Source organism: Lampetra fluviatilis, chromosome 5, assembly GCF_964198595.1.
Source record: "Lampetra fluviatilis chromosome 5, kcLamFluv1.1, whole genome shotgun sequence".
Classification (NCBI taxonomy): Eukaryota; Metazoa; Chordata; class Hyperoartia; order Petromyzontiformes; family Petromyzontidae; genus Lampetra; species Lampetra fluviatilis.
Window position 1 is genome coordinate 13,825,712 of NC_136279.1, and position 72,089 is coordinate 13,897,800.

At 48.2% G+C, this 72,089-nt stretch overlaps 1 protein-coding gene and 1 long non-coding RNA gene across 2 annotated transcripts; both read left to right on the forward strand.

Moving 5' to 3' along the window:
• The first annotated feature begins 14,705 nt into the window (after nucleotides 1–14,705).
• LOC144932246 (uncharacterized) lies at nucleotides 14,706–18,270 on the forward strand. Its single transcript, XR_013636875.1, has 3 exons — nucleotides 14,706–14,751; nucleotides 17,032–17,108; nucleotides 18,226–18,270. It is a non-coding gene; the product is annotated as an uncharacterized LOC144932246 (long non-coding RNA).
• Nucleotides 18,271–18,401: 131 nt separating this feature from the next.
• Nucleotides 18,402–22,867, forward strand: LOC144932330 (homeobox protein BarH-like 1b). The gene is made up of 4 exons (XM_078856270.1): nucleotides 18,402–18,541; nucleotides 21,122–21,206; nucleotides 22,356–22,544; nucleotides 22,664–22,867. Exons 1-4 carry the CDS (start codon nucleotides 18,402–18,404, stop codon nucleotides 22,865–22,867), a joined length of 618 nt encoding a protein of 205 aa, XP_078712396.1.
• Nucleotides 22,868–72,089: the final 49,222 nt, after the last annotated feature.

Genomic DNA, 72,089 nt, shown 5'->3' on the forward strand with positions numbered 1-72,089 from the left:
ATCGCATTAAATCCGCCCCTCCCCCCTTAATTTGGAATAATCCAGCTGTGACACTTGGCAATTCCAGTTTGACATGCCGTGAACACGCAGTGTGGGACATGAAAAGGTGTGTCTCGCTTGGATAACAGTGTTTTTGTAGTTCTGTGATGTCATCTTCCAGGACCACGCTACGCTCGCTACAGTGGCCAGAGATCCAAACAGTCGGTGTCCTCGTATCGTGACGCAATGCGAGCGATATAATTAGAGCGTAATTGGAGGAAAATTATCTCGATGAGAGTGATCGTGTGTGCGCGCGCGTGTTGTGAGCTCCGCTTGTGGCCTGACAGTGGAGTTTGACAGCGTGACACTTGAGTTTGGTCTCTGAACCCGATGACAGGAAGGTCCATCCCAAAAGCAAGATGACAAAGAGAGGGAGGAGAATGCACGATGAGAGAAATTGATAAGATGGGGGGGGTGCGTGGAGGAGGGAGGGAGAGGTGGATGGAGGCATTTGAAGGGCGAGGGAGTGAAAGATTGATAATGGAGAACAACGAGAGGGAGGGAGGGGATAATTCATGTTTTGGAAGCGGGAGTGGGACTCCCCTTCCTTACTCGCCTGACCCGGCTAATGATCCTGATAATAGCGCCGCATCGCCATTACAGAGCAATTACCGTCCCCCTCCCCCACTCGCGGGCGGAGAGCGCGCTCGTTACGAATCGATCAGGCGCCACGTAATCCCCATCGCACGCACGGCTGCTCATGTCGGGCCCCGCCGCGGTGTTTCACTCGCGACGCTTCGTGGGTGCCGAGCGCGAGAGGTGCGCGAGTGTGAGCCGAGTGTTTGTGCGAGAGTGCCGTGTCAGCGAGTGGGGGTGCCGTGTCAGCGAGTGGGGGAGCGGTAGCGTAGCGGTTTGATGCACTGGCACTGCAAACCCTGCGACCAGAATTCGATTGCCAATAACGGCCGATGACTGGCGAATATTTGAACCGGTCCTGTGCCCCCCTTGGGTTGACTCGGCCTTAAATGAGTAGCTGATGTGATGTCTACAAAGTCAATACGAGGGAGATAAAGGCGGCCGGGTGTGGCGTTGGTCACCCACGCCTTAATAAAGTCTCGCTAATAGCACTTGCCCAACAGTATGTCAAGGCTATAGGGGGGGTCTTTGTCAGTGAGTGTGGTGTGTGTGTGAGAGAATATTGCATTGTTAAAGTGGCTTACAATACTATCAGGAGCCCAGAGTTTTAGGTTGGCTTCATCATTCTGCGTTGTCCGATATTCCACTCATGATCATGAAGGGCCTTCATGAGAGTGGGCAGGCCCAAGACAAGATATCTGGCGGTCAGTCAAAGCTATTACCCTGCTCACCTTGAGTTGAGACAGGGATGTCCCCTGCCTCTCACACTATTTAAAATAAAATGTGACTAATTCAAGAAGCATTCACTCACTGTATTTTTGTAATTTTCATCTTGTGCAGACAAGCGGATACTGGTGCTACTCATCCTAGATGTTGCCATTATAAGGAGGAACTTTACAATGCTCACTGACTAAAAAAACCATCATCCAACGTACGCTGGGACATCAATCACTCCACCGCGCTGTCAGTAAGCCGGGTGGTTGTTGATTAGATGGTTGTGGTTCTCGTACCAGACCCGTGTACCCACGGCCAGTCGAGCGGTATTATCTTTTCGTTGGCTGCATGACGCTGTGAGGAAGCTGCCTGGGCTGTCGTTCCACATCGAGCCCTTTATGTTTCCAAAACACGGACCAATTTACAGAAATATCTGCGCCAGCTTGAAACATTCAAGCTGACCTGCTAACAATCAACGTTGGGTTTATTCAGAGTCGATAATTTGTGAGGAGCTCGCATATACTTGAAGGATCTTGATCATTGTCCCATCAGTAAGCTCCTTTTGTAGGCGAGGATGTCTTTGTTGGGTCATGTAGCCCACAAGCCCCACTAAGCCATACCCAATTCTGTTTCGTAGGCATTCAGTGATCACTTTCTACAGTTGGCACTGCTGCCCATGTTTTTACGGACGCTGTCACTCGTTTAGTTTCACGCGTGCTTCGTCCAGCCGCTGGACAGATATCGTTACTGATCCGTTCATCATTTAGCCTGTGCCCTCATTCGATAGGGGCGTGCTGTGTGCCGCAGATAATGAGATTTTATTTGAAATTAATGAGAGAGAAAAACAAGGTAACCCTAAAAATATTTTAAGCGAAAATTTATTAATCTAGTTTGACTATGATTATCATATCGGATGACGCAGCTTTAAAAGGATGCCGTTTATTTTCATCGATAACAAATTCAATGTTCTGACATGACCGCGTGGCGAGCGCAATGTTGGTTTACTTTAGTTGAAGATTAACGATTTGTTTCACTGTTATTTTAGGTGTAATATGCCTCATTTACAACGAGTCAACGACATGTTATAACTACAAATAAATTGCAACGAGCAGCCAACGTTAAGTGGCAAAAGGAACGAAACATTTAATTAGTTTATTCTAAAATACTACATTTTGTCAAAATGACTGTATAGAAATATAAGTTACCTTATATATTATCATTTCAGAAGTGTCAGGGACTAGGGCGACTTATTTCAAATAATGTACTCATGTAATTTCCATATAAATATATTTATTCAATAAGATATCTTGGCTACATTTTTCATCATACAAAAAAAGACCTGGTATTTTTTGTTGTTCATAAGCCCTAGGCACAGTAGCTACTGGATAATACGGCCCTGTACCTAAGCAGCAGCTATTTGACTTGGGTAGAGTGTCTGAACAGATGCAGCATGGGAGAAATAAGAGATAGACTTGAAGTTGAGTTAAAGTGGCTTTCGGATGATTCGGTGCCAGCGGTGTCAGGATTGGCCTCTGTGGAGGGCGTATGTTGCAAATTGCTGAATTGGGGCATTGACGGCAACTACCTTCCAGCAACAACGGGATGCAGAGGAGTGTTGCTCACAACATCGAGCAGAGTGCCGGGTGGCTAAGACAGCAAGGTGCCACTGCAAGGGAGCACAGGTGGGTGCCTCTCCCAGCCTTGTCAGTCAGTTAACCCAAAACACCTGCGCGGGGTCCACCCTGCACACCGACCCCAACGCTTCCAGTCAGGAGTGCGAGGACGATGCGAGGTGCAGGAACGGGCGTGTGTGCACAAGTGTGTGTATGTACATTGCCACTGGTGAGACAAAGGCGGTCGGGCGTGGTGCTGGCCACCCACCCCCTCGTGTACCGTTCCGGCCTTCATAGGTGCTCGCTAACAGCACTTGCCCCTACAGTCTGTTAAGGCTATATGGGGGATCTTTGTCTTTGTATGGGGTGCGCTCGAGCACACAACCTGGCGTGTGCATACACAATGAACCGAAATAATCGCAACACTTGAAGGGGGAACATGGCCGTATTAGTATTTAAATTGTTAAGCTTTTCAGCTTAGGTGACTTGTTCAAAACAATATGAGCTTAAGTCAGGAGGTCAGATTAACCCTGACTCCAGCCCTTGCCACCCCCTCGCTACCAATCTTCTCGCTCAATACGCAAGTTGTAACACGCCGCACGCGCCTGATGTTTGGTAAACACGCCGCACGTGCCATAACGAGCACTGTTGAAGGAGGTATCGAAGTCGGTGGTTTCGGCTGGAGGCAGCGCGACGTCGACTAAGCGCCACGTGGGGAATGGCTCATTCCCCTACCGCACGTGCGAGTCCCACCAATCGCGAGCAAGGTGTCCATTCTGCTGCTCTGCGAGTGATCGTCCGCTTCTCGACACGTGCAAGTTCAGCCAATCACACTGCTCAGTCGCACCGAATTGACTGCCGCGCATGCGTCTCTCACCAATGAGTGCCCCGGACAGTGAGACATTGCTCGATTATTGCAGTCACACCCAGTGTCAGCATGGAGGGAAACCTGCCCGCACTTTGAGGAGATGCTTGTTGAACTTTGTTCGCACCGTATGTAGCCAACCGTGATCATCGGAGGTGCGGTGGAAGCCGCCTTGCTCCGCGTCACTCTGTGCACCCATGCGTAGCATGAAAACAACGTACTGTACTGTATGCGATTCGGATATAGAATCGATTATCAACCGTGCACTTTGATGCCTCGCGCATGATGAAGGCCAGCGCCTGATTTAAATCTACGAATCATGACAAACGCGGTCACCAAAGAGCCATGCGGAACACAGGCTTGAGCGTGTGCAGAGAAGCATGGCGAGATGCGTGATTGGAATTACATTTGAGAGACAGGGAGAAGAACACACGGATTCGAGAACGTGCGCATGTTAATGAAATCTTTCGAACTAAAAGTAAGCGGGCTTGGGCAGGACACGCTGGCTAGGAAGGATGATGGACGATGGTCGAGATGAATGATGGAGTGGCAGCCAACGCGTCCGAGAGGGATGTCCCCCGAGGAGATGGAGCGATAACATCTGTTTTTGTGCACGCGCTGGCTGCAATGGATTTTTCGCATGTGGCAAGATCGTGAAGGGTGGCGGCTAGGGGAGGCCGTCACCCAGCAGGGGATGGATCATGGCTGCTGCAGCTGCTGCTGCTGCTGGTGCTGCTGCTGATGCTGCTGCTGCTGCTGCTGGTGGTGCTGCTGCTGGTGCTGCTGGCGATGATTGAGAATCGTGATTACACTCCGCACCACTCATCGAAATCTCCTGAGCGTGACCTGCGCGAGACGTCACGACGACACGGACACCGCACGTAACTTCTCGTGGGCGGGCAACCCGCGTGCGGGGCGGGGCTGTGGGCGGGGGAGCTGTGCAGGTGAGCTCACCTGGGTGACCGAGTAAGAGAGCGGAGAGGAGAGAGACTCACAGACGGCCCCGACTCGCGTACGGTGGGTGCCGGCCTTCTCTCTCTCTTTCTCACTTCTCCGACACCATCATCACGCTCGTTCACGTCTCTCAACTCAGCTTTTTTTCTCCCTCCCTCATTCCTCTTGGCTTGTACTTGCATGTGTTTTTTTTGCGCGGTGTGTTAAGTTAATCGATGTCGTTTTAAATGTAAGATAACAAATGTGTAGGTTTTTGTAAATAAATGGGCGGTTTATTTAAACTACGAGACGTTTGTGCTCGTATGAATGTGCGGTGGTTGTACTGAAGTACACTGTGGCTGTACTTTGGTTATTGGAAGGACATTTCATGAAAAGGTGATGGGGCTAATACTAATATCAGTGTCGAGGTTTGTGTGTCACTCGTTTAAGTGCGCATTAGAAGAGTTGATAAAAGTTTGGTTCGCGTGGCATCGCTGAGCGTGTCGAGTGTATCGACATCTGTGGCCGCGCGCGTGTGCGCGAGTCTGTGCGCGTGTCCGCGAGTCCGTGTGAGTGTGTGAGTCTGTGTAGGTATGTGAGTCCGTGTGGGTGTGCGAGTCGGTGTGAGTGTGTGAGTCGGTGTGGGTGTGCAAGTCCGTATGAGTGTGTGAGTCTGTGTGGGTGTGTGAGTCTGTGTGGGTGTGTGAGTCTGTGTGAGTGTGTGAGTCCGTGTGAGTGTGTGAGCCCGTGTGAGTGTGTGAGTCCGGGTGTGTGAGTCTGTGTGGGTGTGCAAGTCCGTGTTGGGTGTGCGGGGAGCGGTAGTTGCGGTGAGCGCACTACGCTATACGAACCCGATGGTCCGAGTTCGATTCCCGCTCACGACCAATAGCAACCGTGACGAACATTTGAAACGGTCCTGGGAACTCCCCTAGGTCGACTTATCCGCAAATGAGAACCTGGTTCTGTTTGTAAACGTCGCCAACACCGAGACAAGGATGACCGGGGGTGGTGCTGGCCACCTACCATACCGTGTGCCGTTACGGCCTTCATCGGTGCTCGCGAACAGCACATACCCCAAACGTCTGTGAAGGCTAAACGGGGGAACTGTGTCCGTATGTAAGTGTCTGCACGTGTGTTTAATGTATTAGAGTGTGTGCGTCTGATTGTCTGGATGCATGTTTCCGTGTAGGCACGTACGTCTGTATGTATGTATGTACGCATCGTTCAGTCATGTCTGGAAAGGTAACCATACTATTTACAAATGGCATTGATTACCAAGGCGTTCGCGTGACACCATCGACCGTACTGGTGGGCAATTCCACGTTACAACCGAGCACTCGCGCCTCCGTGATCCCAAACCTCGTCGCCGTGGCTGTGGGACTTGGCATCGCCCTTCTCAGAGACACGTGCGGCCTGGTCTCAAGTGATACCCTCACGTGGTCCAATAGGCCAAATTAGTGTTTTTAAAGTTTTGTTTACAATCACAATATTGTACATATCATCGGGGCTATCGAATACCTCACTCGCATACAATATCTAAATATTGTCATTTACAGAACGCATAGACGACTGTAACCGGTGCTGATTTTAGTGGTTTTCTCGAAGCTAGAGAACGCTGAAACATAGGACAAACATAATCGAGTCCATCGTTATGAATAAATGTAAACTGAGTTGATTTTTTTTCTTACCAATTTGAGGCCCCCAAAAAAATGACGGCCCAGAGAGAAGGGTGAACGGCTTCAATCACAGGGGCAGGGTCAGTCTCTACCTGGCGCTACATCTTTCTCCGTCTCGTGTTCGCCACGTGTACATAGACACATACCATCGTCACCGGTGAACCATGTAATTGGCCTTTTATGAGGCGCGACGTCGGGAAAATCCCGCTCCCCGATTGCGAGCCCAGAGTGTAGCGCACACAACACGGGGGGTGACCTCGTGCGGCGAGTGGGAGGTTGATCGCCTCCTCTCTCGGGAGGGAGGATGCACCTTCACCGGGAGAAACTGGCCCAGTCACACAATTCAGTCCAGCTTCACAAAATAATAATGGCACGATAGCTGAGAGAGCCCTTGGTGAATCTACTGCTGGACGGAGGCCTCTCGCCACGCCTTGCCGGTTGTGGGGGTTGTGTGGTCACACTTCGCCAGGATGGTGATGACGGGAGACCCAGGAACACCTCGGACATGGCCCGGGAATCGAACTTGGCCGGATTCATCGCGCAGATCGCTTAATTATATTATCGTTGCGCCACCGCTCCACCCCAATTCCTTTCGAGTGACTTATCACTGTGGGTTTATTTTACTCAGTAAGTAAACAATGATAAACCCAAGCAATTATGGGATATGCTAAGCGGTGGCGAGATGTTAATTCCCTCGCCAGGTATGCAGGAGGACATGGGTTCGATCCCAACCGTGAAGCTTGTTTATTTTAAGTTTGCATGTTCTCCCTGTGGTCACGTGGATTTTTCTCTCGGCGTCCTTCGGAGTTTCCCTCCACAATTATAAAATGCATTTAGAGTATTTGGCTGCTATGAATTTCTACGTGATAAGCCACTTCGTTGAATGGTCACTTGGTGGCCATGTTGCTTCTGAAAAATATCTATATAGCTCCGTGGGCCTTACCGATCAAATAAAAAAAGAGTTGCTTGTTCGTAAGTTGTTAAACAGTTCGTTAAAATGATCGTTTTTGGCAAATGTCCAGAATTTTGGAAGGGGGAGTCGTTGGAACTGTTCTACTGACTGCGGTGGAGAGTGGTCGGGCGCGATGGCTCGGTGCACCCGTGAGCCGGCGGCTGTCCGGATGCATGGGTTGGTGGGTCACGTAGAGATCTGTGAAACTCCCAACCTCGTTAGGATGCGAGGTGGCCTCGGCGGGATTGCAAGACAGTGGGTTCTTAAAGAGATCTGTGTGAGGTTTTGAGTGCCCTATCTTCGCGTGCGTGACGTGGGGTTTCTTCGGGTATACCGGATTTATACCACGCGTAACAGGAACATACTGAAAACAATAATTGGCCAATACTGTGCATACACCGTATGTGTTGCCATTTAATATGTTATGAAATTACATTTGTTATATTTATTTTATTTTGTTAAAATTAACCGTGACTCATATGATCATATAAGGTACGAAATGTAAAATGTACTGTAGTCCAACATCAACAATTCCATCTAAAGCCTCACGATGGCTGTGCCTCGGTGCGAATCGTGTTAGTCTCAACTGCTAACAAGCCAGAGCGTGTGCGTGGTTGTGTGTGCACGTGTGCGCGCACGTGTGTCTTGTGGGGAGTGGTCGTGTAGCGGTTAGCGCGCTGATCTATGAATCCGGCAACCCCAGTTTGATTCCCGCCTCCAGCCAACATCAGTGACGATTATCTCAACCGGTTCTGGGCCTCTGCTAGGTCGACTCAGTCTCATATGAGTTCCTGGATCGGTGTGTTAACATCGCCACTGGAGAAACAAAGGCGGTCATGGGTGGTGCTGGCCACTCGCCCCCTCGTGTTCTATGACGGCCTTCAATAGTTCTCGCTAACGGCACTTGCTCCAAAAGTCTGTCAAGGCTAGACGGGGAAAACTTTATATTTTGTCTTGTCCTGCTATAGGAACCGATGGCGAGGGCTTTCCTCGCTTTATGTCGGCTTTAGGGTCCTACTGCGCGCAAGACGAATCACTTGGTTCACCGATGAGGACCAGCGAGTCGGCCTAGAGAGATGAGATAAAGTGTCCACGACGACACACAACAATCTCTCTCGCGCTGGCGTGCAATTCACCGACCAAGGAGAGTTGACGATGACGTGTATCCACTCCATATTTTATATATATATCTATATAAATATATATATATGTGAGTGTTTTATGTAGAGCGTATGCATCCGTCTTGAATTGTGTTTGAGCGATGCATAATGCATTTCAGACGATCGTGGCTGATTGATGTAAATTATAATGCTATTCTGGAAGCGTTAGACAGCTAACATCTGACAAACAATGGTAGTCCAGTCTGCGCTCATGTCTAAAAAATAAATCCTGAAACCACCCAATCCGAATGTGGACCCCCAGACACTTGAGCCCTGGGGTTTGACTGGAGTCACTCGCAAGACAAGGGTCACCCTAAAGGTCTGACATGGCTCGAAGTGTCTCGCGTATTCCAACATACCGACATCGTCGGTGAACGGAGTAGTTCGTCTCCTGTAGAGTGTGACGCTAAAGCCGATTGATGTAATAATTATTATTATTATGATCAAATATTGTGACATAGCACGACGTATACGGGTTAATTACAAATCGAACTGATGTTATTAATATTCAACCCACGATACTACCGAAAAAAATACAAATCCCCGCACCTCTAATTGGCACAGCTGGCCACGTACGGTGCGAAGGAAGTCCACCGTATACACAATATAAAAATCGATAACCACGCGTGCTTGGCTATTTTAACAAACTAACCAATGGTGGTATTCGCAGAACTCGGCAACAAAATCGCGTTGAGTAAGGAGACTGTTGCCAACGTCTTTGCGTGAGAGCCGAGTCAACAATAGAGACAAATTTCAACCTCGATTGCAGGGGCTATACGCGTCGCATCTGCACTTCAATGACCACCACCACCACGTTGCTCAAATCCCATTCTATTGAATATATATAATAAATATTATATCATAAATATATATAAATCCCATTCTATTCTCGCGTATGATGGCTAAATTAGCTGAATGGCAATGTCGAGGTCTGTCAGCCACGTTGATTTAGTTATTTTTTTTATTTCTATTTTTTTATTCACCCACGTGACTTCACCGAAAGAACCAAAGAGTATGGATCCTTGCAGTCACGAAAACTTCAAATTTAGAAAGAACTACAGGAGTTCCAGTTCGTGTGGTTCTGCTGCTGTTCCTCGCTCCTCCGTTGTAGGAGCCCAGAGCACAGTGGTTTGCTGTGTGGTCCATCGTGTGGCTCATGTGGGTGGCAGACGGGAGATATCCGTCTCGCGGTGGCTCCGCCCCCCCCACCGCGCCGTGTTTCAGTGCCACCTGAATTACGGACGAGTGCCGGCCTCTGGGCGAAGTCTTCGTAGTTAATTCGAGTCACACTCGAAGTCACACGGAGTGTCGTCCAAGATGTAGAAGCTGCAGGTTAACGGAGCGGAACGCGTGATCGTGACCGCACGGTCATCGTTCTCGTATGCCGCCTGCGAGGTACAACGTAAGATTTGTTGTGATAGGTTTTTTTTACCCTTTCAACTAGTACAAAAACTGACTCACCTTTATATTTGTACCAGTTGAAAGGGTAAAAACCCTATCACTATATTTTGCCACTGGTAAAGGAGGTCTCGTAGTGTAAGAGTTGTTCTTACGCACACTCTATTTGCGAACGTCACGTCGTTTCGTGAATGCGTCTGTGCGTCCGTGGTCCCTCTGGGTGCCGGCGCTTCCACTGCAACGCAAACGCGCGGATCCTCCTGAAATAGAAGTCGACACTTGTCATTGGCCTGCAATGCTATGCAGTTAAAATTTTATTTAAACGTTCAGAAAAAACCGTCACTTTTTTCAAAAAATAAATTTCACACCTGATGATGATTGCTTGTGTGTTGCAGTCGAAACGTCGTGAGAATTGTATTGTTTTATATTTTAATTATTTTATTTCTTCCCGTCTACGTGACTTTACCGAAAGAACCAAGAATACTATGCGGTTATTTACTTGTATTCTCGGAGGGTATGTTCGCGTTAAAAGGTAGACGCTATTTTCTAAACCCTGCTTTGTTACATCGGTTGCCTCGGAACGGTTCATAATTCGCCTCTCTTTGATCGTGGTGAAGCATTTATATTCGCGCTGTATGAGGCGAACGGGTCTTTCATTATTCAAATCGGTATCCTCCCCCGTGTTAAACAGTATGATTGAGAGATATAATTCCACGATTGAGGTATTATTAAATCGGTTCGCCTGTGTTTCCTACAGCTTCACTCGCTTATTCCTTCTGCTCCGAGAGCTCTCCACGCGTTTCGACTCGCGGAGGGCAGCAGCAGCTGCTTCTGTTTGTGTCACAGCTGGAAAACCCCCTCGCGCCCTCGTCTTGAGAGAGAGAGAGACGGCTCTCCTCCCGACGATGCGTTTGGTTGTCGCTTTTGCGATCTGCAATTGAATCCTCCTGTTCCACCCGTCCACCGTGGTTCCTCTTCGCGCTGCTAAGGCCACCGCTGTCATTGACCAATCATCGACTCTCTCCACTGCTGCTGCCCTGTTCACGGGCCTGTTGTTTCCGTGGCATATTTGATTAACTGCGCTTTGTGTGATCTCGTTTCCGTTCTCGGGTTACAGTTTGGGGCCGTCCATAAATGACGTCACGCACCTGGGGGGGGGGGTCAGACATTTGTGACAATGTGTAACGAGGGGGGGGGGGGGTGTTTGAGAAATGTGACGTCACATCAAAATGCGCAACTTTAAATAAATATAGACAACACGTTCTACTTAATTCAATAGACTTTTTAATCAATGTGTTCTCCTACAACATCAGAGTGCAGCGCCACATTAACTACACTTAAGACGCAGTCCGCATTTTCATACCTCCTGGACTCGATGTTTGATGTCGGCTGTCTTGCCCTCCTGCCTGTAATGAACCCTTCTCTCGCCGGGCTCTGTTGAAGTGCCACTCGCATCTCGATCGCCGCCGCGTGTGCGTCACGACTTGTTGCACAGCGGATTCAGTCGAGTGATCACTCCGCGCGCGCACACAGGTTGCATATAGAGCTCGCGGGCTTACGAGGAGTAAGGGCATTGTAGAGAAAATATATTGTTGTACTCTACTTCTGTATTATCGCGTCTATGTTCCCCGCCTTCGCCAACCCCGCGCAATCAATACGGCACGAGGGGGCAGTGCCCGATTAAGCTAGTGCGGGGCTTGTAGCAGATGTTATAAAGGGGCCCTAAATACAAACAAAATTAAACACGTACTTTTTTTACTTGCACAGTAAAGTAATTATATATTTTTCATTCGCTATACAGCCAGATAATACGACAAATCGCTAAACTTAAACACCCAGTTGTTCATAAAAGTTGAAGGCAGTATTGTACTATAGTAATAGATCAAGTGCAGAATCACTAAACCGGAATTGATAGTTTGAAATAATTTAGCGCGGGGCCCTTGAATGTGCGGGACCCGTAGCTACTACACGTGTAGCTACTACTACATATGTATCTACTTTTGCTAAGAGGATAATCCGGCACCGATGGGGAGCGGGGGAGGAGGGGGCTGGGCGGTTGCGGGTCCTCATCCAGTCGTGGGATGTCACTGATTAAATGTGATTTAACGTGATTTCCACGTGATTTAATGGCAGAGTGTCGTCTCCGCCTTCCACCTGAACAACAGACAAGCTTCGAAAACGTTGAACGTTAACTTCTGCGGGGCGAAGCTAAGGCATGACGAACACCCTCTCGGTATCTAGGAGTTACCCTGGATCGGACGCTTAACTACCACCACCACCACCTCAAACAAGCTGAAGGTGAAATGAAAGCACCGAGTGAATATTATTCAGAAACTTGGCAGGAAACAACCTGGGGAAGCGATGCCAGCATGTTGAAGATATCGACACAGGTCCTTGTTCACTGCACTGCGGAGTCCTGTGCCCCGGTGTGGGGTGCAAGCCATCACACGAACCTTGTCGACGCCGAAATTAACAACGCGCTTCGTATCATCAGCGGTTCCCTAAAGTCAAACTCCACTACCGTGGCTTCCTGTGCTGGCGAATATCGCTCCGGCCAACATCCGACGCGATGATGCGACGACACGGGAGTACAACAACAAGATCATGAAGAACTTCACTCGGCCGCTCCATCAAGATGTAAAGGAACCATACGCTTTGGTTCTTTCGGTAAAGTCACGTAGGTATAAAATACAATAACGACCGAAGAAGAAGACAACACATTTATACGTACGCGATCTAACCAAAAAAAAAAACTTTATTATGAATAATATTGGTCGCGAAAGCCGACGCGTTAAACGCGCAGTTTGAGTTTGGCTCTGATTCAAGGTGCGCTGCGTGTAACTCGCCGCGCTGTCCGTAGAGCCGCTGTCTGCTTTGTGACCGTGATGGCGGTACCCGTCTTATCTCAGCCAGCTCTCCCTTGTGAAAAACAAAGGTGCAATTCGAATTGGCCTCTTACGATTGTGGTGGTGTTTGTATAATTAGTTTGTATAATTATCACCGTTATTTTTGTTGCTCTTGCAGCTTATACAAATTCGCTATACAGGCCACGGTACAATGTGCACCTAAAGTGTGTGTCTGGGTATATATATCTCAAACACTGGCGCACACACTACACCCAGAATATACGGATAACGTCACACGATTATGCAAATCGTCCGCATCATACGCATGTGCGGTTTGGCAGCACAAAGCAAGTTCCGTTCATGCGCCCGTCTATGCTGATCTTCGAGCGGTTATCGCTCCGTATCGCGTGGATTTCTCCGGAAATTCCAAATGCCTCCCACATTTCCCAACGACGCACAAATGTAATTTGTCCAAGCCTCCCGAATGCAGGCAGCACCCTCCTCCTGAACAGATCTCGAGGATCACGCAACGAAGGAAGGGCATTATTAGCGGCAAGTGAACGTCGCCCAATGCTCACTGTGCCGTGCCGGCCTTCATAGGTACTCGTTAACAGCACTTGCCTCATTAGTCCCTATTTGGGCTATAAAGGGGGGGATCTTTATCTCTGCTTTAAATATTCCCCGGGACACCCGGGTGGGTGGATCGTGCAAAGTTCACCGCGCGCTCTGAGATGCGCGACCCCATGCAGGGCCCGATACAGGAATCGCATCACCCGGGATAAATCTTTGCACGACCCACCAACCCCCACCAGCGCGCACAGCTGCACGCGTGGCTGCGAACTCACGCACGGCTCCGGCAGACCGAGCTGCGTGCTACCTGCGTTGGCTGCACGCCGGGGGTGAACACCTGGGCACCCGACGCGAATGGTTCTCATCATGAATCCGGTCAACAAACAAAAAATAGTTGCATATGTGTGATTTACTACCTAACTGTGTCAAACAATCCTTCCGCATTTCATTTAATTGAAAGGACATCTGGAAACGCTATGTTAGCCAATGTTAATGCACCATCATTAACACAAAGGTAAAACAAACATTGTTTAAAAAAAAATGTACAATGACTGATATATCATCATCGATTGAGCAGAGGCGTTACACGCCACGCGTGGCCGCTTAGTGCATGTGGGGGATGATCCTACCAGGGTCTCCCAAACTCCGTCACCACCGCTCGCCTAGCCACGTTCACTCGTCGTCTGCGTTCACATGCAAGGTCGCCGCTGCACATGCATGATTATTAGATGGTCATTTGTATCAGGTAAGACGACGGTTCTGTTTGGGATGAGAGAATGTTTTTGTTTGGGATGGGAGGAGAGTTATTTGTAGGATGAGAGGAGGGTTATGTATGGGAGGTGATGAGGGTTATTTGTAGGATGAGAGGAGGGTTCTATATGGGAGGGGATGAGGGTTCTGTATGGGGTGAGAGGAGGGTTCTGTATGGGATGTGGTAAGGGTTCTGTAGAGGATGGGACGAGGGTACTGTAGAGGGATGAGCCGTTTCGTGGTTGCTAAATCCCCCCCCCCACAACCCTTTCCACTCTTTGCGCTCACAGCCCCAGCATGTCACGTGACCTGCAGCACTCCCCCATGGACCTGCGGCTGACGCCCCCGGGGCGAGTGATGAGAGGAGGACACCTGGGCGGAGCGCTCGCCACCCTGGAGAAGCGAGGCCTCCTCGCGCCGCCAGGGCACTTCCATCCCGACGAGATCCCAGACCTCTTCTACCCCTCGAGCACCCATGGTCTCTTCCCTCCCTCGGGCAACGTGGGTGCCGGCGTGCCCCCGCGCTTCCCAGGTGCCCCCGGGGCCCCGAGGCGCCGCTACATATCGTTCATGGTGGAGGAGATCCTGAAGGGCGACAGCGACGGACGGGAGAGCGAGGACGACTCCTTCGTGGACTTGGCGACATCGGACAGACGCAAGTACGACAACAACAACAACAAACAACACAGGGACGGCAATGACAACACAATAACAGCAGCAACACGAGGGCCGCGGGGCTAACGGTGGGGGTCCCTGCAGGGCTGCAAGTCAGCGCTTTGGAGGCGAGAGGGTTGGTGGATCACGTAAAGATTTGTGAAACTCACAAACCCGCTGGGTGTGCGAGGTTGATAGAAGGCAGTACAGCAAGCGAGCCGGTTAGTGTTGTTATCTCATCGTGTAGCATTGGCGAGATTTCTCCGAACACTCGCTTCAGTGTCCTCCGACAAATGAGCAAAAAAACGAAGTCCTCGTTCAAAAAGGAATTGGACAAACATCCCCATGCAGGACCCTCTTGAAAGAAGCCTTGAGATCAATGAAGGACACGGGTCGTTGTTGAACATTATCAGACGCTCGTTTGTAATTCACGGCTTTACAGAGGCGGATCTAGAAACGCCAATAAATAATGCATTGTCAGGGTTTAAATGGTAACGGGGAGGTAAGGGGGAGGGGCAGATGTGGCGATGCCCCACCCCCTGAAGACTAAGCCCCACCCCCTAAAGACTAAGCCCCACCCCCTGAAGACTAAGCCCCACCCCCCTGAAAACTAAGCCCCACCTCCCGGACAGAGCCCTGCTCTGTTCGTTCCTGTTACTCACCAAAGACAAATACACAGATCCCCCGTCTAGCCTAAACAGACTTGTGGAGCAAGTGCTCTTAGCGAGCACCTATTAAGGCCTGAACGATACACGATGGTGGCCAACACCCCACGCCCGACCGCCTTTGTCTCCTTTAGGGGCGATATTTACACATCATACCAGGTACTCATTTGAGGATGAGTCAACCTAGGGGAGGCTCAGGACCGGTTCCGTTAAACGTCACTGGTGTTGGTCGTGAGCCGGCTTAGAACTTGGGTCGCTGGGTTCGTTGTGCGGCACGCTAACCGCTGCACCACCGCTCCAGACGCTCCTCACCCCACACGCTCCTCACCCCCCACGCTCATCACCCCCCACGTGCCCTGTCGTTGTCCAATTCCCCCACCGGCGCTTCAGCCCCTAAGGCCCGATGGGCCCCGGTGTAATCGCACCGCCTGCACAATCGACAGCTGCGCCGACCGATTGAACGACTGAATCATATATTTGTTTGTAATGCTCGTGAATCTGTTCCTAAGCTCCGTTCGTGTAAGAAATTATTATTTGCGAAGTACACAAATCGTCAAATAATATTCATCTACTAACGGGGCACCACGGTGACGTGACGTCACCCTCCTCGCCTGCTACTCAGGAGGTCGGTGGTTTGATCCCGACCCTGACGGCTGCTCTCACCGCGGTCGCGTGGATTCTTTTCTCCAGGCTCCTCCGTTTTTTTCCCTTCACATTGAGAAACATGCGTTTAGACAATTTCTATTATTTGTCTGCGAAACATTCGCACGCGATAAGCCACTTCGTTGAGCTACCATTTATGGCCAGGTTGCTTCTATAAAAAAAAATTAATAGCTATCGTGGGATTTATCTGGTAAAATATAAAATAGTTAATTTTTTTATTTTATTTAAATACAACACGATAGGAGTGCAAAGTATATGCAAGGTAAGCATACAAACTTAAAAATAAAAATATTTTTTTTATTAAAACTTTTTTTGGTGATTTGCTTACCTTTCTTATACTTTGCACTCCTGTTTTGTTGTTGTGCTGTTTGTTGTTGTGCTGTTGTTGTACTGTTGTTGTACTGTTTGTTCTTGTAGTACTGGTTGCTGTTGTACTGTTTGTTGTTGTCACTTTCTGACCCGCCCCGACTGGACATCCGTGAAGAAGAGCTTTACAGCTCCATCGGATTCCTCCAGAATAAAAGAAAGATCCTGATTCTGGATACGCATGCCATCTGCAATTGCTACATTTAAGCCAATGGAGGGAACAGAGCGAACGATAAACGATGAGAAAGCGAGGCGGTTCTTGAACAAAATTGTGGTGGCGGTGCCGTGCAGTGTCAACCAATAATTGCGGCGTGCTATACTAGCAATGAATTGGCATGTATTGGTTACGTGACAAAACTTTCTAATTGGCTGTGTCGGGTGTTGGCAGATTTAACGACGCATTTATATTAACGCGATCTATCCCAAAAAAACACATCTTGTGGATAATATTGCCTCGCGAAAGCCCACGTGTTAAACCGTGTCAATGAAGTCTCTGCGCGGAGAAGCGGTCAATCGTTCCACCCTTGCAGTCCGTGTTCGCGACGATTGCCGTCGGCATTGCTGTGACCGCGACTGTTCGTCTGACTTCAGGCAGAAGCGACCCCTCCTCACGAGGGATGCGGAGAATCACGACGTCATGGTGGAGTTCAACTATGACCCGAGGGACGGTGAGTTGATGCTCACCCAGTGACCACTGCGTTTCGAGAGGGCAACGGCGAGGTTGTTAGACACAGCGAGCAGCCGTGTGATGTTAGCGATGCAGCACGCAGCTCGTGCCTCGACGCAGCGGCTCGTAACAAAACCGCCAGACATGATCACTAAATCGTGACACATCGGGACGAATTACCGTGCCGTTCACTACAGGTCATTTGCACGGTAATTTATATTTCACTGATGGATGTGTCTGTCTTGATAGTTGGTCTAATTTGATGGCCTTTTATTGTAAAATGTATTTATAACAACGCAATAAAAACTCGATTGTGACAATCTGACGTCACATTCAGCGTGGACGCGCTTCCACGAATCGAGAGCCGCAGAAGAGACGCGCGCGGTCATCGTTGTGATGAGATACGCGCGGTCTTCGTTGTCATGAGTTCCCATTCTCCGTGAGTGCTCCTAACTCTCTCCCCGCCTCTCCCTATCACTCCCTGTCACTCCCTGCCTCTCCCTGCCACTCCCTGCCACTCCACTCCCTGCCACTCCCTGCCTCTCCCTGTCACACCCTTCCTCTCCTGTCACCCCCTGTCACTCCCTGCCACTCCCTGTCACTCCCTGCCTCTCCCTATCACTCCCTGTCACACCCTTCCTCTCCTGCCACTCCCTGCCACTCCACTCCCTGCCACTCCCTGTCACACCCTTCCTCTCCTGTCACTCCCTGCCACTCTCTGTCACTCCCTGCCTCTCCCTGTCACACCCTTCCTCTCCTATCACTCCCTGCCACTCCCTGTCACACCCTTCCTCTCCTGTCACTCCCTGCCCTCTCCATGCCTCTCCCTGTCTCTTCCTGTCATCGTCTCTGCTTGCCTCTCCTGATGTGTGCCTGTCACTTTCTGTCCCGATCTCGTTGTCCTCCTGTCTCCCCGTATCTATCCCTGCCTTTGTCTCTTTCTCCATCTGTCTCGTGATTTCCGTCTCTACTCACATCTGTCGTGGTGCGACTCGCTATCACGCCCTCATCATCCCTCGTCTGTTGAATCTCTCCGTTCCCTCTTCGTCATCTGTCCCCTTCATTCACTTCACCCCCCTCCCCCACTCTCTCCTCCTCCCCCACGTCCCGTTACCCAGATCCGCTCTCCCTCTCAGCACCCTTCACCTTCCTGTCCCCCGCGCCGCGCTGGGTGATCCCCGCCATTCCCCGGGGATCGGCGACTTCCTCGGACCCAGGTCCCAGGGCCCAGCCCGGAGCCGGAGGGGGTGCGGTGGGCCCCAGGGGGGGTGCGGTGGGCCCCGGGGGGGGTGCGATGCCCGCCGTGACCCCGCCGTTCCCGCGGGACCGCTGTGCGAAGCGACTCCGCAGGAACCGGACAGTGTTCACCGAGTCGCAGCTCACGTGCCTCGAGACCAAGTTCGAGAAGCAGAAGTACCTCTCCACGCCCGACAGGTGAGTCAGAGCGCGTGTGGTGGGGGTGCCCTTTTTTTTAAACACAATTGCTTAACACGGTGCCAAAAGGACAAAAAAATGCTCAACGGCTCAGGACAAACAGCATCATTCAAAGTTGTGATTGGTAAGAGTTGATACGTTTGTTGAGTTGAGCAGGGGTTAAACTAGTGGCTCTCAACCGGGGGAACGCGGACCCCAGTGGGTACGTAGCCATGTCCCCGGGGGTACGGGAGGTGATTTATAAATGTGTGAAATCCTATCATTGGTGAATGAATGTGCCAATATCAAATAACTACACTAACATTTAAATCCAGTTTAACACCGTAGGCTTTCGCGAGCAATATTATTCATAATAAAGGTTTTTGGGTTAGATCGCGTCTTTTTATGAATGTGTCGTAAGCCTCCACCACCCGACATGGCCAAACAGTATACAAAAGACAAATAGTTCACTACTTTAACCCACCGGTGTGTTGAAGAGTGAATCAACATCATTTACAATTTTGAGTACGACGTTTTCGCTGGTAATTACATCCAGCGTCATCGGGCAATTTTCCACAATGGTGAAGCCCTCCACTTGCTCCCGGTCTTAAAATCCATCCGGTATCGAACCCCACGCCCCCCTCCTGCATAGCAGGCAAGAGGGAGACGAGCTTGGGGTGACAGCGACGACGGGATGATCATCCATCTCAATGTCGAGCAGTGCCACACTGGGTGCGCTAGCGACGCCGCACGTGCGCTCGCGATGCTTTGTGGGAAAGGACTTCTCCTTTGATCGAACCAGATAACCGGATAAGGGGCCGTCCATAAATGACGTCACGCACCTGTGGGGGGGGGGGGGGGTCAGACATTTGTGACGATGTGTGACGAGGGGGGGGGGTTGAGGAATGTGACGTCACATCAAAATGCGCAAATTTAAATAAATATAGACAACACGTTCTACTTAATTAAATAGACTTTTTAATCAATGTTTTCACCTACAACATCAGAGTGCAGCGGCACATTAAATACGCACTACAATGACAATAGTTTAAAGCGGTTTGAAGCACGTTTTATTTTGGGTGGGGGGGGGGCAGAGCTTTGTAACGTCATATTTGAGGGGGTCTGACTTTTTGTGACGCCGTGTGACGAGGGGGGGGGGGTAAAAAAATCGTCCAAAATCGCGTGACGTCATTTATGGACGGCCCCTAAGCGAAAATTCGAGCAGCATTTGCCGAAGCGAGCTGCGATGAAGCCGCCCGCGTGCCGCGCAGGACGCGCGTGGCGGGGGGAGCCACTGGCACCAGCAAGGGGGGTGCACGAGCTCACGGGGTGCACGAGATCACGGGGTGCACGAGATCACGGGGTGCACGAGCTCACGGGGTGCACGAGCTCACGGGGTGCACGAGCTCACGGGGTGCACGAGCTCACGGGGTGCACGAGCTCACGGGGTGCACGAGCTCACGGGGTGCACGAGCTCACGGGGTGCACGAGATCACGGGGTGCACGAGATCACGGGGTGCACGAGATCACGGGGTGCACGAGCTCACGGGGTGCACGAGATCACGGGGTGCACGAGATCACGGGGTGCACGAGCTCACGGGGTGCACGAGCTCACGGGGTGCACGAGCTCACGGGGTGCACGAGATCACGGGGTGCACGAGCTCACGGGGTGCACGAGCTCACGGGGTGCACGAGCTCACGGGGTGCACGAGATCACGGGGTGCACGAGCTCACGGGGTGCACGAGAACACGGGGTGCACGAGATCACGGGGTGCACGAGATCACGGGGTGCACGAGATCACGGGGTGCACGAGCTCACGGGGTGCACGAGAACACGGGGTGCACGAGATCACGGGGTGCACGAGCTCACGGGGTGCACGAGCTCACGGGGTGCACGAGATCACGGGGTGCACGAGCTCACGGGGTGCACGAGCTCACGGGGTGCACGAAATCACGGGGTGCACGAGATCACGGGGTGCACGAGCTCACGGGGTGCACGAGCTCACGGGGTGCACGAGCTCACGGGGTGCACGAGCTCACGGGGTGCACGAGATCACGGGGTGCACGAGATCACGGGGTGCACGAGCTCACGGGGTGCACGAGATCACGGGGTGCACGAGCTCACGGGGTGCACGAGATCACGGGGTGCACGAGATCACGGGGTGCACGAGCTCACGGACCACGGCAAATGGCTCTTCTTGTAATGCGTTCCAGCGTGCGTCAGTTCTCGGAAGCATGATAACATCGGTTTTGTTTTGAATGGTTTTAAGTTTTGGGAAACCCTTTGATTAATTTGGCTGCTGTGTTACGATGGCGTAAAGTCCCCAAATAGAGAGGCAATTCTTTACTCAGGTTTCGTTCGTGCGCATTGTCTTTATGAGAGTTCACGTGTCCGCCATGTACCCCACCATCCGCGAGATAATGCATGAGTTTGAAATAGTCCCAATAACTGCCACAACAGTTGGAGTGTTGTTGTGGTGATTATGTTTATGAGTTGATGGTTGTGTTTATGAGTGTTGTTGTGTTTGCGAGTATTGTTGTTTGTGAGTGTTGTTGTTGTTTGTGAGTGTTGTTGTTTGGTGTTGTCGTGTCTCCCTACAGGATTGATTTGGCCGGATGTCTGGGCCTGACTCAACTTCAGGTGAAAACCTGGTACCAGAATCGGCGCATGAAATGGAAGAAAATTGTAAGGACAATTCATTTGTCATTTCACTGATAAAATCTCACCTTCGCATTACTGATTTCCTGTATACGTATTTACAGGAAGCTTGGTGATTGCCAAGACAGAAATGTTAGCAAATGTTGGCATTGATAGAGACAGAATCCCGAGACTAGTGGGAAAATTGCACGCAGATCTTTACAGCGAAGCAATTTAATAGGGACAATTAATTAAGTGGAGATTGAATCGAGTACAGTACAGACTTCCATGACTACAAATGAAGCCACAAACAGTGCGTGGCCGATGAATCCCGCGTTTTAATCCACAGTTTGTTCAATGGCAGGAAGGGGGGAATGCTATCATGGTCCTCGTAACACGGTGGTGGATCAGACAGAGGTGTGGGGCTACATCACAACCAGCCGTGTCGGTGATCAACACGGAACTGGGGTACATCTTGACTGCTGATAAAAGTACCGGCAGATATCTTCTGATCCCTCGCTTAATTTCCTCAGGAAGGCAACTCCTCGGACAGGAATTAATCTTCCAGTGAGACGCAATGATCCTTAAGCACACAGCAGGTGTGATGACACAATGTCTGGCGAGTGAAGAGGCCGAATAAACACTCGCAGCCACGGCTTGGCATGCACCAAGTCTAGACATGAGGCTGTTTGGAGCTAGCGAGTTTGTAGCTGAACGAGTAAGTTAGTTTCTCGTCCTTCCTCCACACGTTCGATAACACTGTGTAACAAAAAAGCTCTGTCTGTTCCTGGGTAGTAAGTGATATTTCCTAATTGCTTATGCCTCAAAAGTACAAAAAGTGGCTATTATTTCCCACAAACGTTGCTTTTGTCACCAGGACAGTGATATTTAGAAATGTACCTATTTTTAATGAGAAAACGTGTGCATTTGTGTCTTTCGTTCACATAAAGTCCTGGTCACAAAAGCAAAGTTTGTGGGAAATCGTAGCCATTTTCCGTACTTTTTAGGCATAAGCAATAAAAAAAATAACACTTGGTACCCAGGAAAAAAAATTGTGTTACAGAGTGTTACCATGGTTGACTACGTACGGTGCGAAAGAAGTTCAACATTCAGTACATCCATAAGTGGTCGAGTAACTGGGAGAGCAATCTGCCGAGGGATTCCTTGAGTGAGTCTCCCCTTCGTGTGCCTCTCCAGGTGGTAGGCAGCGGCTTGCTTTCCCCCACGAAGCCCAAGGGTCGCCCCCGTAAGGACTCAATTCCGTCGAGCCGAGACCTGGAGCAGCTGGAGAGGCTGCAGCAGATGGAGCAGGAAGCGGAGCTCGGCTCTCCCCTCCCCAGCCCGACGCCCACAGACCAAAGCCATCCCAGCTCTCCATCTCCTGACGCAGCAGCAGCAGCAGCATCATCATCTGCTTCATCTCCTGCTGCATCGACATCACTCTCCGGAGATGCGTCCTCGGTTGCGTCTCAAACTTCTTCAACTGCGTCGTCTCCTGGAGCCAGGGAGCCTGCTGCTGCTGCTGCTGCTGCTGCTGGCGCTACTTCTGCCGCTGCAGCCTCATCGCCAGCCACAAATCCGACTCTGTCATCACCAGCTTCAGACACATGCGGCGACGACGCCTCGAGGGGAGCGGCACTCCCATGTCGAGCCGCAGTCGTGACCACCAGGGCAGTTGCTCGCGCTCCAGCCTCTTCAGCGGCACCTGAGCGGGCAGCAGCAGCAGCGTCGATCTTAGGGCAGCAGCAGCTTCGTCTACTGCGGGAGTAGCCACATCTACCAATGGGGCCGCATTGATTAGAAGGGACAAAGACAAAGATTCCCTGTATAGCCGAACAGACTGTTGGGGCAAGTGCTTTTTGCGAGCGCCCTTTGAAGGCCAAAACGGTACACGAGGGGGTGGGTGGCCAACAACATGCCCGGTCGTCTTTGTCTCCCTAGTGGCGATGATTTTACACACCGCACCAGATACTCATTTGAGGCTGAGTGGATCTAGGGGAGGTCCAGGACCGGTTCGGATAATCGTTACTGGTGTTGGCGGTGAGAGGAAATCGAACTCGGGTTGCCGGGATCGTAGCGCAGTGCGCTAACCGCTACACTACCACTCCCCACATTTCATTACGTCTCCCCCTTTTACGTCATTTCGCAAATACGTCGTCACTTTATTAAGACCACTACCTGGTTTGCGTCGCCTAAACCCACACTTACGTCGCTGACGCCATCCGTCCTGTCTGGTATCTCCTACGCTGTTATCGTTTTGATTGACGTCGTTTCCATATTCGTCGTCGCACCTTTCAGGAACGTATCCCCGACGTTATTCGGGGTTTGACTGTATATATTTATAGATTTCTCACATTATATTTCACCACATTTGAAACGATGTTTTTTCCTACCCTGGTACTTATTTTTCATGTTACGTATTTTCTGCCGTTCAGACACAAATCGTGTTGATGATTGTATAACATGTGATGTAGGGAGCAGAGGCGCTGCAGTTCACGCACTGCACTAACAAACCCAGCACATTGAGTTTGACTCCTTGCCAAGGCTAATCTAAGTGGCGAGTGATATCTGAACCGTTCGCGGGCCCTCCCATAAGTCGAGGCAGCCTTTTAAAACGAGTACCCGGTTGGTGTGTTAACATCAGCACGTCCCACACCGTCCCAGCCTTAGTATGGTGCTCGCTAACAGCACTTGCTGCAAGTCTGTTAAAGGCTATCTGGGGGATCTTTGTGTTTTTGTCACGTGTGACGTGGAGGGAGCGCTCCCTCGATTTAAGAGAGCGAAATTGTGTGTAACGCTTTGTGCGCGTGTGTAAATTCGGGAGTACTTCATTGTACACCTTCGCTCTCTATACCGTCACGTGGCGCGTGCTTGGCAATCATCGCAGACCCGTAGCTCGCGTTGGCTTGGTTTGTATTTGAAGCGACACGGGTGGTCAGGCATGAGTAGGTGGACGGACCGTGGTTGAGGTCGCGAGGACCGTGGGTGCTACGTGGGGAAACCCCGGGCCAATTGGTCCCGGCGGCATGGCGTGGCGCCACTGGTGATGAGACGGGAACATCGGTAAATCACCCACCCCCGTGTGGATAATGCCTGCAGGCGGAGTCAGTCTGGGCGTCGCCCCACACACAGCCGTCCACGGTGTGAAGAATGGATGAATAATCATTCACGAGCTGAGCTGGCGCACAGTTTAGCAGAACCGTCGCCTAATTATTGCTCTTGCTTGCGATGGGCAAACGCGTTCAGGAGCTAAATGCCAACGTTGAGGTCGCCTCTGCACGGGAAGCGTGCTGCAGGAGCAGAGACAGAGAAGAGAGAGAGTTGAGAGAGAGGAGAGAGAGAGAGGAGAGAGACAGAGTTGTCGTTTCTGCGTTTCCTCCGTTAAAGGAGCTCCGACTGCAGTTGTTTACTATACGGAACATAGTTTGGGTCGCATGGCCACCATCGCACCGCTTGTGTCTTGATTGTTCCATTGCTGTGGTTGTCCAAACCTGATGACGATTGTTTGTTTTGCGATCAAAACGTCGTGATCTATTAATTTTCTATCGACGTGACTTTACCGAAATAACTAGAGGGTATGGATTCCTGCAGTCACGAAAGCTTCAAATCAACAATCGCTCAGTTTAACACGTAGTCTACTTTCGCGACCAATGTCCATCATACAGGTTTTTTTTGTGTTAAATCGTGTAAATATTTATTTGCGACGCGTGTGTATATTTACGCGATTTAACCCCAACAAAACTGTATTATGTACAATCACTCGCCAATACGTTCTTCAATATAGCACTGCCTAAAAATGGGCACCAACATATTTATTGTAGGTAACGGATCAAGACGATTGGCCTTCTTCATAGCGCATAGGGGCAACGTTTAATTCGAGTCTGTCGGGCTACATTGTCGGACGCAGAAGACCGGCTGTCAGCAACAACATTCGTTGTATTGCACTTCTTTACTCTCCGACGTCACCAATGCGCACTGACGATGCGTGGTGAAGTATGGTTAAACAACCCCCACGACCCGCATGGCGTGGGGAAGCCCCCCCCCCATCCACGAGTGGATAGACAAAAGGGCTGTACACGTCGGTACCAGAAACGTTTCGTTTTAGAGCGCAGAGAGCGGCGAGCGACGAACGTTACAATCGGTCTGTCTTCCTCTTTGTGCTGCGGGCTCATCGTTGCACAAAACGTCGGCCTATTCTACAGCGTCCCTCTCTAAAGCAGGGCTTGGAGATGGACGGGGTGAAATCTCACCCCAGCGGGGACCCCCCCCCCCCCCTGGGTGAGGGGCCCCCCTCTCCGCACGCGCCGAGAAGAGCGGCGCGCGGTGTGGGCCCGCGTCCGCTACGCACCGCGAGAAGCCTCACGGAGCGCCCCCCCCCCCCCATAGATGACTTTAATGAAACCCACGTGCCTTATTATAAAGTATAACGTGTGTATATATATGCATAGTTATTGTTGTTCAGTTACTGGTGGCCTTGTGGGCTACCAGGCGACATGACAATCCTCCACCAACTCACTGTGCGCCGCGTCCTGGCGGAGTGTGGGCAGCAAAATGTATAAACACATAAGCGGAGGTCTATTTTAGCGCCAATAGTAACGTCAACAAAATTCAGTCCGCTTACCAAGAGCACTTTCACTCCAATGCATTGGCTATCGAGTGTGCGAGCGGTACAACTGCACGGGCCCAGCCAGAGTGGAGGGTCGCCTAAGCGCCAGCTTGCGAAGAGGACAAGAATTTGGATACGGGGGCATGCCACTCACGCTTCGCTTCTGTTCTGGACCACATTTTTGTCCAACACACTGGCCTTGATTGTGCCCCACGGTGATCACGGAGGACTCTTGCCGTGACAGAATACGCAACGCGGAGGCGGTTGTTCAACTGGCCACTCCCTGCGGATGAGACTCGTAGAAGAAGTTAAAAGCAGTCCAGAGGGTGGGTGTTTGCCTAAATGTTGCTGCTGAACAACACTTGTCGAGAAAGCCATAGGGTGATGGAATAAAACGCGAGTTTATTTTTGTAGGCGATCAAACATACTCTTGTCTGTTATACTGACAACTTTGTATGAGTATATACAGTACGTGTATTCAGTATGGCAGTGATGCAGGCTACTAATTCATTGAGGGTTGGGTGGATCGAATGGAAAGGGGGACATCGCCATGCAGGGCCAGGGTGGTTTCTGTATCTTGGATGCAGCCGGCGTGTTAAAATATCTGCGTGAAGTTATGATGGTTGAGCGGTCTCCGCTCATGTGTGGACAGCTCCGGGCAGTCTGGTTTCCTCCTACGAAAAAAAAGAAACTTAAATAAATAATATAAAAAAAAAATTTTAACACGCTTTTATGAAATGTACTAGTAATGGAAGAACTCCACGACTCCAGGAAGTGGCCCCGAAGCTTGCCATAACGTAAGGGGCCGTGGGCAATTACAGCCAACGTCAGTTGAGCGTGGACAATTAGACCCAAGCCGAAACATAACATATAAAATGAATGTTTAAAAATGTTTTGATAGAATATAGTATTGTCATCAGTATGACATAAGTATACCAAGTTTGCAGTCGATACCACATTGGGAAGTGGGTTAAAGTTGAGTTACAAGAATTGAGGATACAACAACAGACAGTGAGTTAAATTAAAGCGTGTAATAATAATAAAACAATGGCCCACTTCCTAGTATGGGGCCCTCCTGAACACGAGTTTTGAGACTCGGTAAAGCTCTCCGAGATGAGACATGCACAATGCACCAGCGTGTGTGTCGGGAATGGTGGTGCAGTGATTTTGGTCTAATTCGTTACGCACCAGCAATTATAGGGTTACATTCCCCACAATGCAGAACATCAGAGATAAAATAGTGTCTGGAACTGTCCTGAGCATATCCTAGATCGACTCGGCCTTAAATGAGTACTTGCTTTGGGGTACAAAGGCAGCCGGAAGTGGCTCGGTCGCAAGACCTCCACGTGCTTCGTGCCGCCTGTAATCGACGCTCGCTATCAGCGGTGCACCCTTGAGGCTACGAGGATGGCGGGAAGAAGATCTTTGTCTCGTTTTGGTACTTGACGAGGAGGCGTTTTATCAGCGCATAGAGTAAAGCAACATAATGGTCACCATCGTAATAAATAGGCCATAACCATCATTACGATAATAGCCATCAGTCGTAAAACAATCATCGCATTCATCCTCGCTAATCAAATGATCATCACCACCACCACCAATCGGGATGACTCTCCTCCTGAGACCGATTAAAGCGATCACCACGTGGTTGCGCTGTGGACGGCTTCACGGGAGAGGCCGCCACGCGTGCCCCTAACTTTACCCCACCAACACGAGCATCCTGCCCGGCAGGCGGCCAAACCATCAGACCCGTTCCTCCACCTCCACCACCACCACCACCACCGCTTGGGCAGCGAAATGAGAAGTGAAGCCACTGACCCCGCAAAGCAATCATCAAATGTGTACACGACGAGCCAACTCATCGTAACAGAAACACAGTCGTTATGGGATTCTCATCATGTACAGATTCGATTATTATCGTTGGCATTAGCCGAGCTGATGGGCACCATGGTGTTGGTGTGGGCACTGCACGTGCGGTGTATGGATCTCAGAGGCAGACATCGTAGCCTCTGAGCATTGGTGACCAGAACTCCACCGATGAGTCCCAATAAGGACAACACCAACCCCGCCGTGTCACCTCTGCCTGTCAGTCTGTCAACATGTGCTTTACATTTATTGTGATGGTGACCTCAGACAAGAGGCGATCACAAAGCACTTATGCAGGAATTAGCTGATGGTTTTTCACATACTGCACAAAGTCTGAATGCTTTGCGTGTGCGCGCGCGCGCGCGTGTTTGTCGTGCACGGTGCTAATCTCGGGACGACCGTGACTCTACTATCAAGCGATCTTCTCGGAAACGTTTGTGATGTCTTTGATCGTGTGTGCGTGCACATCTGTGTGAGCTGTCTGTTGATGACTGGCGGCCGCAACTTGTGTGGATCCGACCCGGAGGCGATGTACTTCGAGGCCTCGCGAGGAGACGCCACGCCGTCGATTTAACTTTGAAGACTGCATTACTGAAAATAACCAAGTAATAGATACGATTCGGTCTCCGAGTAGCCTAAGAAGATATTCCAACCCGTCAACCAAGTGGCCTCATGGACCAAATGCATGATCTCGCAGAGTCTGTTCAGGCAGGGAAACTCTGGACTGAACTCAACTGGTGAGCGGCCCGTCCTGTTTGACCGATGCTAATGCTTTCCAGGCGTCACGAAGGGCCCCAACGCGTTCAGTGCGAAGCAGAAAGTTGTGCCGCACACTCGTGATGCGTCGTCGTGGGCGGCGGTGTCGTCGTGGTGGTGGGAGGGGAGGATTATTCGATGAGATATGGAATCGAGGTTACTAAAGCTTGCGCGTCTTTTTCATTGCGAGCGAGCGAGGCTCCCGTTGAGTAGAGTTTACATTAAAACATGTCCCTCACGGGCCCTGCTGCTTCACGCGTTGTGATATCGCGAGCGTGTGTTACTGCGTGTGCGTGTGTAACTGTGTGTGTGTTACTGCGTGTGTGTGTTACTGTGTGTGTGTTACTGTGTGTGTGTAACTGTGTGTGTGTTACTGCGTGTGCGTGTGTGTAACTGTGTGTGTGTTACTGCGTGTGTGTAACTGCGTGTGTGTTACTGTGTGTGTGTAACTGTGTGTAACTGCGTGTGTGTAACTCTGTGTGTGTGTAACTCTGTGTGTGTGTTACTGCGTGTGTGTGTAACTGTGTGTGTGTAACTCTGTGTGTGTTACTGTGTCTGTGTTACTGTGTGTGTGTGTAACTGCGTGTGTGTGTGTAACTGTGTGTGTGTTACTGCGTGTGTGTGTTACTGTGTCTGTGTTACTGTGTGTGTGTTACTGCGTATGTGTGTAACTGTGTGTGTGTTACTGCGTGTGTGTAACTGTGTGTGTGTTACTGCGTGTGTGTAACTGTGTGTGTGTAACTGTGTGTGTGTGTTACTGCGTGTGTGTAACTGTGTGTGTGTGTGTTAGTGTGTGTAACTGCGTGTGTGTGTGTTACTGTGTGTGTAACTGCGTGTGTGTGTGTAACTGTGCGTGTGTGTGTTACCGGGGGGTGCGGTGGTGTAGCGATTAGCGCGCTGCGCTACGAACTTGGCTACCCGGGTTCGATTCCTGCTCACGGCCAACACCAGTGACGATTATCTGAACCGGCTCCGGGCCTCCTCTAGGTCGACTCGGCCTCAAACGAGTACCGAGTGACACAAACCTAGACACCCCAGTTGAATTCGCAGACACGGCTGACATCAGTGGAATGTAACAACTGAACAAGACCCGAGTCTCGGTGGACCCATTCTTTAACGAGAGCAGCCAGGCATGGGTGTTGACCACACTGTGCCCATGTGCGCTTTTGCGACCCTGGCATGCGCTTCAGAACAGCGCTTGCCCCATTCGTTCAATGCGGATATACGAGCGATATTATCTGTGCGCATGCATGAATGGGTGCGTCTTTGTCTTTGAATGAGCTGACATAGCAGCAGCAGCATCAAAAGCCACGGTCCTAAAACCTCGCCTTTTTCCGCTCAGCATCAGTGATCACGATCTCACTTCCGTCTTTCCACGGCTGGCTGAGAGCGGGCTTATTGTGAGGTTGAATTGGAAGCAAGGCGAATATATCTGCTGCCACGGTGCTAAGAACGGCAACCAATTGCCTGTGGGCGGATCAGCTCCATGGTAGGTGCTGGTGTCAAGGACATAGACCACGCAATCGTTATTTCTCCACTACAGAGCACCGCAGATGATTTAGCTTGGACCCGACACGCCGTGGGTGTACCGAATATGCTATAGGATGCTATCTTGATTTGAAGCTTTCGTGACTGCAGGCATCCATTCTCTTTGGTTCTTTCGGTAAAGTCACGTAGGTATAAAATATAATAAATCACGACGTTTCACAAGCAGACGCTTGTGTTGCGCCCGAAAAGTCGTGATTTTTTTTTTATTTTATACCTACGTGACTTTATCGAAACAACCAAAGGACTATAGGATGCTGTTAACAAAACGGCACTGGGCTGCACAGAAATCTAGCATCCTCCTGTCGTTAAGGTTGAGCTGATCTGACCCAGTTTTACTAATTGTCACATGTTTCCCCAGTGACGTTGCCTTCACATTGTACGACTGAATCACTGCCACACGCGTATAACCCTGGCGGGCTACTTGTCTGTAGTGGTATAAAAGTACGTTGACATTTGCTTGCAACTTTACTGACTGCACTTTTGGCAAGAACAACAAATAGAGCATTGTTGAGTGTGAGTAGTTTTGACATATTAAGTGTTTATGCACCCACAACGGTCACAACCAACTCTTTTTTTTTAATCTCTCGGCGAATGGGGGGAGAGGGGGGGGAGAGGGGGGGGTCACCTACTAGGGCGAGGCCCCACGCCGGATGAGGCTTCCTGCTCGCTCGTTCGGGGTGACGGGCAGCGCCCCGATGCGGCACGAGTGACCGCACACCTCGCTACGTAGAATAACTGTAACGATTTCACTTCGTGAAAACAATAGTACCGGCTGTTATCCACAGCAGTGGAACAACGCGAACGTCGGGAAATAACGCCTCACTCGGGACCCAGAAGTCGTTCACCTACTGGCTTTGATATTCCTCCTCCTCCTCGACGACGACTGCTGGTGGAACCATCAACCGCATTGGGACATCAACAGGCCGATGCGCACATCTTCTTCATGGATAAAAAAAAAATAATAAAGACACAAGCCAAGGTGCGGCTGTGGCCACGGAACCCAAACTATGGACGACATTGCAAACCACTGGAGTTTGCGCTCCTTCAACAGAGATGGAAATAGCAAAGCTACACGAGCTCTAATGACACGTGAAGCCCTCTTCGTCGTGGTTAGCAGGCCTCGACAACGGCATTTAGCGCCTGAACATACTGCTGCTGCTGCTGCCATCATGCGCAAGAATGGAATTGCAGCGTTCAGCCTCGTTAGAACTCATGAGTACAAAATTAGCTTCAACTGCTGGATGACCAGGGAGATAACAGCTGATTCTTAAATCTATCTGTACGGATGTGTGGTTGTTCTCCCCTCAGAGGAGAGGGTTTTCTGTGGACACTTTCCGGATTCGTGCCGCGTGCCAACCCCCCATGGAAATGGCCAAACAGCTCCAATGCAGCGCATTACTTTCAAAACTCGAGGGCAATCCTGGATAAATATAGAGGACAGCACTGTATATACACATGTCTTTTAATTATTTGAGGAGCCTGCATCGGGATGTTTGGCCAATTCCACAAATGAGTGCAGTGCACATTTAAGTTGTTGGCATACGAGTTATTGAATTATAAAGTTTATTCTTCTTCTTCGTGTCTAATATCCAACATATGAAACTTATGGCGGGACCCCGGGGTCCCGAATAAACGGAAGTCAAAATCGTAATGAATGTATTTATTTTTGGCGACTCCGTCCCACCGCGCACATCAACGCCGCGACCCGCCTGGCGCGGATCATTCTGTTGTCATGTCCAAGCGCAGCAGCGAGGACAATAGCGCAGAAGAAACAAAACTTTGATGAGCGCATCGTGTAGAGCTCGTCGTGAGGAATGCATTGCCTTATCGTTCGCCTTCAACAGACATAAAATGACGTCTCGCCATAAGGATCCCGCTAGAAGGTTCACATTTCGTATCTCCCCAATATTCTGCACAGGCCATCGCTTCTGGTTTTGGCATTTCCAAATCTTGAGGGAGTGCAATGTGGAGCTGCGGTGCATCTCAGGAGATGACCCATGTTTTGTTTCTCCTGAAATGCACATTGTTCGGTTGAGCAAAAACCCCCATGATTTCATGAGAGAGTTGCATCTGCCGAAACCCACTCTCAGTCTGTTGAGGCTCCGCCACGTGAGCCACGTGAGCCACGTGGAGTTAGGAGCCAGATGCGAGCTCCTCACTGGGGAGGAGGATTACTCGCAGGCTCCGTGAAGCGGCTTCGTCACCTGAGTCAGTTTAGTCACTTGAATTAGCCCACATGACGCGATTACAATACGGCCACGTGTTCTCCGCGCACGTAAAGTTGCATTGTTTGGACAAAACGATAATCGAATCGGATATGAATAACTGCTTACATAATAAGAATAATGATACAAGTGCTAGCCATGTATCGAATACTGGACAGCTGTGAAAAAGAGCTTCATAGCTCATCGGATTCCTCCTCCAGTCTAAATAAACATTCTGATTTCTTTTTTATAATGCCTTGGGATAGTAATGTTGTCGCTGTATTAATCTTCGTTTGTCTTCAGAAAGGCCATTCCACCTAAACGTATAATCAACTCGGGCGTGGTATTAACGGCTTAAGCGTTGGTTGCATGACGCGGATCATTTTCATTAAACACTCCAAGAAAATGTGACGTTTGATGACACAACTGTTTGTTTAAGGCGTGAGGCTGCGACTGTTTATTTAGACGTGGTAATTGCTGTACACACACACACACTTGGGATGGAACCGTGGGGCAAGTGGTTAGCGCACCTGCCCTATAAACCTGGTTCTCCTGAGTTCGATTCCCGCTCACGACTCTGACATCAGTGGCGAGTGACATCTGAACCGCTACCGAACCAACCCGCACTGACCAGAGTGGTTACAGATGATCAGTAGAACTTAATCACCGACGCGGTGTCGGGAGGAAGGCACTGGATTTTTCATTAGTTACCGCCGATTATTATAACACACTACGCACACACACGCGCGCCTCGGGTACAAACCCGTTGTGTGTGGTGGAGTAATCGAGCACTCAGCGAATCATCAAGAGTTTGTGATATTGGGTTATGGATAATCGACCCTGTGACAGTGCCGAGGATGCGTACACAGGAATAGGCTGTGATGTCTGCTTAGAAATCATCTGTTCTATAATTAGAAGTTTGAAGGTAATCAGGTTACGCGATATGAGGCTACGGATAATCGACTCTGTAAATTGTGGATTCCGGATAAACGGGAGCGCGTGATCAGGTGACGGATAATTTGGGACTGCGACCATGGGCCAGTCAGTCGTGGCTCCCGCGTGGGTGACAACGCTGTTGATGTCGAAGCCGGTTACCTTGGAAATGCGATAGGGAGGTAAATATTTTGGAGTTCAAGACTTGGCCAGATTACGAGGAATGCATGAGCTCGCGCGTGTGTGTGTGTGTTCGCGTGCGGAGCGCTGGTGCAGTGGTTCACACACCGCGCTCGCGATCATGGCAACCTGGGCTTTGTTCCCACCCGTGAGTAGGCAACATCAGTAGCTTCTAGATTTGAAGCTTTCATGACTGCAAGGATTCATTTTTTTGGTAAAGTCACGTAGGTAAAAAATTAAAATTAATAAAAGTAAAATAAAAATTAAATTATTTTATATAAAATAAAATTATTTTATTTTTATTTTACTTTTATTAATTTTAACTTTTTTACCTACGTGACTTTACCGAAAAAATTAATCCTTGCAGTCACGAAAGCTTCAAATCTAGAAAAATTCATAAAAGTAAAATTAAAATAAAATTATTTTATTTTATTTTTATTTTACTTTTATTAATTGTAACTTTTTTACCTACGTGACTTTACCGAAAAAAACCTAAGAATATAAACATCAGTAGCATGTGCCATCTAAACCTTGCCAAATGGCACTTGATTATTGGGACTCATCTCGATCGACTCAGCCTAATATGCGTGCCTGATTCGGTAATGATGGAGCGGCAAATTAGGCAGGACCTGCGACATGGTTGCCACCAGTACCGGATTGCCCCAGTAGCAAAAGTAGCGACATATATTCCACGGGCCCCGCACTTTCAAGGGCCCCGCGCTAAATGCTTTCAAGCTATCAATTCCGGTTTTAGTGATTCTGCACTTGCTCTATTACTATAGTACTATACTGCCTTCAACTTTTATGAACGACTGGGTGTTTAACGTTAGCGATTTGTAGTAGTATATGGCTGTATAGCAAATGAAAAAATGCAATTACTTTACTATGCGGGTAAAAAGAATTAGTATTTTCATATTTACGTGTTTTTTTTTCATTTAGGACCCCTTTATAACATATGCTACAGGTCCTGCACTAGCTTAATTCGGGACTGGTGGCCACACCCCCATATCACAGGTGCACCTCGTGAGGTGCTCATTAACAGGATGTACTGCCTTTAATAGGTGCTCGCTAACAGCACTTTTCCCCCAGTCGTCTGTTTAGGCTATACGGGGAATCTTTGTCTTAAATTTCGATTTAAAGCTTTCGTGACTGCAGGGATTCATATTATTGGATCTTTCGGTAAAGTCACGTAGAAGCACGCTGTCTTTCCGACAGCTCTGTTCTTCACCTGAGGACGGCTGCTTGTGTTGTGGCCGAAACGTCGTGAGAATTTTATTATGTTTTATTTATTATTATTTTATTATTTCCCTTCTACGTGACTTTACCGAAAGATCCAAGAATATGAATATTTGTCGTGGGGTATAGTGCAGCGGTTAGTGCACTGCGCAACAAACCCGGTCCTGAACCTTCCCTAGGTCGACTTAGCCTCAAATGAGTACCTGTTGCAGTGTGTAAACATCGTCACTAGGGAGAAAAAAAGGCGACTGAGTGTGGCACTGGTGCTCGCTAACAGCACTTTCCCGAACAGTGTTTCTAGGCTATACGTGTGATCTTTGTCTTTGGGTGTTTGTGTGTGTGTGTCTGTGTACGTGCATATGTGTCAGATACCACGCATGTTTAAAAAATTCCACAACTACAAAAATGCTCCGTGTAACCATAGCAGGCAAGATGCGTTTAGGCAACTGAAAGCAACAGCAGCTGTTACACTGAAGTCGAACGGCTTCGCTTGACGGCCCAGAGGTGTGTTTTAAGGGTATTTTAGGTGTGCAGGGTAAACCCAGGTGAGGGGCTGTCGGAGTCAGGGTTCAATTAAACAAACATAAAACAAATCCCCTGCAGGACATTCGACATCACCAACTTACAATAAGAAAGAAAGAAATACATATTGTATTCTTGGTTCTTTCGGTAAAGTCACCGAGAAGGGAAACAATAAAATAATAAAAATATAAAATAATAAAATTCTCACGACGTTTCGATTGCAACACAAACAATCTACGTGACTTTACCGAAAGAATCAAGAATATGAATCGCTGCAGTCACGAAAGCTTTAAATCAAAATGTATATTGTGTTGATCTTTCTGGCTGTTGCCAACGATGAGTCGTTATAACAAGCGATGCATTTGAATGACGGAGAAAAAAAACCATTGATCAACTTATAGTAATAGGTTTTAACCCTTTCAACTGGTACAAAAACTGACACCTTTATACAAGGCATCATGTTTGCATTTTGACTGCTTGTGTTGTGGTTATTGCAAACATGATGCCTTGTATAAAGGTGTCAGTTTTTGTACCAGTTGAAAGGGTAAAAACCTATTACTGTATTTTGCCACTGGTAAAGGAGATGTCTCATATTGATCAACTTACTAAAGAAGGCTACAAACAAATGGGCTTTTGGATGAATATCGGCAAAATGAAAGTTGCGTACGACACACGTTTGTCAGACAACGGGATGTATCCGTGACATGCGCGTAGCTGGTAACACATCAACGTGTGCACTGGTGGAGCCGTTGATAGGGGACAGGGATCAAGGTGGTTTGAATAAAAGAGGCAGAGACGAGTGCAGGCAAATCGGAAGAGTGCTTTGGGAAAACTTCAGGTTCATAATGGAAATGAACCTGGCGATGAGAACGCATCGCTTGGTGATGCTGCTGCGTTGGAAGTGGCGCACGGGGCAATTCGAAAATAGGGAGGCCCCAGAAGTAGAGAAAGAGTGCCACGTGGTCGTGCCGGCTGCCTTCCGCCTCGTATGTCAGTCCCTCCAGAAAAACGCGATTATGCGATCGCATGATTCCATGCAAAATCAGCCAAAGTCCGCATATTTATGCGGGGGGCGCGTTTTTTCAAATACGCCGCACTTTCGCCGCATAAATTGCAGATTTCCGCGCGCAAAATATGCGGGCTTGCATGATTTCATAATCCCCGCATTTTCGTTGCAAAAAGTCACATATATCTTAGCAGAAAGTTGAAAAATGTTGCGTTTACTTCACACAAGCGCAGCCATTTCCCCTGTTGCCATGGGAACGTTATGAAGTGACGTCACTCATTACGCGACATCATTGAAAAGCTGCAAACCCCGCGATGCCAATGAAACCATGATGAAGCCCGCACATCTTTCTCATTTGCCAACAAACATAAGCGCAAAAGACCGCGCAAAGCAGTTTCCCAGTGTGTTACATGACAGTGGGGGCAAATTATTTTGCACTCCGTGCAACTGCGTGTTGGACCACAGGCGGAAGTCGACGCTGGACAGTCACTTTGCAACCGACAAACATTCGAGGATGGTTAAAGCAGCAGCGGAATCAGCCAAGATGAAGCAGCTCACCTACACCGAGGCGTCAACTTCCAAAACAGTTGCTAGGGCTGAAAGAATCAAGGTCAGTAGCCTATTAGATTAAAGCTTGTAAAATTATGAAAAGGCTGATAGTTAAATTGAAACAGAGAGAGGTGTGTGTGAATGAGATTTCCAAGTATGTTGTGTGTGAATGTAAGTTAACGTTAGGGTTAGATAGACTAACAGTAGTGTAATTTCCCATGCAAGATGATTGATTTTGGCATGAAAGAATTATGTTTTATTTGCAGAAACACTACTGTTCTGTGAAAGGCTTACTGTAAATGATTCAGTTTTATACAGCAGTTTCTGTAGGTTACACAGAAGATGTCTGTTTTGTATAGCTACCTCTGTAAAACAGGAAGCACACATTTTATTTTTTAATATTTTATCTATTCATTTTTACAGAAGTTGTAGCATATTCATTTTGTAAAGCTACAGAACTAGTTCGACTCAATGTTTTGTAAGTTTGAGCCATCTGTTTGTTAAGGTCTAAAATAAAACTAGATGAGAACTTAAATATTCCCAGCACTTTCTGTGATGTAGTATGCTTGCTTATCATAGGAAGTAATAAGAAATTACTCTTTACATTAAAGTAGTAGCCTAGTGAATAGGGTGTTGGGGGAATAACTTTTTTTTCTCTTTTTCATCAAACCGCAGTTTTTGCAAGTTCAGGCAGTTTTTGCAAGTTCCCGCAATTTTTGCAAGTTCCCGCAATTTAATCGCATAAAATTGCATAAATATCCCGCATATTCCATCGCATTTTTTAAGAAAACGTGCCGCATAATCAACGATTTTTGCCCGCAACAATCACCAAAAAACTCCGCGTTTTTCTGGAGGGACTGGTATATGATTCCTCCTCGCGCCTCCGAGCCGTTTCCCTCTCTCCCTTGACGAGAGCGAGTTGTTACTGTGTTATCATTGCAATGCCGGTTGGAGTGTTACTTTATTTAGATCGTACTTCATGACTGAATTCCCCCAAAACGTTCATCCTCTCCGCCCTCCATTTCAATGTGCACTAACACATTGCGATGTGTTAGTGCACATTGATAGGGGACAGGGATCAAGGCGATGTGTACTAACACACTCTCCGGCACGTGGGCCCCACACGTTCAAAGATCCCCCCCCCCCCCATAGCCTTCACAGCCTCTTGGGGTAAAGTGTCGTGAACGATGTAGTGGATGGCACGTGGGACCCACACGTTCAAAGATCCCCCCCCCCATAGCCTTCACAGCCTCTTGGGGTAAAGTGTCGTGAACGATGTAGTGGATGGCCAGCAGCATGCTCGGCGGCCTTTGTTTTCCTAGTGGCGATGCTTAAACACCAGGTACTTGTTTGAGGCTGAGTCGACCTAGGTGAGGCCCAGGACCAATTCAAATAAATGTCGCTGGTCTTGTCCGTGAGCAGGATTATATCTCTGGTCGCTGGGTTCGTAGCGCAGCATGCCAGCCACTGCACTGCAGCTCCCAACACGACGCTACCCACGCGTACACCTACGCACGCACACACACTATATCGTAATGTGAAACCAAGTGCTCTCTAAATCACGTGGAATATTTTTTGAAATCATCACGCGCGTGTAGTGTATAACAACCTCTTCTTCTTGGTTCTTTCGGTAAAGTCACGTAGAAGGGAAATAAAATAATAATAAAAAGAAAACATAATAAAATACAATTTTATTATGTTTTATTTTTCTTAATTGTATTTTATTATTTGTTTTTTATTATGTTTTTATTATGTTTTCTTTTTATTATTTTATTATTTCCCTTCTACGTGACTTTACCGAAAGAACTAAGAAGATGAATCCCTGCAGTCACGAAAGCTTTAAATCGAAATATAACAACCTCATTTGTGTTTTAAGGTAGAATACTGGAAAAGAGGGGACAGGCGGACAGACCGTGCTGGTTCAAGCGGACTGGAGTTATGTCGACACTGAACTTGTGGACAGCGGACAATAATACTATTGACCACACGACTCAAACTGTTTACAAAGGTACACGGGTTTCAGCGGACACTGTCGCTCGAAGGGATGATGACCGATGGTCAATAATGATGATGGAGTGACAGCCAAGGAATTGAACGTGTCGGAGAGTACGCCTGTCGAGGAGATGGAGCAATGAAATCAGCTCGTGCACAGGTGTTCGGTGGATTGTTACAACCCAGGGACACGGTAGAAGAAAATAAATATTAAATGCATCTCACCACTGTAATCAGATAACTATATCATTGAATTGGACAATGTACTAAACGTGAGTGGTAAAATATTTTAAAAAACAGGACAAGTTATCTGAAATCGCTGAGTATGCTGAAGAAAAGGCCAGGTATGTAAAGGGCTGAAAATTCTAAACAAAACATAGAACACACAGAACTCTAAAGAACCAACAGAAGTCGTGCACAATAAGTTATCTTGAGAGACGTGACTGGCAGAAAACACAGTGTTTGCAAATATCTTGGGCGACTATTAAAGGACATTGGATTGAAATGGAGCCTAGAATGGGTTGGAACATACTGTTTTAAACATACTGATGTGCCTGAAAAATAACTTTCAATCAGTGCATATTACATGCCATATGGATCAGATATACTGTAGGCCCTCTTACAAGGAACATGGTAGAAAAAACTGAAAAGTCTGCGATGATGGAAGTATGGAGAAGTGCATGCTGGGAATAGCAGTGAGAGACAAAATTAGGAACGCTTGGACCATAAAACAAGCACAAATTAGAAACATGTTGATGTCATGTGAGAGACATGTTTGGGAAATACAGTGGACACACCACGAGAAGGGTGGACGAGCCTAGAGTTGGAATGTCAGCCATAAGCGGGAGCATGGGCCAGCGAGAGGGATGACCGCCGTGGAGACGGAGCGACGAGGCCATCTCTAAGCACAGCACCGCGCGACGAATGCGCGAAGGCGTTTATCCAGCACTGGGTAGAAAAAAGTTCAATATACATTCAGAGGAAACGCCCATTGGTGGAAGAGCTAAACTCCGCCAAGCGATTGAACCTTCTCAGAATATCAGGAGAAACGTAAATTTTTGTTATTGTCTCCGTAACAAAACAAATACATACAAAGCCAACTTTATTAAAGTCTGGACTGCCTTGCTCATAACCATCCAGGCATAGTAAGCCTAACAATAAAACTGTGGCCTTAAAAGCAAATATATAATAGGCGACGGTTCAGGCACTTACCCTTCTTCGTAGCATTACATGAATGTGTTGAGTTTTTTTTTGTGCACCACTGCCAGTGCAGTATCACCAAAACATGTGCCGAAGACAACAATATCCTGTGGTGCAATTCTTGGGTGATTCGTGTAAAAATCTACGGGCAAAAAAGCGTGCATATGCATGTATTATGTAACCCTTAACAATACGCGTTTGTCCTTGGAAGTATTTCAGTCGCCACATCATCATCGTGGCAGTCGTGGTCGAGGTGGCCTCCACCACTCCCCCATAACGAGACCACGGGGCTCGGATAGCGCCTCTGCCGGGGAGGGAGCGCCTTTGCTGGCAGGGCTGGGACACTGAAGCGGGTATTTTATAGCGCTGCTATATTTCTCCAGATTTTGTAAAAAAAATATTTTTTTTCAAGAAACAATTATTTTATAAAAAATAGAAAAAAATATATATAGGGTTAGCACTAAAAGAAAAAAGAAAACTCGTTATACTTTGTTCATATTAGGTCATCTTTACGAGGCGTCGTTGTGCTCCCACCCGCTACGGATGAACCGGCGGACCGATTATCCCAAGGCATAAGCGAATTCAAACTTAGTTGGACAGTTTTCAAAAAGATATATTTTTAAATACTTGTTTCTTGTTAAACAGGGTTGGACTAGGCTTGGGGCCACCAGTCATTCACACAGTCAGACGATCCGAGGGTATCGCATACGCCTTGGCGTCAGTCGGCAAATTATTTAAATTGTAGGCACGCCACTCACGATGGCCAGGACGCGCGCATCCCATTCCCGATGGTCACAATTTGGGATCTCTATTTGAGTCAACAATCAATGTTGCTCTGTCTTGTTGTTACATTCTCGGCTGTACCGCTTCTCAGTTTCGTTGTGACTCGGTTGTAGTTTTTTTTAAAGCTCCACTCCTCCCCCTATTAATGTCTAAATGTGACCGTATAAGAATTCAAATATAACCTTTTGCACATATCATGATTCTTAGTTGTACAATTCGACACCATATTATCGTGGGCGTAAACTTATATATTGCTTAATCGATGTGTACTTATAGAAAGACAAGTCAGATTTCTTGGACACGTAATGAGAAAGCAAGAGAGTGAGTATATAAATTGTGTTTTTACCAGGAACATTAGAGGTGCACACAAGAATCCGGTGAATTAAGTGGCAAGGAATATAAACAATTGGATGCAACCCTGAGCATCTAATGCAACGTTATGAAGTAATCACATGGACATAGCTAAATGGAAGGAAGCTCATGACCGCTGATGTCTTTGAGAAAGGACACGGCTCACACATAGAGAGAGAGAATGGGATGCCTCGTTCGTCCGCCGCTGTTATCTCTTTAAGTGCGGGCCGAGCATGGGACGACCCCAACTTGCAGACTTCCAGACCTGTCTCATCACGGGGCGATCGGCCTGCCTGTTCGCCGGGCAAGCCCAAGGCCTTTGCGTCGAACTTTATTCAAAATACTTCACATCGTACCCAAACTCGTGTTTTAACATTCGTGATGTTTTAGACAAACGCCGCACGTGTATTCGTGCTCTGCGGGAGGCGTGTCGCGCTGTCACACGGGGCATCCGAGAGAGAGGGATGGGATCCCTAATGGCAGGGTACGGACTTGGCTCGGGGCGAAACGTAGGCGGGAGCGTTTAGCGAGCGCTGAAGTCGCGTATTGTGTGCAGAGACAGGCGCGAGACGGGCGAGGGACGTGGGGGTGAAGGCATGCGCGATGGAGAAGAGATAAACTCGCATTTTCACGGTGACACTGTCACTTGAGTCCATTCAAACGAGAGATTGCTCTGGAATAAAACCATCACTCGTGTCACCTGACTCTGCAAAACAGCCTTCGTCGCTGTCGTTGTTACCATCGGCAGCAACAGTAGCAGCGTCTGAAATACAACAAATATTTATTGGAGACCTGATAAAAAAAATTACCTAAGATTATATTTAGTCGTGATACAAGTTTTAAACGTCACTTGGATTAATTCTTTTTTAGACGGCAATGTTTACTTATTGCGAATTAAAAAAGAAAAAGATTGAATTTACTTTAATTCACCATATGAAACTCGTTGAGCCAAGAGTGCAGATTGACACGGGCATGGTGATTTGAAACGTCGAACCATGGTGTAAATGTGAGGAATGAGTTCGGATTGGTAAATGAGTGCCTGTCGACGCATGCCGTCGCTGAAATTCACGACAGTTGGGGGACATCGCTTGGAATGAATATCTGCGGATTCTGTTGCCAACACCTACGCGACTTGCGAGATGTTAACTACCTCGCCGGGTCTCCAGGAGGTTATGGGTTTGATCTCGACCCTGATGCTTATATATTTCTAGCTTGCATGTTCTCCCCGTGGTCGCATTGATTTTTCTCAGGCTCCCCCGGGTTTTCCCTCATACATTTAGAAACATGCATTTATATTATTTGGCCGATATAAATTTCCACATGATAAGCCACGTCGCTTCTGAAAAAGGGCAATGTAGCTCAGTGGGCCTTACCTGGTAAAATCTGATTTAAAATAATTAATAAAAAAAACTGACGTTTTCGTTCACTGTGTACCCACAATGGTAACAGTTTTGATATTTTAGATTTTATTAATTCACATTTCTGACGGATGACACATTGCAACAATAAACACACTACCCCGCGTTATGGTTCGTAGCGTCGTTATTTACAGATTTTATTTTTGGGATTTTATTGCAATGATTGACATTTTCATAAAGTTAATTCACGAGGGGTGGGAAACGAGAAGGGGGGGGGGAAGGTATTTATATATTTTGACGATGTTATTATTAAAAATCCTCATCGTGAAACACTGTGTGTTTAACAGACATACAATCTGCAGTGGACTAAGGCTGTGGCCAGGGAGAGCGACTCGTGTACTTTACACAGCGTGGTCTTAGTTTGCTTTAACTATAAACCCAACAAACTGAAACTTTTTTAATGTAATACCCCGGTTTACGTCAGCGATGCGTTCCTGAAAGATGCGAGGACGTATATCGAAACGACGCAAATCAACGCAATTTACTAGGGGAGGTGAAGGCCGAGGCGACGGATACGCAAAAGTACGGACGATACTGTCAGCGAAAGTGTGGCTTGACGCGACGCAAAGCAGGTCGTGGTTTCAATCAAATGACGACGTATTTGCGGAACGACGTGAATGGAGACGTAATAGGGGTATTTACTGTATGGTTACAGGGTAAACCCTGTACTCAATTCATATTTGTTATGCACTTAGGTTGACGCTTAAGGGAACCGATTGTTCATGGCTCCACGCATTTGACTGCGTGGAAGAGGTAAATTCACGCAATGACCCCACAAACATAGATGAGTGACTCTTACGCTTTAAAACACGGTAAGAGATTCACATCGATCACGAGTCGGACTATGATGACCCTGGTATATATTCATATCCAGTTGAGAGATTGTTTCCTAATAATGATGATGATGATGATGAAAACATTCATATAATTTATGAATCCAATCAAGCCCCTCTGGGTGTCAGGAAAGTCCTGCAATGTAGTGTTTGGCCATTTCCACTTCAAGCAAACCTCTATTATGTATAATGCGTGTTGCCATGTCTAAGAAACACACCATGGAAACGATAGGGTCACAGCCAACGATCTGCTCCGCGCAAATTGATGCAAGAGCCCATTTTGCTGCACTCTCGCCTCTTCGCCATCTCGCAGCCCAGAAGGTTTTGAGAGTTTCACAAATCTGTCTGTGATCCGCGAAAACCCATTGCCTTGAAAGCGCGGGATCACGAGAATCCGCTCCCAGCTGCAAGCGCCCTCAGTGGGGAGTGAGCTCAAACCCCTGTGATAGCAGATCGACTTACCTGGGATAAGCAGGCGGGTTTCTGCCATAGCAATGTGTCATTTTCACCAATTGCTTTGGCTCGCCCAATGTAGATCAGGGACACCAGATGAACAATGAGCTCACAGAGCGGTGCGTGCATCACGCTGTGTAAGATAACAACCCGCAGAAGGTAAGTTCACAGAACTAATTCTGAGACACCTTCAAGTGACCTTTTTTTAAATCGATACACCAAGAAGTACACTTTCCCACATGACCTGCTACAGAGAAATGTTCGTCACGGGTAGCAGTCGAACTGGCGTTGTAAATGTTATAGAAATATGTCAGAGTAGTCATGGGTGAGCGGGCTGGGATTATCCATTTACTCCGCTTTGGAACCCAGCTCGTTAACGAGATCGGAACCCGGATTCGTCGCGGGGCTCTCTCTGATCCCTGAGCCACCTGGTGGAAGAAAATAAATAAATCGTTTTTTACTTAAATTCGTATAAAATCTCAGCACAAATCTAATCTTCGATTGAGATCACTGATGTCGTTGACGGCAACTGTGAGCATAGTCACGAGGGGTAGTCTACATCAGTGATAACAATTAATATAAGTATAACCCGTAAAAACAAAACAAAGTTTTTCACTATAAATCCTTTATATGCGTGGCAGCGAACTTAATATAAAGGATTTAAAAATATATTCGCCTGTGGAGGACGCGGGGATCGATCCCGCGACCTTTGGCATGGGAAGCGAGGGCGCTACCAACTGCGCTACTCCGCCACGGCCTGTGGAGGGGTTACGCTCTGGGCTCTTATACTGTGACGTTCAGCCAAAGCCATGAATGAGTTCTATTTGAATATATGTAAAATAATTTTTTTTTGCCTAAAAAGTGTAAAATTTTGGGAATTTTTCACGAACATTAATTATCTGGCACAACGAGTCTGTGTGGAAAATGTCAGCTCGATTGGATCACGGGAAGTGGGTTAAAAAACGACCGAAAGATTTGCACGGTCATAAGCAAGCAAGCAAGCACGCAAGCAAGCACGCAAGCAAGCAAGCAAGCATGCGAACTTAATATAAAAGATTTAAAAATGACTCTCTGGGCTCGACGACCCCAGGATAAATCCGTTTTCGGCTTGGAACAACTCGTGCCAATTCCACATTCCCATTCATTCATTGAACGCAGTTACAAGCAATAGCAGTCGTATAACAGTCGTGGTAAATGCTGACTTAGTTTTGACTTTAAACTTACGTGACTGCATAAATTAATATTATTTGGTTCTTTCGGTAAAGTCACGTAGATAGAAAAAATGATAATAAAAATAAAATAAAGTGAATAAAAATATCACGACGTTTCGATCGCAATACAAGCGGTGGTCATCATTTTCCTGTTGACGACTTTACCGAAAGAACCAAAGAACATGCTGAATTAGTCTTGAGCATACGCAAACATCGCCACAAGCACAAATACACGGATATACATAACCACGATGCAGTAAGTCACACGCATGTGACCAGGCCATATTTCGGGTGTTAGTGGCTACAAGTCGTTCGGTTGTTATCCATGGACGCGGTCGCGACTGGGCCTGTTGGTCGGTGGGGACGTGGGATTCTCTCGGAGGCGTGAGGACGCCGATGTTATGCGTCTTCAACATGATCGTGAAATATTCGTGCTTCGTCTGGCGGCAGAGTCCCCTCAATGTTGAGTTGGGGGGTCCTCGTTCCAGGGCCGTATCTGAGAGCGTGTCGCTTGGACCCTTGGAGATGAGGGTGTTTACGGTGGCCTGAGTAATTGGTGGTTTGGAGGGCCGGTTGATCGTTGATCGATGTTCGGTCGCTGGGTCGCTGATGGCATTGGTCGTGATTTCTCACGCAAAACAAGAGTGGGGCCTCGCGAAGGCTACTGCCATCTTCCACTCCATCATTGTAGTAATAACGTCCAACAGACTGCCAACGCACAATAGCTGTAGCTCTGAGTGATTAGAATGAATAAATGAATGGATGTTAAATTTGTGTAAGTGCCGTAATTAAACAGGGCCCTCTTGCTCAAGTGCGTTTCAATAACATCATAGCACATGGTTTGGAAGGCCAAGCGGACGACCTGGGGGGGGCCTGAGGGTAATTCTTTGCATGCCGTGGTGTGAATAGTGATTGGTTAAGTGGAAGGTCTTCAACAACCGCGTGTCCGGTGTATTTATCTGCCATTAAAATGTCGTAACTGTCCTTGTCACTTCACAGCAGCACGACCTCATCGCACCTTAGTCAGTTTACCTGCCCCAGTAAAATGATGATGATGCATCCTTAACATTTTATGTTTCGTCTACCCTCACCCAGACGGACAATAATGATAAGTATTAGGTCTTGCTTTCAGTTTAAGTACCCAGGATGCTTAATGAAGATCAATTGGATGATGATGATGATGAAGAGGATGGTGGTGATGGTGAGAGTAGCTACGTCTCCTTGGCAAGGATTCGCAACAACAATAAAACGGACGAGCGAAACGTCGCACTGCCCAATTGTTAATGTGTGCGGATTGCTCCCCACCATCGCACCGGTGATGCTGCCTGAGGCAGTGATACATTGGCCACGTTTGTTCGCGCGACAACTTCATTTAACTTTTTTCTTCTTGGTTCTTTCGGTAAAGTCGCGTAGAAGGGAAATAATAAATGAATAAATGTCATTCAGACGCTGTCTCCCCGACAGACCTGGTCTTCACCTGAGGACGGCTGCTTGCGTTGTGGCCGAAACGTCGTGAGGAATATTTTATTATGTTTTATTTTTATTATTTTATTATTTCCCTTCTACGTGACTTTACCGAAAGAACCAATAAGATGAATCCCTGCAGTCACGAAAGCTTTAAATCGAAATTTTACTTCATTTAACTTTATTTAACGGGTGGACGAGGGTGCACCACGCAACATTTTACATACGCGACGATTTTACCGGAAGAAAAAAAAATCCATTACGCGTCGTAATATAAGCCCACAAGTGTTAAAATAATAAACAAATAAAACGTATTTGAAATCTTACAACAACAAGAGGGAAAAAACGCCTCCGTGGGGCTTCGCGTTAAACCATCCGTACTGACACGCGGGCGTAATTACAGTGGGCGCGTGTTTACGTGCCGTGAATGAGACCCCTCATTGTGTTGGTTCCTCCAGAATTGGCATCGTCGGCTTCTAAGTGGGCGTGAGAGAAGTGCAACTGCGCGAACGTGGAAGTAAATCAAGTTCAGTGAGAATTTCGCGAGGGGTATTTTGGTGCCGTTTCGGTCGTAAGACTGACAAATGGGTTGCGGTGACCACGATGGTGAACGCGGCTCCTAGGAATGAAAACAAAAAATATATATTTTTAAAAGCATTAGTGCACAATGTTTGTGTTTAATAAGCGATGGGCGTGCGAGTGGGGCTGTAAGTGAATTCAGCCTGACAGCAAAGAGTGCATTGCTCTTTTTTATGTCCACGATGCGTTTCCTTGAACGCGATGTTTGACAATGCAGGTGTGGAGTGAACATTACCATCGTAAACTTGCAGACGTGGCAGCCGAATACGATACAAAAAAAGCCCCATCTTCATCCGATAAAGGCCACGTGTATTTCTAACACAGGGCTCTCGGTACATCCGATACAGAATCCTCGCCTCATCCAATACACCCCCCCATCCGCCTCCCTCTTGTCTTAGCTGATGCAGAACACTTGACTCAACCCATGATAACATTGATTGTCTGTAGGATGCTCTCTGTTGAGTGTGGACCTCCGTGGAGTACGGGCAGTGTGAACCTATTTGACAATTGTGTAGTTTATGCACTTCTCCGTAGTATACGAACCTCGTTTGCATACGCACCTTTCTGTAGAGTGTATGAAGTTGCCTGTAATATTTAAACATCTCGATTTTAAACACTCTACAGGATCTTCTTGCCTGAGTTGTCACTGCACACATTCTCATTGTGGATAGACTGTACCATCTTTCTGTGTGGTTTTAACATAGATTTTGTTTTCAAGTCATCTGTTTGTGACAGCTTGGGTGACTGTGTATTGATATGCATGTGGCGAGGAAATTTTATCTCCCTCGCCTGGTAGGCAGGAGCTTCGTGGGTTCGATGCCGGACCCTGACGATGCCTGTTGTGTGTTTGGAGTTGGCGTGTCCTCTCTCCCCCGTGGTCGCGTGGATTTTTCTCTGTCCTCATGTTCATCCATTAAGATTTATTTGGTTGCTACTATACATTTGCACACACGATAAGCCACTTCGATCATATGTGGCCAGATTGAGCTATAATATAGCTCACTGGGCTTTCCACATAAAACAAATAGTTTAGTTTCAATTATGTCGTTTATAGTACAGTATGTGTATGGTCAATAGTAGATAAAAACAATTCTAAATACTGTTTGATCACTTGGTTGGCAGGCAAATAAATCGTCCATTATTTCGTTATCTGTGCATTTTTTCTTTAAGGTTAGATTTTCTCTTGTATCATTATTAATATCAAATTTCTTCTTTCTGTGGTGTCACCTCATATCCGTCGTTTACAAACCTCGAACAGAACCCTGAATCAACTGAGACAAAATATAATTGATGAATGTTCAAAGATTACTCCTGTAAAAAAAAAATCCCAATTCCTTTTGAAAAGATAATTCATGCACGCATTTATGTTAACGGATGTCAGTTTGAACATACCTGAAATAACCTTAACTTAGATGTTTAAATGAATGTAAAAACCCTATGTCCTAACTCTTGGGCCACCCTGTATATATGTTCGTGGTAAAAATCGAATGGGTGTAGTAAATATTCCAATAAATATCCATCTCAAATTTTCAATTAAAAAAAGTGCAGGCCTCATTCTGCGATTGAGGTATTTTATTTCTGTATAAACCATTTTTTAAATTGGTCCGATAAATTCGAACCAACTGCTGGTTATCTATTAGCCAAACAGCAGTGGTTCGCATGCTGCTGCTTGCACTTTCCCACTGCTGATGAACGTGGTTCGTGTGGCCATTACATCTGAAGTGGGTCGGGGCTTTCAGCACGTATCTTTGTCTTCATTTATTTTCTGAAATAAATGTTCAGAAATTACGCCGTAGCGTCTCTGCGAATCGTTGCTAAGACTTGGCGAGCTGAGTGAGGGGGGGGGGGAGATAGAACACCATCAATTAACACGGAGGGGGAATACAACGGTAATGATAGATGAGACGGATTCTCATTTGTATTTAAAGTTTCAAAGCAATACGTGAAAAATAGGTAGGCGGGCATGGAAGGGCGAGGGCATCTACACTAGAGGGTCATCGTGAACAAGAACACCAGGCACCCAGTCACTCGTGAGTCGGCAGAGATAACAATGACGGACACATTCGACACATCGTTTGAGAATATCTCGGACAAAGAAGTTCTGCAAATCTCCACGAGTGGATCATACACTCGCCACGTGTGTGTTATTGTTGGGGGCGATGGTTGATGACGGCGTGTGCCTTTAAAGCGAAGGACTGCCACCACATGACCCCTGATTTCAGAATAAAGAAAGCTTCTTTACAAAAAAAACCCCAATGAACTCAAGCCGCTAGTCTTCAAGAGGCTCTCTGGCAGTCGTACGAATCATGTACGTGGGCCCCGGAATTATTGGGCCCCCCGTTGTCTTTCTAGACTTGAAGGCAAGGATTCATATTCTTGGGTTTGTTCGGTAAAGTCACGTAGGTAAAACTTTTTTTAATTCATGAAAGTAAAATAAAAGTAAAATAAAAATCACGACGTTTCGGAGGCAACACAAGCCTCTGTCTTCAGGTGGAACCGTCACAGCACGCTCGCTGTATCAAGTAAATGAGCGAGCGTGCTGTGACGGTTCCACCTGAAAACGGAGGCTTGTGTTGCCTCCGAAACGTCGTGATTTATTTATTTATTTTAATTTTACTTTTATTAATTAACATTTTTCATTTTTTTACCTACGTGACCCTCCCGTTGTCCTGTACCACTGTGTAAATCCGGTACCCCCCCGCCACGTGAGAGCTCAGCCCTACCTGGGACCCCTAAAGAGGGAGCATAGTCAACCCCCAGACCACGGCGGGGGTGGACTGGGGGTTGTGAAATCATCAGAGGAACGACGCTATCAGCATACATCAATAGAACGCCAATCGTAGCAGTGAACCAGAACCCTGTTACGCATTCCCTTACAGGTAAACATTAAACTTGGCTGGCAAGACGATCTGTGTCTGTGCGTGTGTGTGCTCGTGGGGAGCGGTGGTGCAGCGGTTGGCGCGCTGCGCTACTAACCCGGCGACCCGAGTTTGATTCTCAAGCAGCCCTGGGCCTCTTCTACATCGACTCAGCCTCAAATGAGTACCTGGTGCGGTGTGTAAACATCGCCACTCGGGAGACAAAGGCGGCCGAGCGCGGTGCTGACCACCCACCCCCTCGTGTGCCGTGACGGCCATCGTAGGTGCTCGCTAACAGCACTTGCCCCAACAGTCTGTTACGGGCTACACGGGGGCATCTTTGGGGGAGTATGGGGGATTGTTATCTGTGTCTCATACATGTATGAACTGTATGCATGTACTGTATACACGTGCGCGTGCGTGTGTACGTGTGGGTTTTTGCGGCTCAATAGCCCGGTTCGTCGTCCGTGTTGTCTCTCCGCCTAATCCGCAATTAACTTTAATTGCAGACTTTGTAGCGCGCCCCGATCCCGAGCGAGCGAGCGAGAGGGCGAGGAGGAATCGTGGCGGCCGCGATGGCTTTGATGTGATCAGGGCACGTCCTGCCGCCGCTATCATCGTCATCATAATTTACTTATCTATCCCGCAGAGCCACGCTGAGTTGCATTACTCTTTTTAAAAATAATAATATTTCATAAGATGTTTTTAGCCAATTGATGATGGACTTGTTCTTTGTACACGCGTGGGAGGAAACCCGGAGCAGCCGGAGAAAAGACAAGCATTGTTGCGACGGGGACAACGCTCTCTCGCCGTACAGATTTAAACAAATGGCCAGCCAATTACTCGTTGGGGTTTTTTTCGGTAAAGTCACGTAGAAGGGAAATAATAAAATAATAAAAATAAAACATAATAAAATAATTCTCACGACGTTTCGGCCACAACGCAAGCAGCCGTCCTCAGGTGAAGAACAGGTCTGTCGGGAAGACAGCGTCACCTGAGGACGGCTGCTTGCGTTGTGGCCGAAACGTGGTGAGAATGATTTTATTATGTTTTATTTTTAGTATTTTATTATTTCCCTTCTACGTGACTTTACCGAAAGAACCAAGAAGATGAATCCCTGCAGTTACTAAAGCCTTAAATCGAAATTCAGCCAAGTACTCTTTGGGGTTTTTTCCGGTAAAGTCACGTAGGTAAAACAATTTAAATAAATTAAATCACGACGTTTCGGGCGCAGAAGAAGGACGCTATCCACGGAGTTATATCACACCGCAGACTCTATTGTGGAGTAAAATAGACGACTACAAATTGCTACAGCAATTTTACTGGAGCAGTTACACCTGATGACGGAGGCTTGTGTTGCTTCGGAAACGTCGTGATTTAATTTATTTAAATGTTTTGCCGAAGTGTCTTTACCGAAAAAAACCCAGTCACGAAAACTTCAAATCTAAAATTAATGGCCAGCCAAGGTATGGCGCCTCCTCGCCGCCCACAGGAAGGTGTAGTTTCATAAAATCTGTGCGTGTACCACCAACCCTGGCTGATGCCTCCACAGTGCTGGATCACAGGCAGCCGCGTGCGTCGCCACCATTGCCTGGCTGCTGCCGCTGCTTGCCCCGGAGGGGACACGGCGCACGGTGGATTCAAGCCCCTGAGTTCCACTGCTCGCCCGCGATTAGCACAAAAGTCTAAAACGATGCCCTGCTCGAACGAGCATTGAGATGTTGGTGCTCCAGGTGGTGTTGCCCTACCGCAGCAGAAGCCGTTGCTCGACTGCTGTGGGGAGGTACAATCAATGTCGAACACTGTCCTGTCTCTCCATTTCATTGCTTTGAAATGTATTAAAAAGTGGAAAACTATAATGTAATGTGAGTGTCAGGTAGGCTGTATCGCTGTCGAGTTGAAACAAACGTTTTTGGTGAAAACGGGCCGATTTGCGATTGCTAATCAATCAACCATCACTAACGTTAGCTATCGTAGCTAAGTAAGTTACTTGGAAAGTTAATTAGCCACACATTGACCCAGCGACCAACAGTGGCGCTCACGGGCGTATTCAACTAACGTAATGTCTTTATTACGTTATATTTGTCAGTCCACGTGAAGTCTGAGTAAAGTGTCAATCAGTTATGTTGCGCTGCATGTGGAATATTTCTAGACAGTAGTAGATTTTATTTATTGCATATTCGTATAGTAGAGTGTATAGCTGTACTGCTTATGATAAATAGCATTATTAGTGGGGGGGGGGGGGGGTTTATGAAAGTGCAAGCAGTTTTATTCCAGTCAGCTTTCATTCACAGTGAGTGTCATCATGAGCAAGAGGAAGGGTGGCAGTGACATTCGTCAGTTTTTTTGGGCAGCCTCAGAAAAGACGAAAAGTAAGTTGAGAGCCGTGAGAAAATGAGCACCAGTCAGATGAGAGACGTTTCCAGTAGTACAAGAGGTGCCTCAATGTTTCTCGATTGAATAATAATAATAATTGCCATTCAGATCAGAAATGGTTATTAATCTGCTTCCTGAACATCGTGGCAAGAAACACCACTTGTTTACTGATCATATTTCTTTCATGTTCACTCTGGTGAATTCAGAGTAAAGAGAGAGAAGGAGAGAGCATGGTTTAAAGAGTATACTTGGCTCCATTACAGACCCTCCTGTTTCTACTGTGTTAAATACTTTGCAACACAAAAGTCTAAGCTTGCGTCAAAAGCAGATCCAGCTTTTGTCAAGACTGGCTTTCAAAATTGGAAGGCACTGGAGAAATGTAGTGCGCATGAAGACAGCCAGTGTCACAAATTAGCTGCGATGACTCGGATTCAGGAGCCAAAACCTGTTAATGTGCAACTTTCACGTGAGCTTGAAAGACAGCAGCAACAAGCGAGGAGAAATCTTATCAAGATTGTTGGGGGTGTGAAGTACTTGGCACGGCAAGGTCTGGCTTTTCGAGGCGTTGATAAGGAGAGTGGGAATTTCAGCCAGCTTCTAAAGTACAAGGCAGAGGGTGATGCAAAGCTGACCGACTGGTTGAAAGGTCACTTTGATTTCACCAGTCCCCAAATGCAAAACGAAATTTTGAAGCTAGTGGGCAATACAATCGTCCAAGAAATTGTGTCGGAAATAACATCAATGCCAGTGGTCCAGTTCGCACGTATCATTGATGGCACCCAGTATATATCAGGAGTTGAGCAGGAGTCAATGTGTTTTCGCTTTGTAGAAGTAGATCTACAGCCAAAGGAAACATTCCTGGGACTCTACGAAGTGTCATCAACGACAGGGCAAAATATAGCCAAGATGGCATGTGATGTGATGATGCGTCTAGGCCTTCCTCTGTCCCAACTTCGAGGAAAAACCTATGACGGTGCGCAAATATGGCTGGACGATTGCAGGGGGTGCAAGCAATTATAAGGAAAGAACAACCGCTGGCTATGTATCGTCACCATGGTCCACACTCGACAAAAATGGTGTGCTTATTACTAAACCTTTACCAGCGCGATTCACGCGCCCGCGTGTTCGAACGCGCGTCGGGTGTTTGAGTGCGCGTGGGTGTTAGTACACGCGTAGGTGTTCAAACCTGCGTGGTTGTTAGTACACGTGTGGGTGTTAGTACACGCGTGGGTGTTCAAACCCGCGTGGTTGTTAGTACACGCGTGGGTGTTAGTACACGCGTGGATGTTCAAACGCGCGTGGGTGTTAGAACACGTGTGGGTGTTCAAACCCGCGTGGTTGTTAGTACACGCGTGGGTGTTAGTACACGCGTGGATGTTCGAACGCGCGTGGGTGTTAGTACACGTGTGGGTGTTAGTACACGCGTGGGTGTTAGAACACGCGTGGTTTTTAGAACGCGTGTGGGTGTTAGAGTGCGCGCGGTGTGTTAGAACACGCGCGGGTGTTAGTACACGCGTGGGTGTTAGTACACGCGTGGGTGTTAGAACGCGCGTGGGTGTTAGAACGCGCGTGGGTGTTAGTACACGCGTGGGTGTTAGAACGCGCGTGGGTGTTAGTACACGTGTGGGTGTTCGTACACGCGTGGGTGTTAGAACGCGCGTGGGTGTTAGTACACGTGTGGGTGTTCGAACGTGCGGATCGTTACGTGCCCACTCCTTCCTTGCATTGCCACAGAGAAATCTAGAGCTCGGACCTGGGGCCTCCGAGTTCTGGCAACTGATTATTGACACCGACGGGGGCCGGGTGCCCAACCTCGAAGTATCACCGCCGTGGTGAGATTAACGCCCCTCATTTGAATAAGAGATGGGATTATGAACAAAAACAGGATCATGGATAAATCCACTTACAGGGAGGAGGAGGAGGGGGCGTGTGTTGCTGAACGGTGAGCTGTAGGTGCTGCGGTTAGCGCTCTGAACTTAATTTGAACTCCCACGGAGCCTTCATTCGATTACGGGCCACAGCTAACATCAGTGGCGAGTGATATATGAACCGTGCCTGGACCTCTTCCTAGGTCGCCTCAGCCTTAAATCAGTATACTACTTCGTGCATTGGGGTAAGAATTAACGCTGGGGAGTCGTGCTTGCCACACAATCCGTTTTTGTTGGCCTTAATATTGGTGTTCGCTAACACCACTTGCTGCAACAGCCTATACTGACTCCAGAAACGTTTGTTCTTGTTGTGTATGTGTGTGTGTGTGCGGGTAGTAATGTGTGTGCATTTGTGTCTCAGCTTTTGTTGGGGAGTGTGTGTGGGTGATTGTCACCTAGCCTGGCACAACCGCCGTGGTGACGTCAGCGCCACTCAGTGACGAACGGCGTATGTTGATGTGTGATTGTTGCCGGTGTGTGTGTGTGAGTGGAGTGTGGTTTTGTCGGTGACTGGATGAGTGTGTAATTGTATGAATGCATGTGGGCGTATGTGTTGTTTTATGAGTGTGTGTGGTTATAGGTGTGTGTGAGTGGATTACATTTCTAATTATATTTCGTTAAGCGGGCACAGAGGCACCTGTGAAATATTCAAGCTGGCCTGCCTAAGATCAATCTCAGGATTAACCAAGCTGGGTTTTGTCAGGAGCTCACAGATGTATGAAATGTCTTGACACATTCCCATTATTGGGCTCCTCCGCCAGGAAAGGATGCATTGGCTGGGTCACGTATCCCCCCAAGTCTAACCAACACATGCCCAAACCAGCTTCCATATGGCCGTATAGAAGGGTCCGATCGGGCATGCAATAGGCTATAGGGGAGTCCACTCAACTCTGCTGACTGATACCTGCGGTGTTAAGATCGGCGTCTATGGAAGGGGCTAATAAAAGACGCCACTGGTCAGTTTGAGGCAAGTCACCCTCCAGCTGCAATGCGAGGTGGAAAAGAGACGCTCACCAAACAATGAGCAGAGCGCCGGGTGGTGAAAACAATGCGAGTAGATACAGTGGGGAGCGCAAGTGATGCAGTTGTTCTTTCACATGGGTTAACCCGTAACACCAGAGCATGACCCGTGACCTCTTGCCAGCAAGTCTTCCGATACTTATTGCCCTTGGCCTGGCAAAAGTGCTTTGTTGACATTCTTCTTGGTTCTTTCGGTAAAGTCACGTAGAAGGGAAGTAATAAAAGAATAAAAATAAAACATAATAAAATAATTCTCACGACGTTTCGGCCACAACGCAAGCAGCCGTCCTGCTTGCGTTGTGGCCGAAACGTCGTGAGAATAATTGTTTTGTTTTATTTTTATTATTTTATTACTTCCCTTCTACGTGACTTTACCGAAAGAACCAAGAAGATGAATCCCTGCAGTCACGAAAGCTTTAAATCGATGCTTTGTTGACGTCACCGACACTTAATCGGCGAGTGGTGGATATTGCTGTTGTTGTTGTTGTGTGAGCGTGTAAGAGTATATTGTTGTGGTGAGTTTGTGCGTAATTGGGAACGCGCGGATCGCTGCGCGAGTGAGAGTACTTTGTTGTGGGTGAGTGCATACGTGTGTATGTGTGCGTGTTCGTGCGTTCGTGTACGCGAGTTTTTGGGAGTATACCTATGCATTGGTATATCCATGTGTGCCGTGTCAGTCCTGTCAGGTGATCTCAACCAGTAATTGTCCCCTACAGTCAGTCCATCGAATAAGGAAGGAAGGTCTGCGCGAGTATGTAGGTTTATGTGTACGCATGGTGCGCGATGCGTATGAGTGAGTGTTTCTGATGATGGTAGTGATTATGTTGGCTTGACTCTGTAGGATTGACTGCTATGACATTGTTTATATGGATGACTTACCGTGAAGACGAGCCTTTGATGAATGACAAGGTTTCGGTAATGATGATCCTCTACATTATTATTTAGTTAATGTCTAATATTCCAGGCAGATTAATATCGATGATTCTTTAATTATGGTTATTTATGATTATATATTTCCGTATTTATTATATTTTGTATTTATGATAATACTTGAATTGATCGTGATGATTGATAACAAATGTGATTAATTGATGATGATGAAGATGATCTTGTGGAGGAAAATGTATTTCAAGGAAATACGTTAACTCCACGCCACGTGTCTCTCAGCACGATTTATATGGATTAGTTTTCAACGTGTTTTGTGAAAGATTTAATGGCAACAAAGATAAACATAGCTCATCCTCGATGAACGACACGTGGGCTCCAGTAATGAGTGCTGCTTATTTTGGTGTGTCCCATGGTGGGTGTATATATTATTGCATGTGGGTGTTGGGGGTGGTGTGAGTCTGGATGTGAGTGGGTGTGTGTATGTGAGTTATGGGGAGCGGTATTTATCGGCTAGCGCGCTGTGCCACGAACCCAGCGGTTCAAAGTTCGATTCCCGCTCACGGCCAACACTAGTGACGGTTATCTGAACCGTTCCTGGGCCTCCCCTAGGTCGACTCAGCCTCAAATTATTACTTGGTGCGATTTGTAAACATCGCCACATGGGAGACAAATGTGGCTGGTTGTGGTGCTGCCCAGCCAACTCATCGTGTGCCGTGGCAGCCTTCGTAGGTGCTCGCTAACAGCACTTGCCCCAACAGCCTATTAGAGTTATGCGGGAGATACGTGTCTTTGTCTTTGAATGTATGTGGGTGGGTGGTGGGTGGGAGGGGGTGTGATTGTGACAGTGTATATGTGTGTGAATGTGCCTGAATGTGTGTGCAGGTTTGCGTGTGAATGTTTTGTATGGGTTATGTTAAGGCCCCACCTCTCCGTGGCAAGTTGCAGGTTCAGCAGTCGAGAGTCTCATAACGAGCGACAGTCACCAGGGAGCGCGCATACAGAACGCGATGCACCGAAGGGAGTCAACTCTGCGCTCGATCATTGCGCGGCTTCCCTTCATATCTGTAGCAGATGGAAGGGCTTCTCAACCGACGTGCTCAAAAATATGTTGAGAAGTTCAGGAACACAGAGGGAATCTCTGCTATCACACGCGCCAAGGTGAACGTGGAATGGTTGAAGCAGCTTTACCGAAGGCCTGCTCATGAATGACGTCAGTGGTTAACGAGTCGAGGATCAAGGAAGCTTTACGTGGATCAGACAGTAGTCAGATGTGACAATTGGTGCAGTAGCGTAAACTGTGTATGGAGTTGAGTCAAATGTCAGGAACAGAGGAGCACAGTCAAGGTACTCAAGTGTGAAAAAAAAATTAGCTTCGTTTGCAATCAGAGTCTTGTTTGCAGCCATGAACTGTAGTGTACTCTTAAAATCACGCAGAATAATGATCAAGGCACTTGGGATGTTGCTATGTGTAGGTTGGTGCGCCACGGTGGCGAGATGTTAACGCCCTCGCCTGGTATGCAGGAGGTCGTGGGTTAAATATTTGGAGATTGCGAGTCTCTCTCTCTCCATGGTCGCGTGGATTTTTCTCCGGGTCCTCCGGTTTTTTTCCCTCCACATTTGGAAACATGCGTTTAGAGTATTTGGCTGCTTTAAAATGTGCACGTGATAAACCACTTCGTTGAGCGATCATTTGTGGCCAGGTCGCTTCTGCTCGCAGTAAGATGAGAGAAGAGCTCTGAGTGATCCTCTACATTTGGTGAGCGGGAACCACGGCAAATGAATGCAGTGGATGAAGGGGAGAAACACAGACTCACAGAGGAGATCCAAACCAGCGTCAGAGATGATCAGCGCAGTGGGGCACAGAGACGCCGTCTCTCTGGTAAATTATGAAAACCTCCACCTATGAACCGGGAAGAGCGACTAAGGCTGCAGTTAAGTATGTGAGGTCTGAGTGGGTTTTTTTTTTCAACGGGAAATTAAGTGTAGTTGTTTTATGGTGATAACGAAAGGACGCGATGTTACGCTAGATACCCGTTTAGGTGTTGCAGATATCATCCTATTACTGCAAGCAATCATTGCTCGTTGCTGGCTGGGCTCCTTACCATCCCAATGATAACTCGGTTGGTCGCAGCTGCGGGCCGTTGCCACCGAAGCTAGCTGGGTGACTAGCCCCACGTGATTTGTTTTCTATGTACAAATAAACATTGAGTTGACTTGAAACGGCGGAAAAAGTTCTGAGGTTGGGGGGGGAGACACATAATTGACAGCGACAATGAACAAGTGGGAGTAACGAATACAGGAGACGGACATAGTTAAGTGACATTTTCGCTAAGTTTTCCATTTGTGTTCCCATTAATGGAATTATATCGGAACAATCTTCGATAAATCCTAGAGAATATTTTTTAAAAACCTCGCAATGCATATTATCTTGGAATTTTAGCACGTACAATTTCAGATAACCTTTAGTACTCCGAGTACAGGATTATAAAAAAAAAGTAAAAAATTACAGCTGTCTCTTATTGTCCGTTGTAGAAGAACCGGTTCTCGATCATATTTAAAAACATTCATCGGAAGTGGGAGCACACCGATTAACCGCAGTGCATCATTTACCATTATCATACAATCTCATGCGTTTAGAGTATTTGGCTGCTGTACATTTCCACGTGATAAGCCACTTCGTGGATCAAGACCAGGTCGCTTCTGAAAAGGAGCTGTATAGCTCAGTGGGCCATGCCTGGTAAATTTTTACAAAAATAGTTTAGTTCACTAAAAACAAGTTTGGCTGGCTGGCTGGCGCGGGGGCGGACACGCGTGACGACGTCACCGCGCACACCTGCGTGATGACGTCACCCCCCTCCAACCTCAGACGTGTATCCCACGTAAATGTACGGGCCGTGCTAGTTTGTAGCATAAGACGAGAAGCACTTTAGAATTTTCTCGACCAGAGTTAACCGCTCTAGCATAGTCAGCGCACCCACAGCCAAATGCCACCGCCTTCCCGAATGTGCCATCTGCGTTGGAGCTCCCTCCGGTCACGAGCGGGCACAGCAGACGAACGCAGGTCAGAGGCAGCCTGCCCCTCCCGTGGCGTCACCCATGGGGCCCTCTGGGCAAATCATGCGGCCGTTGCACTTTGGGCATCCTCATAAGCAACGTGGAGCCAGCGTGAGGAGGCTACGCTGACCGCAGCTAGAGCAGCAAAAATACCGGATCATGTACTGGCCGATAACCTCGAAACAGGGCGGAGCCCCCCTGCAGAATACTCGTAGTATGAGGTTGCGGTGTTGACGAATGTGTCGAGTTGATTTTGAAGAATGAGGCGGTGGTACCTTCCCCCCAGGGTGGTGTTTTAAGAGCACCCGACCGACGTGTTTAAGTGTCGGTCTCAATCGGTGATTTCGAACGGCGCTCTCCGCGAGTGCCTGTGATGAGTGCCCTGGCGTACATCCTCCTGTCCCCCTCCTGTTCCCCGTCCTGCCCCCCTCCTGTCCCCCTCCTGTCCCCCGTCCTGCCCCCCTCCTGTCCCCCTCTTGTCCCCCTCCTGTCTCTCTCCTGTCCCCCTTCTGTCCCCCTTCTGTCCCCCGTCCTGTCCCCTCCTGTCCCCCTTCTGTCCCCCGTCCTGTCCCCCGTCCTGTCCCCCTCCTGTCCCCCGTCCTGTCCCCCTCCTGTCCCCCTCCTGTCCCCCTTCTGTCCCCCGTCCTGTCCCCCCTCCTGTCCCCCTTCTGTCCCCCGTCCTGTCCCCCCTCCTGTCCCCCTCCTGTCCCCCTTCTGTCCCCCGTCCTGTCCCCTCCTGTCCCCCTTCTGTCCCCCGTCCTGTCCCCCGTCCTGTCCCCCTCCTGTCCCCCGTCCTGTCCCCCTCCTGTCCCCCTCCTGTCCCCCTTCTGTCCCCCGTCCTGTCCCCCCTCCTGTCCCCCTTCTGTCCCCCGTCCTGTCCCCCCTCCTGTCCCCCTCCTGTCCCCCGTCCTGCCCCCCTCCTGTCCCCCTCCTGTCCCCCTTCTGTCCCCCTCCTGTCTCTCTCCTGTCCCCCTCCTGTCCCCCTCCTGTCCCCCTCCTGTCTCTCTCCTGTCCCCCTTCTGTCCCCCTTCTGTCCCCCGTCCTGTCCCCTCCTGTCCCCCTTCTGTCCCCCGTCCTGTCCCCCGTCCTGTCCCCCTCCTGTCCCCCGTCCTGTCCCCCTCCTGTCCCCCTCCTGTCCCCCTTCTGTCCCCCTCCTGTCCCCCGTCCTGTCCCCCTCCTGTCCCCCTCCCGTCCCCCTTCTGTCCCCCTCCTGTCCCCCTCCTGTCCCCCGTCCTGGCCCCCTCCTGTCCCCCGTCCTGGCCCCCTCCTGTCCCCCGTCCTGGCCCCCTCCTGTCCCCCGTCCTGGCCCCCTCCTGTCCCCCGTCCTGTCCCCCTTCTGTCCCCCTTCTGTCCCCCTCCTGTCCCCCGTCCTGGCCCCCTCCTGTCCCCCGTCCTGGCCCCCTCCTGTCCCCCGTCCTGGCCCCCTCCTGTCCCCCGTCCTGTCCCCTTTCTGTCTCCCGTCCTGTCCGCACATCTCCTGATGTTCGTCGATCCGTCGCCAGCGGCCGTCTCGTATCGCATCGGCTCGTCACTCGCTCCCCCACACACACTGCACATTCTTGTCGTCTAATCCTCCCTGGATTAATTTTAAACACGAATGCAAATGTCCCAGCCTCATCATAATACGGGCGGTTCGGCTAATCCCGGATAGAAGCACACAGTGTTATTGTTGTGTCTTTTATTTACACTAAGGTCTTACGTGGAACACAGTATATACGTAAGACATGCACGGACACCTACCTATACATATACACAAGACAACATAGACAAAGTGGAACTTCTCCGCGTATGCTGTTAGCGAGTAGCACCTGTGAGGCCATGGGGGTGGGTGGCCAGCACCACGCCCGGTCGCCTTCGCGTCCAATGTTTTACACATCGCACCAGGTACGCACTCGAAGGCTGAGTCGACCTAGGGGAGGACCAGAACCGGTTCAGATGAACGCCACTGGCGTTCGCTGTACGCGGTACACGTGCGTGCACAAACAAGTTGACACAAGACCCGTACACCGTGAACGTACTCAAGCGATACGTGCAGATGTATCAGAGACTTGTACATACGCAGAGACAAATACAAATATCCCCGGCAGAGAATTCAACAGGCTGGCGGGGAAAGTGTTGATCGCGAGTAGCACCTATGAATGCCCGTAGCTGAACCATGCCCGACCGCCTTTGTCTCCCCAGTGGTGATGTGTACAACATCGCACCAGGGGCTACTTTACGTCGTGCACGCATGCATGTACACGTACACACGCACACGTGCATGTACACGCGCACACACGTGCATGTTGTGCGCGCGTGTACATGCACGTGTGTGTGTACATGCATGTTGTATGTGCGTGTACATGCACGTGTGTGTGTACATGCATGTGTGTGCGTGTGTACATGCACGTGTGTGTGTACATGCATGTTGTGTGCGTGTGTACATGCACGTGTGTGTGTACATGCATGTTGTGTGCGTGTGTACATGCACGCGTGTGTACATGCATGTACACACACATGCATGTATGTACACACATACATGCATGTACACACACACGTGCATGTACACATACGTGCATGTGCACACACGTGCATGTGTGCACACACGTGCATGTACACACATGCGCTTCACAAATGATTTGTGAAAAATGTTGCCAGTGTTGGAGATAAACATCGAAGTGCCTGCTCAGTGAGGTGATCTCGCGCGGATTACACGCGGACAGGTGACGGGGCAGGGGCAATAACATTTACCTGGTCGCCGTGGCGACGCGGCTACCTTTCCTGCCCGCCGCTCCCTCCCCCATCTCTCCGCATCTCTCATTAATTTGCTATTTTTAATCTCTGGCGCTCTCTCGCCATCAATGCGCTCTTTGTGAGCTCGGCGGGCGCGTGTGTCCGTGTCTGTCTCTCTCTCTCTCTGTCTCTGTGTGAGGGTCTCCACTACACATGTCTCTCTCTATACGTGTCTATGTGTGTGTGTCTCTGTGTGTGTGTCTGTTTCTACACGTGTCTATGTGTGTGTGTCTCTCTCTCTCTGTGTGTGAGGGTCTCCACTACACATGTCTCTCTCTATACGTGTCTATGTGTGTGTCTCTCTCTCTGCACGTGTCTATGTGTGTGTCTCTCTCTGTGTGTGAGGGTCTCCACTACACGTGTCTCTCTCTACACGTGTCTATGTGTGTGTCTCTCTCTGTGTGAGGGTCTCTCTCTATTCGTGCCTCTCTCTACACGTGTCACTGTGTGGGTCTCTCTCTCTGTGTGTGAGGGTCTCTACTACACATGTCTCTCTCTATACGTGTCTATGTGTGTGTCTCTCTCTCTGCACGTGTCTATGTGTGTGTCTCTCTGTGTGAGGATCTCCACTACACGTGTCTCTCTACACGTGTCTATGTGTGTGTGTCTCTCTCTCTCTGTGTGAGGGTCTCCACTACACGTGTCTCTCTATACGTGTCTATGTGTGTGGGTCTCTACTACACATGTCCCTCTATACGTATCTATGTGTGTGTGTCTCTCTCCGTCTACAGATGTTCTCTCGTGGTATCCATTTCTCTTCGCCATGTATGCCTCTGTCTTTCAACGCGAACGCGCGTCTCTCTCCCTCCTCAATGTCTCCCTGTCTGTATGTCTATATTTGTGTGCGTGCGTCTATGTTGTCTCTCTCTACCTTCCCTGTCATCTCTATTTCTCGGTGCGCCCGTGTGTCTGATTTAATGCCTATATCTCGTTATGGGTCCAATTGTTGAACTCATACGACTATTACATCATCCGTAGCTTTCTTAACTTTGCATGCTAATGGTTTTCCATCGCTCTCTAATCACAGGTTATCGCTGGGATCTGACTTTCCCCGTAGCTCTCCGTGGGATCTGCACGCGCGTTTACATCCCCTCTGCATCTCTGCGTCCCTTTATCTCGCGATCTCTGCCTTCCTGTGTGCACCGTCTTTGTGGCGAGGAGGTTTTTTTGTTTTATCTTCCCACATCTGTACCCGGGGATGTAAACATACGATGACATCACCAATAGCGCTATCGTATTCGCTCGTATCAGCATCGTCATCATTATAAACAGCCTTGATCTATCCACTGCTGAGTGGAAGACTCCTCCGAGGCGTCGTTTCGCCATCTTTCACGAATCGCTCCATCTTCGCTGTGTACATTCTCTCGTGCACGTTCCATACTTCGGCTTCCATTCCATCATCGACCTCGTCCATCAGTCATCGTGCATTCTCGTGATGCGTTCCTGCCCAATCACACTTACTTTTATGTTTAAAACAGCCAACAGCACGTGCCTCTAATTTGTGTTTGTTCGCTGATTCCTGTGATACCCAACTTCAGTCTCGTGGTGTTATTCCCAGCATGCACCTCTCCACACTTCTTAGCGCACTTCACAGATTTCGCATCGTGGTATTTCAGCTGTCGGTCCACGTTGATTGCCGTGTGTTCGTTTCTGATCCGCATGTAACAGCGGGCAATGCGCAATGTTGGATAACTCTTCTCTGCTTTGGGGCACATCTCAATGTTAACCTAAAAAATTGAATCCATCGTGTTTCAGGGAGCCTCCCTCTGCTAGAGCTCACAACCATCAGGCAGGGACAGAGATCGCGATGAGCTCTCTATCTGCCATTTATTTTCTCAAAGACGTCTGCGATCATCACCTACCGTATGCTTAGCTCTGCTCCACGATATTTACTCAATCATTCTGCATTAGATGCTCCTCGCAGTTGCATCCAATCGTTTACATTGCTGAGTGAGTTAATTCGCTGTCTTCCCCCAGCTTACCATACCTAGATATCGAGCACTTGATATACAGAGTGGATTGAAATTTCGTCTATACAGGGTGTTTAAAAAATAAACCCGTAAAAACAAAGTTTTTCACTATAAATCCTTTATATGCGGGTTCAATGGGCCACAACCCAGCCCACATTGGTCTTTGAAACGGGCGGCTAGTCATCTCGTCCTCTGGCTTGAGATCGCTGCCACCTATGGGTCAGATGATTGCCTGCCACCATTAAGCAATTGGTAATTTAATATAAAGGATTTAATAAAGATGGACCCAATGCCAAAACGCCGTTGAAACGCACACTGCACCGCAATTACGGATTCAGTCTTGCTGAACTGCAGAACGCAAAACGCCCCTTGTATTGTGGGTCACCATCTTGCGAATGACTGAGGCTAGGGGCTGTTTGTGCACTGGGAGAGGCATCGAGCGGTCATCATTTGAAACTCTATGCCCCGCCCTCTCTATGCCCCGCCCTCTCTCTATGCCCCGCCCTCTCTCTATGCCCCGCCCTCTCTATGCCCCGAACTTTTAAGTGGTAAGAGTTTAATTCATGGGCGGTTCGTGGTTGCAGAGATAAAGCGATTTTAAATTGGGTCCATCTTTTTGAATCACTCTGTATAATAACTTATAACATTAGTACTATGAAGATGCGTTTTCCAGCATTCGTAACTTACTATTAAATACTGTAAACAATTAAAACTTACCATTCATATTTTAAACAAAGACAATGTGCATTGAAAATAAGTTCATTTTATACTGTACACTATTAAAATAAAATAAAACTGACTTAAATAAAAGAAACATAGTGAAGAAACATGATTGTATTCGTATTTATATAGTACCGGAGATCGATAGATGTATTGTTTATTTATTGATTTCAGTGTTTATTGTAATGTATGTATACCTATTAAAATAATGGTAACAAATCCAAAGTTCGTTTTTACTGAAACTTCGTGTATCGAATATTCGCATATCGAGGGATGACTGTGCACAAGATTATCACACCACACAAGCCCCAGATTTTCAGAGATGTCTCTCTCCTCAGTGTATCCAAGAAGGCCATGCAGCGATCACAGGCGAGTGTGAAACCAGTCACACTTCGCTACAACATTACATGAGAGGGCAGAGCTCATTTACCAAATATCAAGAGTTAACATCAAGAACCTATTTCGGAGAAGAGACAGATGATCACTCGTACATCCGTCGTGAAACCGGGGCACCCGGATAAAGATTACCACCGTTCGTATCAGGTGATAGCACTCTGTAAAAGTCCTATACGAGTCTGTGTTTATGTGTGCACGTGTCAGTGTGGTTGCCTGTGTGGGCCGCTGTGACTGCCTGTGAGCGTGGGTGTATTTGTCTTTGTGTGTATTTGTACGAGTACGTGTGTGTCTTTGTGTTTAAGGATTGCTTTGCAAATGACATGTGAGCGTGGCCGTGTGTGCAGGGAGCGGTAGTGGGGAGCGGTGGTGTAGCGGTTAGCGCTACGCTGCGCTACGAACCCGGTGCCCCGAGTTCGATTCCCGATCACGGCCAACACCCAGTGACGATTATCTGAACCGGTCCTGGGCATCCCCTAGCTTGACTCGGCCTCAAATGAGTACCTGGTGCAGTGTGTAGTAAACATCGCCATTGGGGAGACAAAGGCGGCCGGGCGTGGTGCTGGTCACCCACCCCTCGTGTGCAGTGCCGGCCTTCATAGGTGCTGCTCGCTAACAGCACTTGCCCCAACAGTCTGTTCAGCCTACACGGGGGATCTTTGTTCCGCATGTGTAAACAAAGCTTGTTTTAACTCCCCTTTTCGTGCCATTATTACCATTTGTTTATCGTTTTGGATTTGCATTCCGCTCCGCGTCCTCCTCTTGCCGCCTTTGCCGTCTGTCCGCTGTGTGCCTGCGTGCCTGCGTGTGTCCGCGTGTGTGTGCGCGTGTGTGTGTCCGCGCGTGTGTGCGTGTGTGTGCGCGTGTGTGTCCGCGCGTGTGTGTGCGCGTGTGTCCGCGTGTGTGCGCGCGTCGTCAGTAAGGTGGGTGGGTGGTTGGCGCTCGAGATGGGGATTAAGATCGGGGGCCCGGCTCGTGTTGTGACAGCCCTGAGCTGGAACACAGCCAGCGATGGTAATGAATTACAGCGAACACAATCAGCCCATTCACACTCTCACTGTCACACACATGCATACATACAGACATACAGATTACTTATACACACACGCACGCACACATACACACGATTACACGGATACAGCACGTGCAGATACATACTTATGCATAGGTACGTGTAAAGATAAGACAAAGATCCCCCGTATAGCCTTAAGGGGCTTTTGGAGCAAGTGCTATCAGCGAGCACCCTTGAAGGCCGGCACGGCACACGAGGGCGTGGGTGGCCAACACCACGCCCGACCGCCTTTGCCTCCCTGGTGCTGATGCTTACACATCGCACCAGGTACTCATTTCAGGCTTAGTCGACCTAGGGTAGGTCAAAGACCAGTTCAGATAATTGTCACTGGTGTTGACAATTATCTGAACTGGCGGGAACGGAACACGGATCGCCGAATTTGTAGCGTAACGTGCTAACCGCTGCACCACCACTCGCCACATGTATACACACGTATATGTATACACCCATACAGATACATTTATAACAAATACATATACACACTCATACATAAGTACTGACTGACATAGAGATTTTGAAACGTATGTACACACGGTGTCATTCTGTGACGACTGAGCAAAACTTGGAACTAGCACGGTAAAAGAGAAAATGTAGGTTAAAGATAAAGGAATCGGATGGGATGGTGACTAAGTGCAAAAAGCGATGCAATGATGTAAGGACATCGGCAAGAAAGGAGAAGCAGGAATGGCTGGAAAAGCAATGTAACGGCATTGAATACTGCGCTAGAGAATGCAAGACTAGGGAGGTGTACAAACGAGTCAATAGCACAAACAGCAGGTGGCAACCATGGCGATACAAGGCAACGATGGTAAGATCTTCATGGACAAAAAAGAGACAAAAGAGAGATGGACTGAGTATTGCAGCGATTTCTATAGGGATACGGATCAAGAGAATAAGGAGCTGGTGGATGAACGTGAAAAGATATCCTCACCACCAAGGGATGATGAAAATGATAACATCTTGTACAAAGAAGTAAAAAAGGCAATGAAATATCTTTAAAAAAAAGGCCAAGATGGCATAAGCGGAGGAATAATAAAAGCTGGAGGGAAAGGATTTATAAAAGAAGTCCATGATTTATGTAAGCAAGTATGGAGGGAGGGGAAAATACCAGAGGAGTGGACAAAATCCATACTTGTGACGATACCTAGGAAAGGGCATCTCACCGATCATAAAACATTACAGAACTGTCGCCCTAATGAGCTACATGGTAAAGGAACTGATGATAGTGTAGTGAGTTCAACTGAGTCGCAGACGCACTTCTTGGAGGCAACACATTTATTATACAAACACACGGGGTTAACAAGATAACAACCTATGGTGGTGGACCACCAGGATAACTACGCTAATTACTTTGTAACTAGCTACAACACTGGACCACAGCATGGGTCCGGGTCCACGTGTTGGTGACTTTTCAGGACGTAGAACGTAGACTTATTCAGGATAACAACAGCAACGCCGAACCCCAGTCCCTCTGGGGACCCGGCTTATATCCGCTCTGGCCGTGGCTGGCTCCGCCCTTGACCACGACCACCTTCCAGAATCATCCATCAGGATCTCGCCCCGACACGTGACCGCCCCAAGCCCCCACTTGGGGCCCCCTGTGTAGACTTTACCAGTCACGTGTCCTCCGGGGTCAACCAGAGTGCCACGGCCTATAGTAACCCCATTCCGTGGCCGGCACCCTCACACCCCACCCTGTCGGGCTCGGCACTGCACGCCGAGTGTGGTGGCACACAGCGCGATCATTCAGCGCTCACCGAGCCCCTCTAGGGCCGGTACTACACCCACATATACGGGGTGTCCGCGATGTGAGTACATTGCATGCCGTGCCCCTCTAGGGCCGGCATTACAGTGACGTCCGCGGTGTCACTACAATAGTACTACTCAATCGATTAAAAGCACAGACTCATAATTATTTGGCAGATGAACAGGTAGGGTTTAGGAAAGATATGAACACTGTATAGAATTTTTTTTTTATGTTAAGGCGTATCGTAGAGAAAGTAAAAAGAAGAGGCTGGTTTATAACTGTTTCAAAGATTTCCAGAAAGCATTTCATTTGACTAAGCAAGATATAAAGTGGGCAACATTAAGATCATACGGAGTAGAAAAAAGGCTGACACAGATTCTGTAGGATATAGGTAAAATGTCAAAGTCAGTAGTAAAATTTAGACAGGAAATAGCAGAATGGTTCCCAACAACAAGATGTATGACACAGGAAGATCCACTATCACCAAACAACTTCGTTCATACTTGTGTTGTGGTGCAAATGACGACGCGGAGGCAGGTCTTCAGGTAAGGGCTTGCGCCGGACATTTATTAAGGGTTTAGAAAACTCCCCAGTGGTAGGGGTCCTACATTGGGTCCTTCAAACAACCCGCACTCTGTCTGTTCCTAGCTCGGCTCGCTCCAGGGCTCTCTCCCTCGAGTCGGATCGGGGGTTCAGCCAACACCGACCGACCGGGGAGAGTAGCACCTCCTATGACTACCGCCGGCTTCTCTCCAGACTCCTTGAGCTCTACCCCTGGCTGGCTCTTTAACCGTTTACTATCCCGGGCTCCCACAGTGACCCCGCTTTCATCACGGGGTCCCCCTTAAGTACCGAGAGAAGACATGACATCATCGCCCCGCCCAGCGCGCATGACGTCACTTCCCATATTACTCCTCTACATTTTGAATGAGTGATGAATGCCATTCAGGTAAATGACGCAGGAATATCTGTGCAAAGATAAATAATAAATAACCTGAAATTCGCAGCTAATATATATGTTGGAAAAAGCTGCGTAGTACTTGAAGAAAGTGTGCATACACTGAATACATCAGGTAAGGATGCAGGACTCAGGATTAACGTGGAAAAGACAAAGACGATGGTACTCGGAATGGAGGACAATGAGAAACAAGTAATACTATAAAGCAGCGAGATTGTGAATGTAAAAGAATTTGTATACTTGGGAAGTCTACTGACATGGGACAACGACTGCACGAAAGACACAGGAGCGAGGATGACAAAGGCAAAAGGAGTAATGGCAGGATTCAATAACATCTGGAGAAGCGAGAAAATCCGCGATAATACGAAAGTGAACATCTTAAGAACGGGCGTGTTCAGTACAGCTTTGTATGTCTGCGAGACTTGGACATTGGAAAAGACTGAAATAGATATTGGCATTAGAAATGTATTGCTACAGAAGGATAGTGCATCTAAGCTGGACCCAAAGAGTGACCAACGTAAAAGTAACAAAAATGTTTCACAGAGAAGAATACCGGACACAGGCAGTGATCAGAAGGAAACTGGCACTGTTTGGACACATTTTACGTAGGATAGACAACTATCAGGAACGTTAAAAGTGTGTTGATTGGAAATAAGTAATATTTAAATATACTTTTTTTTAAACACGCTTGAATGAAATGTACCGTACTAGTAATAGAACTCCACGACTCCAGGAAGTGGCCCCGAAGCTTGCCATAACGTAAGGAGCCGTGGTGATTTACAGCCAACATCAGTTGAGGGTGGACAATTAGACCCAAGCCGAAACATAACATATACAAAAGATGGTTTTAAAATATCTTTATTTATTTTTAATGATAGAATATAATATTGTCATCAGTATGACATAAGTATACCAAGTTTGCAGTCGATACCACATTGGGAAGTGGGTTAAAATTGAGTTACAAGATTTGAGGATACGACAACAACAACGACGACGACAACAACAGAGTGAGTTAAATAAAAGCGTGTACAATAGAAGGAACCCGAAAGAGGGGAAGATCTAACAGAGAATGGCTTGATGGCATAAGAGATTGATGTGGTTATTCTGTGGTTCTTGTAGTGAATGGGGTCGGCGATGTGCGGTTTCGGAGCCGCATGCGGCTCTTGAATGACTGCTTTGTGCCGGTAATTATTAAGGATCGTCTCACGTTCACATGCATTGTGGCTCTTGAAATCGAGTATTTTTTTATTACCGATTCGAAAACATGTCTCATTGTTATTTTAGTTGCCGACCCCTGTTGTAGCGGCTTCCAGCGGTTTGCAAGAGTCACACGAACTCATTACATACAACATGTACGATTGGAAAATTATTGATCCTCGAACAAGCGATTCGATGTATAATGAGTGCGCGACACGCCTGGTGTTTTTTCAAAACACGTGGCCATATCGATGTCTGCTCACAATTATGAGGAAGTGCCGATTGAAACAACGGAATGGCTCACACACTCACGAATGCAAGCATCTGTCTTCACACCTGTCCAAAGACAAAGCTCCACCGTATAGCCTTTCACAGACTGTTGGGGCAAGTGCTGTTAGCGAGCACCTAATAAGGCCGGAACGGCGCACAATGGGGTGGGTGGCCCGCACCACTCCCCCCAGTACTGTTTGCGTTCCGAATCAGGTTACAGTACTCACTTTAAGGGCTGAGTCGACCTAGGGGAGGCCGAAGACCGATTCACATTTTCGCCACTGGTCGAGAGCGGTAATGGGTCTCGGGTCATCGGGTTCGTAGCGCAGTGCGCTCAGCACTCCCTGCCGCTTACGCCAGTCAGCACGCAACGCACACGAGAACAACAACAACACGTGGCGGTGACGTCACCACGGCGATTCAGCCAGGCTAGGTGCACTTTGAGGCCACGTGGAGTGGTGGAAGGCTTACTGCTGGCAGGAGGTCACGGGACAGACCCAGATGCAATTGGATTGACTGAGATGACTGGCAGATGCACCACTTGTGCTCCCCACTGTGTCACAACATAAACCGCCATTCGCCACTAAGTGGCGGTGACGTCACCACGACGCTTGTGCCAGGCCATGTGCACCTTGAGGCCACGTGAAGTGTCGAACCTCCGCTGGCAGGAGGTCACGGGGCAGGCCCAGGTGCCACGGGTCGACTGACTGAGATGACCGAGATGACTGGCTGATGCACCACCTGTGCCACACACCCATTTACACACACTTTACACACAACAGCAAATGTGAAGGCTGGGTCAACAGACGAAGCGCTAGTCTTGGCCTACATCATCTCCGACCGCCTTTGTCTCTCCTGTGTGTACCATACAAAATCAAATTCCTCGTTTAGCCTTGAGGGGACTTGGGGAAAGTGCTGTTTGCGAGCACCTATGAAGGACAACACCACATCTAGCCGCCTTTGTCTCCCCATCGCTGATGTAACATACACATATATAGTCTTTGGTTCTTTTGGTAAAGTCACGTAGGTATAAAATAAATTAAATCACGACGTTTCGATCGCAACACAAGCAATCATAATCAGGTGGGTAAACCACAGCAAGAAAATGTATGGATCCCTGCAGTCACGAAAACTTCAAATCTAGATACACATATATGTAGTATATGTACGTATGTTGAATTTCTTTCGCACTGTACATAGCCCACCATGCTAATCGGAGGTGCGGGGAAAGGACAACAAGCTAAACATGAAAGGCAGTTTCAGTTAGTTTTCGATCTAGATTTAAAAGTGCATAGCTCCAGTGGCTTCCTAATATCGGATGGAAGAGCGTTCCAGACGGCCGCAGAAGCGCATCTGGAAGTGCGCGATGTTCGATAGTTACACACGCGTACACACGCATGTGCATTATACTCTACTGATATTCACTTGAAGAAATACGTTCATCTCTCAATCCTGCTTGCAACACGGGAGGATGAGCAACAGAAGCACACAATCCGCTGAAAAAAAACTTCTCAAAATTCAAGGCAGTTGTTTCTTGAGAGGGTGCGGATTGAGCTGGAGACAACAATGTTTACCCGGTGGCCACCGCCTCACTGCCATCTGCGAGCCACAAATAAACATGTGTACATGGGGTACATCCCAGAGAGCGCGACGGTCGGCGTCTTTATTAAACGAGGCGAAAGGAAACGGTGGGGATTGCACGCCATTCATCATCGTCAATCTGTCGTTGTGAATGGAAGACATTCTCCGAGTGCTGAAAAAGTTACGACTGTTTTGGCGTGGCTAACTCTCTTTAGTTTCACGGGTGACAGAGGACGTACTGCTGAAGCGAATTTATATATATATTTTAATATACGCCTCATAATAAACATCGTCATTATCGATTTAAAGCTTTCGTGACTGCAGGGATTCATCTTCTTGGTTCTTTCGGTAAAGTCACGTAGAAGGGAAGTAATAAAATAATAAAAATAAAACATGATAAAATAATTCTCACGACGTTTCGGCCACAACCCAGCTTA

What these genes read in the sequence shown, in the direction of transcription:
- LOC144932330 (XM_078856270.1), top strand. Translation starts at nt 18,402, where the DNA reads ATGCCCGCCGTGACCCCGCCGTTCCCGCGGGACCGCTGTGCGAAGCGA. An exon ending in GCATGAAATGGAAGAAAATT is followed by an intron (nt 21,207 to 22,355) that starts GTAAGGACAATT and finishes GTGCCTCTCCAG; the next exon opens with GTGGTAGGCAGCGGCTTGCT. An exon ending in CCAGCTCTCCATCTCCTGAC is followed by an intron (nt 22,545 to 22,663) that starts GCAGCAGCAGCA and finishes TCCTGGAGCCAG; the next exon opens with GGAGCCTGCTGCTGCTGCTG.